The sequence below is a fragment of the Papaver somniferum genome, chromosome 3, assembly GCF_003573695.1.
Source record: "Papaver somniferum cultivar HN1 chromosome 3, ASM357369v1, whole genome shotgun sequence".
NCBI classification, from domain to species: Eukaryota; Viridiplantae; Streptophyta; class Magnoliopsida; order Ranunculales; family Papaveraceae; genus Papaver; species Papaver somniferum.
The window spans coordinates 31,801,953-31,874,041 of NC_039360.1; the positions used below are offsets into that span (position 1 = coordinate 31,801,953).

General features: G+C 38.3%; 1 protein-coding gene and 1 long non-coding RNA gene across 2 annotated transcripts; one reads left to right on the plus strand and one right to left on the minus strand.

Moving 5' to 3' along the window:
* The first annotated feature begins 22,867 nt into the window (after window positions 1-22,867).
* Window positions 22,868-26,569, plus strand: LOC113355747. Its single transcript, XR_003362594.1, has 5 exons — window positions 22,868-23,097; window positions 24,953-25,150; window positions 25,238-25,289; window positions 25,445-25,561; window positions 26,030-26,569. It is a non-coding gene; the product is annotated as an uncharacterized LOC113355747 (long non-coding RNA).
* Window positions 26,570-26,765: 196 nt separating this feature from the next.
* Window positions 26,766-28,600, minus strand: LOC113355746 (protein WALLS ARE THIN 1-like). Its single transcript, XM_026598685.1, has 5 exons — window positions 28,280-28,600; window positions 28,121-28,183; window positions 27,517-28,036; window positions 27,188-27,339; window positions 26,766-27,104 (listed from the first exon to the last, which is right to left on the minus strand). Exons 1-5 carry the CDS (start codon window positions 28,489-28,491, stop codon window positions 26,912-26,914), a joined length of 1,140 nt encoding a protein of 379 aa, XP_026454470.1. The 5' UTR covers window positions 28,492-28,600; the 3' UTR covers window positions 26,766-26,911.
* Window positions 28,601-72,089: the final 43,489 nt, after the last annotated feature.

Here is a 72,089-nt window from a genome sequence, read left to right on the forward strand (position 1 = left end):
TAGCAATTCGGGATTCGGTAAACGTACGGAACGGCAAACGTACGAGTATTATACGGTTTTGTAAAATCCAGATTCGGTCCAAAATTCGGTCAACGGGACGTGATTCGTCATTAATTCGGAACGGCATACGTACGTGTATAATTCGATTTATAAATGTGAGTTCGGCTCTGAAAATTCGGTATCTATATATACCAAATAATTTGTATTTATAAGGTCATAGACCAATTTTTATGCATATGTGTGAGTTATTTAAGGAAAAAATAAACTCAATATGATGATATTAATAATATATACAACATTAGTTATCCAAAAGAACGTCGTATGGTGGTTTAGATGCTTGGTTAGTGAGTTTGAGATCTCTCTCACCTTCACCTTCAAATCTCTTCAGTCGTTTTTGTTTCATAAAAATTACAACACGTCTAATATTCGGTCGTGTATGTTCGGGAGGCAGTAAAGCCTAAAAAGTGGAGTCTTTGAAAAGTAAAAGCTAAAGAATTTATGGCGAATTAAGCGGACGTATCATTCGGGATACGTAAAATTCGTGAACGATTCGCGAATAATCCGAGAATGCCACATAATACGCGACTTGGGTTCGGAGTTGCAAACGTACGCGAATAAGACGGTAAAACTCGTGATACGGAAAAATTCGCGAATGATTCGCGAATCATTCGCGAACTTACTAACTAGGCTTGAAACAATGTTTTCAAACATCACTTTTTCTCACCAAATTAATAATTCAAAAACATTCTTTTTAAAACAAAATTTTCAAAAACAATTTTTCTTATCTCACAAAAATCAAATTTGTCTTCTTCGCCATTGCTCGAGGATCACTGAGTTCATTAATATGCTTCAATTCATCATTCCTTTTTTCTTTTGCTTTCCTGGCAGGCTCTTCAACTTGCTCGGAAACCTTCTCAGCCTCTACTACGGCACAACAACGCTCCTCTGCCTCCCTTTCTTTCAAGAGATAAGCCTCCGCTTTCAATTCAACCTCATTCTTGGGTAAGAGCGGAATGAATTTGTTCCCTAACCTCTTATGGAGCTGTAGATCGGAAGGCCATCATTTTTACCATAAATGAAACTACTATGGATCTGTTTCTAAAAAAAAAAAACCTAAAAACACTTCGGCTGCAGAATTTTTAAAGAGAAAAGATGAATGAGGTTTGAGGGGAAGAGACTATAAATATAAAAAATACCAAAATTACCCTATACTAGGGTTTCACAAATTCAATCAAAAAACCTATTTGATTGGGCTGAACTGCAATCTCCTTATCACCCAATCGCACTTCCAATTGGATAATGATTCCATGTTTTTTTGATGGGATTTTCATAGTCGTTCGGATATTTTGATCTCCTGCATACATTTTCATAATTGTTAAAACATTTTCGATTCCCTGCATCCAGCTTGATGGTTGTTAAAACACTTCCGATACGCTGTATCCAGCTTCATGGTTGTTAAAACACTTATGATACGATGTATCCATATTTGTTCCGGTAAAACTAACATTCTTTGCAGGGCAAGGCTTCGGGAAACTGAATTACGCATGTAGCTACAATATAAATTTAGAGATACCGGAGAAAGAGAATTGTTGCTCATCGAAGGTGAAGTGATATAATTGACTTTTAGATTTAATTGAACTGCAAAATTATTGCTCATCCGAGATAAAGTGACACAATTGACTTTCATATTAAATTGAATTGTGCATCCTAAGGCTTCAGGAGAATTGAGACTAGAACAAGTTAATTATCATAGAAGATTTCACTTAGGAACAAGAAAATTGAGACCTAAGGATTTCCGAGAATGAGAATTGTTGCTCATCGAAGATATGAACTTATCTAGATAGGTTGGATAGAAGTTGGGCCAGAGAAAGAAGATTTTTTTCTTTATTACCTTATTATTATTATCTCATCAATATATGTTAATAAATGTTTTATTAACTTCTCACGCTAATGTCTAATTAATCATCATAATAATTATGATTTCAACAATCTATTTTACTTTCTTTATGCGCCCCTGACTCAACCATTCGTAAAATGTCACTTATCATCTATTTTTAACACAAGTATTCAACATTGTTATTTAATTAATTGATAATTAAAAAGAATTTATAATTTCCTTTCTGTGTTCTTTGTTTTCTATGAACGATTTCTTTTTTTTATGTTATTTTTACATTTACAAAGTCATTCAAGTATAAAAATTTATTAGAAATAATTTTTTTTATAATGATGGAAAAAAATATCTCCTTTAGAAATTAGTGAAATCCAGTATTGATCTTCTTAGTTCTTACGAAATATATGAATAATATCTTTGATCATTATGTCCAAGAGTTGAAACCTTGACTACTTCAAATGACCTGTAATTTATTTGTGAATCTAAAAAAGAAAAATGAAGATTAGAAAAATAAATCTAAAGATAAAATAATTGATTTATCTCCAAATGAACTACACTCTAATTGAGTTAACAAATCAATTTATAATTGTTTACACCCCCATTAGTATAATCTGCTGGCAGATTTGGAATTCAGTTGTTTTTCAAGGAATTAAATCGGATCCTGTGAAGTGTATGGATTTGGTTAGAAATGCTATTAATGAATGGAACTCAAATCTGAAGAAGGACAATTTTCTGCCAAAACAAAAAAACTTAAATGGAACAAATGCTAGTAGAGATACTATAAGAGCACCGACTAATAGTAGAAATACCCACCTAAGCATTCATGTGGATGTTTTGTTTGATGAAGTCAGAAAAGAATATGGAATTGGAATGGTTTTATTGTTAAATGATTATATTTCTGACATCAAAGTTCTTGCAGGACATAACACAAGCCCAGAATGCAGAGAAGCCCTTGCCGTAAAAAGGGAGTTGGAATGGGCACAAGAGCTACAACTTCAAGATGTACATGTGCAAAGTGGCTGTAAAAATGTTACTTATTTTTTGAACAACAAGCCTTCAACCCGTTAATGGAGAGAAAAGTTTATACTGGCTGATGTAAAGGTTCTTTTGAGGATGATGTTAAATAGTAGTGTGGTTCATGTAAATAGGTGTTTGAATAAAGAAGCGAATGATCTCGCGAAATGGGAAAGAACAAAAAGGTTTTTTTAAATAGTAATACCATTCTTAACAACCCCAAATCTAATGTAATTAAATCTCTAATGCAAGGCTGCATATAAATCCTCTTACACTTCGTTTGGTTGGAAGAATTGGATTCATAAGAATTCAAATACAGGGTAATCCAATTCTTGGAATTGAATTCAAATCCAAAAAATAAGCATTTGCTTGGGATAATTCAATTATTATTTCTTTTTTACCATGGAATCCAATTCAATTGCACTACTAAACCCATGCAATGCAAATCTATCATTTTGGAAGTAATTGGTTTCTTAAGAATCAAAATTCTTAACTACGGCCACATTCCCCCAAAACTGGATTACCAAGAATTCAACAGATGTTGTTAGTGTTTAATATAATGTCGTTTCATTGAAAAAAGAAAAAAAAATGAATCCATGCCATGCGTCGTCGGTTGGCCAACGCACAGGGACAAAGGAACCAAAGGAAGGCTGCTTCCAAAAACATTGCCAAACAAAAACAAACACCAACGCAAGGAAAGACGTCATGCAACCACAATAACGGCGGTCCCTCTATGAGGCAACACCTCAACAACAACACATGTACATGTTGCTCGAAGCTGAGTCTTCAGTGCTGCAGCTTAAGTACCTAAGGCAGATTTACAACATTTACGATGTGAGACTAAATATCTAGGCGAAAATGAAAACACACTGAAGTCTTCAGTTCAACTCCACTCACAAACCATTTGTAAAAAAGAATTCCCCCAACAAACTCCCATGGATGATTATGGGAGATTTCAATTTCATTCTCCCATCTGAAAAATTTAGTTGTCATCCCATTGACACCACAAAGGAAAACTACTTCAACCACAAAATTCTTGAGTCGGACATGGTGGATTTAAGGTCCACTGGCTGCACTTTCACTTGGTCTAACAAAAGAACTGGCTTTTCTCTGACTGCGCTAGAGACTTGACAGAGGAATTGCTACTGAGGATTGGCTCCTTATATATCCCAATACCACCATATCACGAGATGATGTTTCAAAGTACATACGTACCTTTAAAATTTGGGATTGAAATAGTTTTCTTAGAGCATCGTCTAAAATCCCTTTCAACATAATTTTTTCACCCTCATCTAACTAATCACCAGAAACAACGACATTAGGGCTTTGAAAAAGGAATAAACAATTCAAAACTAGAAATGATGAGAAGGTTGAAGTAAATTAGAAGAAATGACACTGATACTAACATTTAGAGTTGGTAGTGATCGATAGGATTTTTCAAACATGCTAACGGTTTCTATTAATGATTCAAGATTTTCTTTGAATGCATCCATCTTAACTTTGAATGTATCCATCTTAATAATCTCTTCAAGGTTCTGCTTTGAAGATTGTTGTGGGTGCATAAACAAAAAATCCAAACAGGAAAAACATAATGAAAATGATAGCAAATTTCTTGAACTATATATGGGGATTGAATTTGTTAGTTCTGAAACATCGCAATGCTTCAACAATAACTGAAAATTCTAAACATCGCAATGGTCCAAGAAAGTCGATCAATATTAGTCAAGCGTCACATCTCATGGGATCGTGGACCTGGTGAGTCGTGACTCCTCGGTGTGTAGGGGCCTTGAAGGAGAGGTGACTGTTGAGGTCGTTCATTTCCGTTTGTTCATCTTTCCATCACATCTATGCTGGACTAAAGAATCGGCGTGTGCCGAGATTTTAAAGTTGGCAGACAAGTAAGACTGAACCTGAATCCCAAAGTTTCTCCAATGCTTCTTAATTCTGTATATACAATCGGATCGCAACCCAGTTTCTCACGCATAAGAGGAACGCTTCTTCTGATCTGAAAATCACTAGATGATTTTGGTGGATAATATGCATGCACAAGTACAACACACAATAATCTCAAAAATTAAATTAAACTGGGAAAAGAAAAATCCAGCAAATGGAGCCACCTGCAAGTAGGTTGGTTCTCACTTCTCATCATAGCAGATGATATTTGGAAGTGTATCTAATTTCCATATTTTTCTTCGATTTAATTTATATGTATATTCCCTCCTGCATTAACGGTAAACCCTAATAATATCAATAAAATCGTCGATTCATTTTATTTGTCTTTATTTATAGTAAATAATATCTGGAATCACATATGTAAGATGTTGGAAAGTTCAGCAGAAGAATCCTCCTGGAAGATTCTTAGGAAAAATCCATTTACGTTGTACATCACAGTTTGTACTTGCATTGGATTAGCTTTTTTGGGTTATTATTATTAGACGTACGTGTACGTAGTCTCAGCAGCTGTGACAGCACAGCTGCACCTCTAGTCCAAGTCTTTAGGTGTATAGTTACTGAAACTGTTGTAAATCCGAGTCCTGTGTATTTTGGTTATTGTAACAAGTCTTGATAACTTCCCTGTGAACTCTTTCTATCTGTTAGATTAAGGATTTGAATCCTTCTCTTGTAACCTGTATTGATACATATAAATACTCAATGAAGAACCAATCTGTGTATAAAGTTGTGAGACAATTAAATATCTAAACCTAGAATCTTTGATGGTATCATCTTGATCCATCCTAGGACCTTTTTCAAACCTCTTCCGCATATTTAAAACTCTGATTTTTCACAATGGTGGAATCTGTTGATCAGTCACCTCCTCCCAGCCCAAATCACATCAATACTGAAATCCAATGCATTCCTTCTTCAGGAAACCTTCGAACTTTAGATCCCTATGTTATTCATCCTAGTGATAATCCAACCACAGTACTTTTTTTCTCCACTGTTGCTCCTGGGTTCGAGGCATTACTAAAGCCCTGAACGCAAAGGGGAAACTCGGCTTTGTGGATGGTTCTCTTCCTCCTCCAACAGATGAGCTACAATATCAGTGCTGGAAACGTTGCAATGACCTAGTTGGCAGCTGGCTCCTCAATTCCTGCCAACTTGACATAAGGGCAAGCTGTTTATACGCACTTTCATCTCATGCGATCTGGAAAGATCTCCAGCTAAGATTCTGCATATCTAATGCACCTATCCTGTTTCGGATCAAATCTGCTATCGCTGCTATTAGTCAAGAGTCAATGTTTGTTTCTCTGTATTACACAAAAACAAAAACTCTCTGGGATCAATATGACTCTCTTGTGGGTGCAACCGAAGTATGTATTTGTGGTGCTGGAAAATCTCTCCTCGAGCGCCTTGAACGCGACAGAGCCATGGAGTTTCTCCATGGCTTACATGATCGTTTCTCTAACCTCATAAATCAGATTATGTTGATGGATCCCTTTCCCACTGCTCTGCATATCTTCAACATGGTGCAACAGGAGGAACAACAACAACAAATTACCGCCAGTCCTCTACCTGCTATTGAATCAGCTGCTCTCAACATCAATCGACAACATCCACAGTCTGCTCGTCCATCTCCAAGCCAACACAAACGTCCTCGACCAAATTGCGATTATTGTAATCGTCATGGTCATGTTCGTGACAAGTGCTATCGTTTACATGGTTTTCCATCATCATCTGCAACAACTCCTATTGCTTCCAACACCACGGATGTATATCAGGACTCTCACCCTATGCAACCTGCTGCTATACCTGCGTTCTCAGCTGAGAAATACTCTCGTTTGCTTGCTCTCATCAACTCTCCAGGCGAGGATACATCTGTAGAACCTCGTGTGAATTTTGCCGGTAAGCTTTTTAACACTTCTTTTTCTGAAACATGGTTTGTTGACAGTGGTGCTACTCACCACATATGCAATTCACTATCATACTTTACTTCTTATACTCCTGTGAACACACAAATCACGAAGGGATCCGAGTGCTCACAATCAATCATCATCATCTAAGGAGATTTGTGATGATGATATCCTAGTGTTGATTCATTGGCTCAAAACCTTCGGGTTTATCATGGCCTCATCTAACAACTCCATGCGAGGCGTTTGCGCACGGGATATAAGTACCAGCAAAGAAAACAAAACGTATAAGTAAAGATCCATGGGGCTAAATAAATATAAAGTGCTGAAATGTAAATAAGACCAAGGTTTACGTGGTTCAACACTAAGGCCTACGTCCACGGGGTTTGTTGTTTTACTATATTCTTCACGGTTACACGAATAGTCGAATGACTTTTGGGTTTACATGTTTCTCTCTTCTAAATGATTAACTTACACTTGAAAACTCTCTCTCTCTCTCCTTCCCTTCCTGATTCTCCCGATCCCCTTTCCTCTTGGTGGAGACGGGGTATTTATAAGGTTAGAATGTGGGACCCATCTCTGATGACCGTTGGAACCTTATCTTCTTGTGTCCTTGCGTCTATCACGCAGAGGTCTGCGTTTGCCCCTTGATCCCGCAGAGGCATCCTCGCTCGTTCCACAGGTTGATCGACACGTACACTGCTCAGAGTGTTTAATGTGGGTAGTTGAGGGGTCTGCTCGTGTCAGACAAGTGTCTTCTGCCCCTGTCACGTCCGTGTCAGCTAACTTTCTCTCCACCGTTGATCCTAGCTTCTATTTTGGGGATGCGATAAAGTAACTCCTCGGGATTTATTTGGTGTTCCGTGGCGCATCATGTTTTGATGTTTTGGCCTGCATGCTTTCCACGTATCTTTTTATAGACACGTGTCTGATAGTGAGATATATGTGTACACAATTTTCCCCTTTTCTTCGGGCTTGAATGTCTAATGGGTGCCTTGAAGAAAAACTATCGTCTCATATTCTTCTCACTCCTAATACCTTTTCCTAGATACTTGGGCACGTCTTTTATTCGTGCATTAACTGCTTATGTAACGGGCACGTTTCCCATTCCTCCATTAATTTCCTTCTCTTTCTTTCGGGTATATTAAGGAGAGAAAGAAAATTAATTTCATTCTTCCTAAACATTCTCTCAGTTTTCGTTCTTTGTTTTTCAGCCCTTAAATTCTCTGTCTGTCTTCATTGAACCTGTGACCTTAAATTCTCTGTCAGTCTTTATTGAACCTGTGATCTTAAATTCTCTGCACCTTAGCATTAATCACGCCCGCTTCCACTGTTTGTTTCTTCTGCTGCTGTTTTTGCCGGTAAGTTTTTCTTTTCTTTGTTTCCACTGTTTTACGCTGTGTTGATTTGTAAATTCTCTGCTACTGTTGTTCCTTGTTTGTGATGAAGAACTTCTTTTTGATGCTTGCATACTAGTTTGCCCCTGTTCTTTATCTTAAATCAAGGAAGCCACTGTTTTGCTTGTATTTGAGTTTTTGAGGGTCTGAATTTTATGGAATTTTGAGCATGTATACTAATTTTAGGGTTTCTGCGTTATCGTGTGTGTATTGCTATTGATGTGGTTTTTTGATCTTTGGTAATGTTTTTGAATGTGTGTAACTTGTTCTTGATTTTAATCTTTTCGCAGCCATGTCTGACCGTCCGCGGCTTACTTGTCAGACTCCTGGTTCTGGTCTATCGAGATCTCCTCCGCGTAGAGAATCTCAAGATGATGCTCGTCGGAGTCGAGTTTCTTCTGGAGCGAAGGCCTCGTCTTCTAGGGAAGAGATTCCTCCGACAAATCCTTCTGGTTCCCGAAGAGTCTTCGATCGCGCAGCGTCTCGTCCTCGTGATGATATTAGGAGTACGCAGGCTCCGCCTCGTGCTGTTGCTTTTGACGTTCCTCCTCTACGTTCGTTAGTGCCCGAGTATCATCTGCGGTCCCCTCCAACTTTTAAAGGGAAGAATACGAAGGGTGTAGTTCCGAGGGCTGAATCTTCAAAGAATCCTCCGGTGAAGAGAAAAGCTTCCGAAGCGTTCATTAGTTCATCCGGCCCCGCCGAGGAGGATGAGGCTGCCCCCTTGATACGTAGTGTCTCGGTTAGTAAGAAAAAAGTAACCTTCAAGCATATTGATCTCGAAATATTCAAGGAAAAGCATGAGCTCCAAGCCTTCGTGGTTCGTTTCTATGCCCCTGAGGATGATATTACTTATGAGCTTATCTCAAAGTATGAGTTCGATGAATTTCATTTGTTAACGACGGTTGGAGCGTTCGAAGCTGGTCTTATGCTGCCGTTGTACAAATCAGGTGATTCCTTCTACTATGACGTGCTCGCTAGTCGTGAAGGCTCTTCCACCAATACTCACATCCGTTCCGTATCCCAACTATCGGGAAATTATCTCCGCGCCCTGAAGGAGTGCTATCTGCGGAGTAAGGGGGAGACGTCGATGACTTGCTACGTCCCCGATCCCGCGGAGAAGGAATGGTATACTCCTGAGAATTTCAATAACTCCTTCGGTAATTACGTCAATAGTAGGAACCGCAAGCCGTGGAGTGTCATCCTTCGGAATCTCGCTGCTCCTCGGGGCGAGATTCGTCTGTTAAATGAGGTCAGCGATGCCAAGCTGAAGTATGTTCCTGGCACGGAGGGGTCTAGTCATCGGAAACTCTTCCCAGCGCGCGAGAGGATCAAGCGCGATCATGACTACGAGTGGCACGCCACCGTAATCTAAATAGTTGGTCCGTGGGCTTACGGTTGGATTCCTGGTCCCCGCGGTTGGCGGCCTACCGAGAGTAGTAAGCCACGCGAGTCTCCTCCTGCTCGTTATGGAGATTTCTGTCCCTGGCGTTTGAACTTTGCGGGTATGAATTTTCCTTATGCCCTTGACGTCGTAGAGGGAGACGAGGAGGAAGGTTCTGGTGCTATACTTCCACCGAAGAATACCTCAACTGCTCAGGTACGCGGATTCTAGCGGCGCTTGTTCTTTTTAGAAATTCATTTGACGGGAAAAATAATTCTTTTTGTGGTGTTGTTTTTCAGGTGTTGAAGAAGAAAAAGATCAAGCCGAAGCAGTCTTCTACTATTGTGATGGGCGAGGCTGAGGCCCAAGAAGAAGTTACTAGTCCAGTGAACGAAGAGTTTGCTGAGGATGAGGAGATTACAGATGGGGAGGGACGTACTGGTACTTCCCCTATCAATGTCGAAGAAGAGGTCTTCGTTGGTCATGTTGGTGATGAAGGAAGGAACAAAGCCGTGGTGGCTGATGGCGTTGTTATTGGGGGCATTTATGCCCCTGCTGGTGATGTCGCGGATACCCTTCCCGCCTCTCAAGAATTTTCTTTTGATCGGATGTACTCCACGGGGGAGTTCTTTGACGATGCCCTCGATTTTCCCGAGGACTTCTCTTTACTTTCCCCCAATGATAATTGGGATGTTCTTGGTGGTGATGGTAATGGAGACGCTACTGTTGAAGATGGTGGTGCGGAGGAGCATGCTGCGCATGTAGGCGTGGAGGAGCATGCCGACATTTGTGCTGAGGGGGTCGTGTCAGAGAAGGGGAAATCGGTCATTGATGCGCCTGCTGATAATCTTCCACAGTCGCCGACGTCTGAGGGAGAGGACGCCATCATGGATTGGTTCAAGGAAAAGAATCTTCTATTTGTCCGTCATCCTACCTCTGTTGTTGCTGGGGAAAAGGAATCTACTGCGTATACCCGTCGCATGATGGAGATGTCGTCTAAGGCGCGGGTGTCTGAAGCCTGGGGAAAAAATTTTAGTGTTCCCGAAGCTACCCTTGTGCCGGAGCCTCCTACTTCCGTTGCAGATATGATGGCCATCGCCGACGGGTATCAATATGGCTTTCCGCAGCAGCGTGTCTTGGAGGTAAATTTTCTTACATACTTTTTCGTGACAATCGAATGCTTCGGTGAAATAATGTTTGTCATCTTGATGTGTAGATGATGAGGAGTGAACATTGTAACCACGTGCTGTATCAGTTCTTCAAAGCGAAATCTCTGAAGCTCGAGGCTAAGCTTCGTCATAGAGAAAAGGAATTATTTGCGGCTGAGGTCGAAATAGAAGAACTGAGAAAAAGCCTCAAGGAGAAAGAGAAGCTGGGTGAAGCAGAGGCCGGTCTTCGTTCCGAGCTTGTTGCTGTTCGCGCTGAGTTAGAGAAAACTCGAAGCCAAGTTTCAACTTTCACAGGTTTGGTTCTTTTTCCCTTGCAGTATGTCGTCATTCCTCTATTTCTTAGTTGTTCTGTCTGAGTCTCCCCACCCTATCTCCAGTGGGTGGCGTCCCCGAGCTGATATGGCTTCGAAACGAAAGAGCTCGGCAAAAATCTCGTATTAGAGATCTGGTTGAGAAAATTAAGAATGAAGCCAAGAAATGGGATGCTCGGGCTGAGGTATGGCGCGCGAGGCATGTTCAGATGGTCGACATGCAAAATCTGTACAACCATGATCGTGCTTTATTTAATGGCACACTGCTGTGGACACGTGATAGTCTGCGGGAAGACCGTGAGCGTACTTCCTTGCTGGAGTCTAGGATTCAGCTGCTGGAGGAAGAATTACATAAGGCTCGATCCATTCCTCTTTCAGGGGTTAAGGATAATATGCTCTGTCTTGTCAGAGAACTTGGCCTAAAGAACGAGCATGGTCTCGTGAAGAACTATCCTCGTCGTCCAGTTCCTTCTGCCTTTCCTGACTCCTCGGGACCCTCTTCTGGTGGGAGCGTCCCTTCAAGTCTTCGGAATAATCCTGCCGATGGGGCAGCAATCTAGGCAGAGACCGCAGCATTTTGTGGGGCCGCGGCATCATTATCCTTCCCTTTTTGTAATCATGTAACAAGAATATTTTTTGCTGATATCCTGTAAAAGGAATATTTTTGATGTGTATCCTTGAATTGGCCTTTCACTTTTTGTAATCATCCTTTATGAAATGGATCCTTTTCTTGATATACCTGCAATGTTGGTTTGTTTTTATTTTAAGCATTTGTGAAAAAAACAAAACAAAAGTTTTTAAGTGTTTGAGTGTGATACTGAAGGAAGGTACCTTCGTGCTCGTCTTGAGACGTGTCACCCCGCTGGCGAATCCTGGGCCAGAGGATTCCCAGACGGTGGGGGTCGGGGCAACGTTCTAGGATATGGGATTAAAATATTTACACACCCATTCCGTCGACCCGTTGCCTTAAGATTGGTTGGGTATCTCTTTCTGCTGGGTGCCTTCCCCCTGGTCTTACACTTATGGACACTGATGGGCGAGCCCTGAGAGATTGCAGATTAACTACTTTCCCCAATATTGTCGATAGATTCCGCTGATTTGATAATTTAAAAGCTTGTTTGATTGATAAGTTGAGGCCTGCAATTCCTCTTCCAGAGATAGAAACATGTGGAGCGGTTAGGCTCCCTTCTTCTTCTGGTACACTCCAAGCAGATTCAAGTCTGCGTTGCTCCTATGGGAAGTATGGTTTGAGCCACTTAGCATTCCAAGGATGCCGGAGGACCTCGCCTTTTAGATTACGAAGGTAGTAGGAACCGTTACCCGCAACGTCGTGTATTACAAAAGGTCCTCCCCACGTAGGTGCTAATTTTCCCAATTTCTTTTCTTGCTGATACCGTGGGATTGTTCTAAACACATACTGCCCCTCTACAAAATTCCGCAGCTTTACCTTTTTGTTGTACTCCCTTGCTGGTCTTCGTTGATAATTTTCCATCTTTTGTAATGCGACTTCCCTTCTTCCTTCCAAGTCGTCCAACCTTTCTAACATCATATCTGTTGTGAGGTTTTTCTCCCAAGCTTCGGTCTTCGTGGTTGGCATGAGGATTTCCGTAGGTATGACTGCTTCAGCTCCATAAGTTAGAAGAAACGGGGATTCCCCGGTGGCGGATCTTCGTGTTGTCCTGTATGCCTATAAAAAATTGTGCAGTTGTTCGCACCATCTTCCTTTATGCTCGTCTAATTGTTTTTTGAGTATAAGGGAGAGGGTCTTGTTGGTAGCTTCCGCCTGTCCGTTTCTTTGAGGGTATATGGGGGTGGACTTGTTCTTTCTTATTTTGAAAGTATCGAAGAGCATGTCTATATTTTTCCCCTGTAATTGATTGCCATTATCAGATATGATTTCAGCGGGTATACCAAATCTGCAAATGATGTTCTGGAATATGAAAGTAAACACATCCACGTATCTGATCCTGGCCAAGGCCTTAGCCTCCACCCATTTACTGAAGTAGTCCGTGGCTACTATCAAAAATCGTCTTTTCCCTGATCCTTCGATGAAAGGCCCGACGATGTCTACGCCCCATTTTGCAAATGGCCACGGGCTATCGACGGAGTTTAACATTGTCGCCGGCGCGTGGATCTTTTTTGCGAAGCGCTGACATTCTTCACATCGTCGGGACATCCTCGCGGCATCCTGTATCATTGTCGGCCAGTAATATCCTTGCGTTTTTTCTTTGTCAGCTAGTGATCTCATGCCGCTATGATTCCCCGCGTCACCATAATGGATATCATTTTGAATTCGATTCCCCTCTTTCCGGGACAAGCAACGTAGTAATGGTCCAAGGAAGGATTTCTTATACAGGACCCCATCCCGAAGATCATATCTTCCCACTTTGGAGAGTATCTTCCTAGCTTGTTTCTGATCCGCAGGTAAGCTTCCTTTTTCGAGAAAGGCATGGATTGTCACTATCCAGTCATCTTCGTTGCTGAAGTCTTCGTCTTGATTTGCTCTTGACAGGATATCCTCTTCGTCAAAGTCATTATGGATGTCTTCTCCTACCTGGTCTTCGATATTTTCTTCCACTGTATCTTGATTGGTAGCGAAGGAGAATTGAGATGCAATCGAAGGCTCGTATACCCTTGCTATTTTAATAGCTTCGACATTTTTATCCCTCAGCATGGATGATATATATGCTAGGGCATCCGCGTGCCTGAGGTCCCTTCTGCATAAGTGCCGGAACTTAATGTTCGGGATTTGTGATGCCAATGTTTGGACCAAGGCCATGTAAGCTGAGAGGGTGTCATCGTACACATTATACTCGAGCCCTATTTACCGTATGACAAGCTGCGAATCACTTGTCAGCCTTACATCGGTTACCCCCATCTCTATTATTATACGGAGGGCGTGTACGACAGCTTCGTATTCAACAATGTTGTTGGTATGCTCTTTGAATTCCAATCTAAGTGCCTGTATAATCCTTTCTCCAGTTGGGGTGATAATGACAATGCCTATTCCTGATCCTTCCTTATTTTTGGATCCGTCGACGAAGACTTCCCATTGTCTTTGACTCGCAGGTTCGAGGATATCCATTGGATCCTTGTTTTCTTCCTCGGCTTCTGGTATTCCCTTAATCTCTTCGTCGTTGTCAAGGGGGAGGTCTTCTAAGAAATCCGCCAGAACTTGGGACTTCCGAGAATGTTGAATTTCATGAATGATGTTGAATTGATCCAGATGGGTGTTCCATTTGGCTATTCGGTCCACTTTTCCCGTGCTTTTGAGGACTGCTTCCAATGGTGCTTTGCATGGGACCCTGACGAGGTGAGTTAGGAAGTAGGTTCTCAGTTTTTGGGTAGACCATACCAGTGCGAGGATGAGTTGTTCAATCTTAGTATAATTTCTTTCCGCAGAATTGAGGGTCTTGCTGACGTAATAGATAGGTTGTTCTATCTTTGTATTGGTTTTGACTAATACCGCGCTGACTGCGTCCTCTGTTGCTGCTATGTATAGTGACAAAACCTCATCAGGGTCTGGCTTCTGCAGGATCGGGATTGAGGCTAGGTGTTCTTTGATTTTTTGGAATGCTTCCTCGCATTCAGCGGTCCATTCGAACCTGCTCCCTTTTTTGAGAATATTGAAGAAATGTTTGCATTTGTCTGAAGACCGTGCAATAAATCTGCCCAACGCTGCTATAGATCCATTGAGCTTCTGTACTTCCTTTAAATTCTTTGGGGACGACATCTCTACTATGGCTTGAATCTTTGCTGGGTCTACCTCGATGCCCCTTTTTGTTACCAGATACCCGAGGAACTTCCCCGAGGTGACACCGAAAGTACATTTCTCCGGATTCACTTTCATGTGATGCTGTCTCATTGCTTCGAAGATATTCCTCAGGTCCTGGTGGTGATATTTACGCAGCTTGCTTTTGACGAGCATGTCGTCAACGTAGAATTCTAGGGTTCCTCCAATCCATGGCTTGAAGATAGCATCGACCATCCTTTGGTATGTTTCCCCTGCGTTTCGAAGTCCGAAAGGCATTCTAGTACAACAATAAAGGCCATGTGGGGTGTAGAACGCTGTGTGTGGCTGATCTTCTTCTGCCAGGGCTACTTGGTTGTAACCAGAATATCCGTCCATGAACGACAACTCTTCGTACCCTTCCACTGCTTCAACCAGTTGATCTATGCTCGGCAGGGGATAGCTGTCCTTTGGACATGCCTTGTTGAGATTAGTAAAGTCGATGCATATTCTAACCCCTCCATTTGTCTTAGGAACAATGACCATGTTGGAGATCCAGGTAGGATACTTGACCTCCTTGATAAATCCTGCGTCTAGTAGTTTCCGAAGTTCTGTTTCTACTGCCTCATGATACTCTGGAGCTACTTTTCGTATTTTCTGCCTGAACGGGGGCGTGCCCAGTTTGATGCGTAGTTCATATTGGATTACTTTTGGGTCAATCCCCGGCATATCTCCTAGCTTCCAGGCAAACACATCCGCGTATTCCTTAAGTAATTTGGTTAAGGAATGCTCCCTTCCTTCGTCCATTATGGTCCCGATTTTGATCATCTTCGGGTTTTCTTCCGTTCCTATGTTGATTTCCTTTACGGGCTCCACTGGTGTGAACACAGGCTTCAGGTTTCCGAGGACTGGGACGTTCTTTAATTGCTATTTAGCGTGTTTCTGTTCTTCGCTGGTTGTTGAAGTACTTGTTTCTGTGCTTAGGACATTATCATCTTTCGTCAAGCCCTTCCCTGTAGTTTCCTTGAGGAACAGGTCTATGGCCTTCTCTTTCGCGGTTTCTTGATTTTTTACTCTTCGGATTTTTCGCTGCTCTTCTTGCTCGTTGTTGATATGATCCTGAGTGGCCTGGCACTCTCGCGTAGTGATCCGATCTCCCTTGATTTCCATTACTCCCTCAGGTGTTGGAAATCTGAGATATTGGTGGTACGTTGCTGCAACTCCTTTGAGCTTATGTATCCATTTTCGTCCAATAATAGCGTTGTAGGGGGAAGGGGTGTCCACCACACTGAATCGGGTTTCCAGTTTCATGGGCCCTGCGTTAACCTGCAACACGATGTCTCCCAAGGGCTTCGTGGCTGCTCCATTGAATCCATAGATGGTGTGATAAGAGGTCATTAACTGTTCATCATGGAGCTTCATCCGTTTGAATGCATCGTAAAATAGGACGTTTACGGAGCTTCCCCCGTCTATGAGGATATTTTTGAGGTTACATCCAGCTATTGGTAGTGTTAGGACCAAGGGATCGTTATGGTCTTCCATATCTTCTTCGATATCCTCGGCATCGAAGATGATAGGAGATTCCATCCATTCTTCGTGTTCGTCCACCACTATCCCATCGACCTTATATAATTCGCAGCGGTCTTCGAATTGCTTCCGTAACCTCTTTCCTATCTGCGCTGTAAGTGAGGGTCCTGTGGCTTCAGAACACGAGATTGTGTTGATTGTTCGGTTTCCTTCCGGAAGTTGGACTGGTTTGGTTCGCTTAGATCTGTCCTCGGTAACATCCTTTCGTACGTAATGTTTGAGCTCTCCCGCATCAATTAATTTTTGGATCATTATTTTAAGGTTCTTGCACTTTTCGGTCTGGTGTCCGTTGAAACAGTGATATTCACAGTAATCTTTAGACTTCTCGGATCTCGGGGGATGCTTTCCCTTATACCATGGCCACTCCAAGTTTTCCCTCCCTTTGATCTCTCGTAGGATACGAGCATAGCTAGCGTTGAGTTTCGTGTAAACTTGATCTTCGAATTTTCGGTCACCTGCTCTTCGTTCATCCCTTCGTTCCTTCCTATCTTCGTGAGGTCTCTCCCCTGAGCAACTCCTTTTGGCCCCATTGGTTTGTTCCGCTGAATTGGTGCGGTGAGACCTCTGCGGATATGCCCTCGGGTTTTCCCGTTGAATTTCTTCAAGTCGAGCGTGCTTTTCGATAATTATTCGAAGATCTCCCTATGTCTTAGGCACGCTCCCATGAATTTCAACAAATAGGGGACTCATTCGGTCTAAGCCCCATTTGTAGCAATTGATGCTTACCACTGGGTCCACGCTACCTATGGCTTGGCAGATCTTGTGCCATCTGTTAGTGTACTCCCTCGTGGTTTCCTTATAGCCAATCGCTAGTGAAAAGAGCTTATCCATTCCGGTGTTTACAGTCTTGTTGTACATATACGTTCTTAAGAATTTCTCTGCGAGTTGGTCGTATGAGTGGATAGAGTTTGGTGGAAGATTATCGAACCATGATAACGCCGATCCCTTCAGGCTTGACGGGAAGTATCTGCAGAGTACGGCGTCGTTCTGACCCCATCTAGCTAAGACACGGTTGTAGTACCGAATATGTGCAGCAGGGTCGCTGGATCCATCATAGCATTCGAACGTTGGGACAGGGAATTTCAGTGGAATAGGGGTGTTGGCCAAGCGATGAGTTAAGGGCGTGGAGTTAGCTTCTCTCATGACTTCTTCTAACCTCCCCCCGCCTTGTTTATTTTTTAATTGCCTGATCTCGTCCATCATCTCATCTCGTAGTTCTTCCATTGCGCGGTGGTGCCCTAAATTCTTCTGTTCGTTACCGTCTGACTCTCCATCGTCATAATCCGGGTCAGATACGCTACTTCCCCTTGTCGCGTCTTCATTAGCCGCTATGACGACTCTATAGTCTCGGTTTGGCTCTGGTGCTTTGGAGTTTGCTTCATCAAGTTGTTGGCTGGTCTTCGTGCTTAGAACAATCCGCTCCTTTAAATCTTGATTTTCTCTGGCCAACAGGGCTACAACATCTGCGTAAACCTGCTGGCTCTTCTTCAGTTCCTCAAGCTCAGCCATCAGTCGGTGTGATTGGTTGGACCCCTGACTGGGGGTCCCAGCGCGTGCTACTACAACCATGGTGCCTCCCTCCTCCATGGTCTGCACTAAAGGTGGAAGGGGTTCAGCTTCGGTCGCTGGCATTTCCAAATTGGGGTAGGTGCCCCTCTGCGGTGCTAGAGCCGCCGGTATGGTTTGATTTTGATCATTTGTTGGTGGCATTCCAAAAGTTAGAAGGTGCACGGGTTGGAATGTTCTGGATTCATCCACCCTTTCTCTTGGTTGGTTAAGTTGATTCATGGCGCAAGTATTGCTAGCATCTGCAGCCTTCGGGACTACCGCAGCCGCACCGTACTTTGTCGCTGCTGCTCTGAGAGCCGCCGCTGCAACTGAATTAGCGTTCATAGGTGAAGTGATTTCCGCAGTATCTTGCCTTTGACTGGTCATTTTAGCTTTATCTCCCTTCTGCTTGCTTCGGGTGATGACCGGGGTTGTCCTGGGTGTTTCTTTTGACAAAGCTTTGGATTTTACTGCTTCCTGCGTCTTTTCCATCACGTGTCCTTTTGTTGACAATGAAATCTCGCCGAAACTCGCCTTCTTTACTCACAATACGTCCTTTCTGCATAAGGCATTTCAAACGAAAAACGGGAATATCCGCGTGAAGCGGGTTAGTTGACGAAATACATTCTTCCTGGAGAGGATTAATACACGCAAGTTACAATATACGGGTTAAAGTTTTACTAAAGGAGATCCTTAGTATAAAAACTACGAAAAACCCCCCAGAGAGACGGGTTCGCATGAGATTTAAAGAAAATCGTAAATCCGCGGATTAGAACAATAAATCTTAACGAACATAAAAGGTGGGCTTTTAACACAATACAGTTAACAAATGATCTATACGGTCCGAGCTGATAAATCAGAGCAATCATATGCCAATTTAAAATGAAATCACAGGATAAGATAAATCTTTTACCGGGACGAAGTCCCTGTTTCTAGCGCCAAATTGTGAACACACAAATCACGAAGGGATCCGAGTGCTCACAATCAATCATCATCATCTAAGGAGATTTGTGATGATGATATCCTAGTGTTGATTCATTGGCTCAAAACCTTCGGGTTTATCATGGCCTCATATAACAACTCCATGCGAGGCGTTTGCGCACGGGATATAAGTACCAGCAAAGAAAACAAAACGTATAAGTAAAGATCCATGGGGCTAAATAAATATAAAGTGCTGAAATGTAAATAAGACCAAGGTTTACGTGGTTCAGCACTAAGGCCTACGTCCACGGGGTTTGTTGTTTTACTATATTCTTCACGGTTACACGAATAGTCGAATGACTTTTGGGTTTACATGTTTCTCTCTTCTAAATGATTAACTTACACTTGCAAACTCTCTCTCTCTCTCCTTCCCTTCCTGATTCTCCCGATCCCCTTTCCTCTTGGTGGAGACGGGGTATTTATAAGGTTAGAATGTGGGACCCATCTCTGATGACCGTTGGAACCTTATCTTCTTGTGTCCTTGCGTCTATCGCGCAGAGGTCTGCGTTTGCCCCTTGATCCCGCAGAGGCATCCTCGCTCGTTCCACAGGTTGATCGACACGTACACTGCTCAGAGTGTTTAATGTGGGTAGTTGAGGGGTCTGCTCGTGTCAGACAAGTGTCTTCTGCCCCTGTCACGTCCGTGTCAGCTAACTTTCTCTCCACCGTTGATCCTAGCTTCTCTTTTGGGGATACGATAAAGTAACTCCTCGGGGTTTATTTGGTGTTTCGTGGCGCATCATGTTTTGATGTTTTGGCCTGCATGCTTTCCATGTATCTTTTTATATACACGTGTCTGATAGTAAGATATATGTGTACACAACTCCTGTTAGTACTCTAATACAAATGCAATTGCCTGATATCACTCTTTCTACAGTCAAACACATTGGTGAAGTTGTATTCTCACCAACTTTGAAATTATCCAATGTTCATCACATTCCTAATTTTAAATTTAATCTGCTCTCTGTGAGTCAATTGACTCCTTCTTTAAATTGTGTTGTCATTCACACACACAATTCTTTTGCTTTTCAGGACCTGCTCACGAACAAAGTGATTGGTCAGGGTAATCTCAGTGGAGGTCTTTATCAGCTCAGATTCTACAGTCGAACACATTGGTGAAGTTGTATTCTCATCAACTTTGAAATTATCCAATGTTCATCACATTCCTAATTTTAAATTTAATCTGCTATCTGTGAGTCATTTGACTCGTTCTTTAAATTGTGTTGTCATTCTCACACACAATTCTTTTGCTTTTCAGGACCTGCTCACGAACAAAGTGATTGGTCAGGGTAATCTCAGAGGAGGTCTTTATCAGCACAGAGTTTCTACATCTCCAGCAACATCGCACAAATTTCTTTTCAATAAGACGTCATTCGATATTTTGCACTGTCGTCTCGGACACCCTAGTTTAGAACGATTTAAATTTTTATGTAGTTCGCATGATTACGTTCAGTCTAATTTTTTAATTTCTTGCGATGTATGCCCGATGGAAAAACAAACTCGTTTATCATTTAATAAAAATAGTATTTCTTCTACACGGTGTTTTGAATTTATACATTGTGATATATGGGTTCCCTTTTTCACAACATCTTTCACTGGTGTAAATATTTTCTCACCATTGTTGATGATTTTTCTCGCTGCATTTGGGTATATTTTATGCACACCAAGGGAGAAACTTGTAAATTTATCAAAAAACAATTCACGCCATGTTGCCACTCAATACTCTCAGAAACTCAACACTATCTCTACAAGTAATTATCTACCTTATTTACCGGTTCTACAGCGTATTCAATCGGATAATGGGTCTGAATTCCTTTCTACTGAATTTCAGACTTGGATTACTGATAATGGAATCTATCATCAGTGCAGTTGTGTTCATACTCCACAACAGAATGGCATAGTTGAACGAAAACATCGACATTTACTAACCGTAGCAAGAGCTCTTCGTTTTCAGGATAATTTGTCAATCACCTACTGGGGTGAATGCGTTCTAACGGTATCTTATCTTATCAATAAGATGCCAACTTCTGTTCTCTCCAAACGGTCTCCACATGAAGTTCTATTAGGTACTCCTCCTAATTATCGCCATCTTCGAGTTTTCGGATGTCTATGCTATGCTCGAAATACTAAAATTATAAACAAATTTGATCCTCGTGCTAAACCAGGTGTGTTTTTTGGCTATCCATATAATCATAAAGGTTTTATCGTATTGGATCATGATACAAATCCACATATATTTCTCGTGATGTTGTATTTCACGAAAATGTTTTCCCTTTTAAGGATGCTCAAGTTTCTACTACAGATTTTTTAAAACCTGCGACTCAAGAGGAATAATGTTTTGATGATATTCTTATTTCCTCTTCGCAGTTTCCAACAGCTGCACCTATGCCTTCTCTACCAGCAGCTACACCTATGGCACGTTCTCCAGATGTTAGTTCATCTCAGTCCATGAGTCCTTCATTGCCTGATGTTGTTGATTCACTTAATTCCAGTACTGCCTCTTCTTTGCCCATGTCTCCTGGCACTTCTAGTACTGACTCTTCCCTAATTCCTACAGCCACTACACCCACTGTTAATTTGCGCAGATCAACTCGAGAACATCACCGTCCCAATTACTTGAAGGACTATATATGCTCGGCCAAACAATGTATATCTCAGTCTCCATATCCTCTTACAAATTTTATTTCTTTTGATCAATTTACTCCGCAACATCGCGCTTTTCATTCATCAGTAATGATGAGCCACGCACGTTTACGGAGGCCATCAAAATTCCAGTTTGGCGCGATACAATCATAAATGAGCATACTGCGCTAAAGAACAATTATACTTTTACTATCACCTGGTAAGTCTGCCGTTGGCTGCAAATGGGTATTTAAATTTAAATATCGTCCTGATGGCACAATTGAACGCCATAAAGCACGTCTCGTGGTATACCAATTTAATAAAATTATTGTTTCTTATCTCATGTGGTTTAGCTCTCAGCAAACAATTTCAACGACGTTTTTCTTCTCCTTTTTTCCATATGAATATATTTTTTACTTTTATTGTCATACAGGAGCAGGGGAACATGGATGGGAAGGAATTGAGAAATGTGAATGCTGAACCATGAAATGGAATCCTAATTTAGAGTTGAGTGAGAACTTACGTATATACCTGTTCTTTTACTACTGTGTGGAATAATATGGGTTTATCAGATATTTGGTAACGGCTTACAAGCTACACATTTGAGTTTTTCTATTATAAAATTAGTTGGGCTCAACCTGTCATAATGCGCACAACCATGCATTAGATTCCGGCCATCCTTAGTCTGTCTGTTTCTTTAACTTTTTTGTGTTTCAATGACATCTATTTTGATCATCCTGTGTTTCATTTGTTTTCTTGGATCGTATTTTGAGTTTACTTCAATGTTGCACCAGATTTTTCCTTTTCATTTCTCTTGCACCTTTTTCTTTTTTCTCTTGCACCTTTTTCTTTTTTGATACTCTTAAATACTTGAATCAAGACTAAATCTATTAATCATGACATTATCAAAGAGGGTAGTCTTTTTTTTAGGATCTCTACTCTTGGCCTGTGTTCTTTTTGAAAGGAAAAACGTTTCAGGTGCTGAAAAAGGCGGTCAAGTATCCCAAATCTTCCACCAAATATGCCATGTGCTTGTACCAGTACTCTAGATTGACAGAATGAATGCATACTGTTATCTAAGAATGAAAATATATATATATATATAGGAAGAAAAAAAAAAGGAATTCCAAAACGATAGACCCAGGCGCAGCATCATGTCATGGCAGCCAACCACCAGCACGGCGGCACAGCAACACGGCCTTGAACGACGCAATACCACAGCACCTGTACATGTTGCTCGTGGTCAAAGACCTGGTGCTGCAGGTTAAGTACCTAAGTTAAACTTCCAAAGTTTAGGACTAAATAAAAGCTTTTCTTCCTCATTTCCTCGAGGTCACATGATCAACTTCCAACATGGACAATACTAATAAGAATATAAACTACTAATTCTTTCGCAGTCTCACACTCACTCTCTCCTCCACAGATTATTGAACTGAAATTCTCCCTATTTTTCTACGGAGGAATTTTCTCGGGTTAAAATCCGTCCGATTGTTTCTTGTTTCATTGTGGCTGCTCCAGGAGGATGTGTGAGAGTTAGGTCTACCATTTGGGAGGTGATTTGTGGAGGGGGAATTGCAGTTGAATGGGATGGTCTCTGCCATTGCATTCTGGACAGGTAAATCTCTATCATTAGCAATGTAATTGAATTTCGTGGTGATGAATCTGAAAAATATTTTGTGAAAATTTCTGAAACAAAAAATTATTAGAAGCTGGGTCTGGAACGGTAATTACAGAAACATGTATGCTTAGGTACAAAATTGAATTTCTTAGATAGATTAAGTGACCATTAGGTATTCATACATCTCTTGCTCTAAACCCAGTTAGCACAACCAATTAGCTTTTAGATTCCATCCTTTGTGCTGGTAAGTGGTTAATGTTAATTAGTGTCCTGTGTTGCTTCATTTGGTGAGATAAAATTAGGTTTTAGCTAAATTGTGGGAATTAATAATATTAGCAATTTAGTTTTAGCCTATTGGTATAACTTCTTGAGATCTAGATGATACACAAGGAGTAGGAGGGGCTCCATCGGCCGTATTAAAGCCTATGATGTAGACTGAACTTTCAGCTTGTTGGGTACCCTTAAAACTGTTGATTGTGTTAACATTCATTTGCTTTTTATGTTTCGAATGTTATTATTTTCGTTATGCATAATTTAGTTTAGCACTTGTCCTTTGTTGGATTCTTAAGGATGATTTTAGTCAAATATTATTATGTTTCCAGTTACTCGATTTCTTGATTATTGGTGTATGCGAAGTATGCCACAATTTATATGTCGGTTAGTATACCTAAGTCAGTTAGAACTTTTTGTTACTCTATCGTTTGGACATTTTGTTAAGGCTCCTTAACTTGTTGAATGTTTCCTATTTTGACGAGACTGGATCAAGTCTGCTCTGCTTCAGCATATGACATAATCTAAACTAGTTGCAGACAAAAACTAGATATTATTTGCAGAGAATTTTTGACAGAAGCCTGTATAGACCTTTCTTGTATCCAGGTAGACATTGATTAGAAAGTCTAAACGTAATTAATCACAACCACAATACAGAAGTAGATTTAGCAGTTAGGAATGTCTGGCAGTGTTGCCACACTGTCAATGGTTCCATTGACAACATTAACCTAATGAACTCTACGGGGCTGTAAAGACAAGATCAGCTTAATTCTGTCAGTGGAGCTGGCCTTATTATTTTAGTATAATTGGGACCAGAGACAATGTTAATTCAACGATGCCAGTGAAGTGGCGGAGCAGATTGATAGTTGAAGTGAGTAACTTCATACCTGACTTATTTTGTGAAGAAGAAGATTTCAAGCAAATTGACATGCAAGGGTGTTCTTTAATATTATCTCCAGCTTGGTATTATCTTCTTAAATGTGCAGCCCACCAATTACAACTTGAAATACTTCAGCAGCAGTATTTTATGACTTCAGTTTGCACTTCTTCAGAGCCGTTTTTCATTCTTATCATGATATCCAACTCGACCTAGTTACTTCAAGTTTAAAGTCATGGCCATGGTGCTATACTGCAATGTATCAATTTCTTGTTTCTTATTCTTGCTTTCTGTCCACTGTAAATTCAGTTTATTTCAACATCTCTAGCTTCAGATCAGATAATAGGAATATTAATTTGGCTGGTATGTCAAAATATTCTCTGCTGGGAAATATTGAATCGACTGATCCCAATAAATTACACTGTGTTGGATGGGCTACTTTTAAAGACCTGTGCCTCTTTGGCACAAAGGTAGTCTCACAGATTTCACTACTCATATCCAGGACAACTCCTAGAATCTAGCTTTACACTGTTCGGCTTTAATGGTCACTCTATCTATCGTAAATTTGATTTTTTAATGTGGGTATTGAATAGAAATCAACCTCTGGGTTACATTCTAACTTTTTGCCCAATATTGTGAATTCCAATTCCTAGTGCAAATTGGTTGGTTTAAGGATGTGATAGCAAATTACTTTGTTTTTTTCAGTGGATTGTGAAGTTCAACGGCTGAGGATTCTGAAGTTATGGAAAGCTCTATTAGTAAGGAATCAGTTGGTTTATGCAAAGGGGGATTGAGCTAGTTGCGAATGCTGTTTTTGATATACCAACAAGAGAAGATCTAGATGGTCCTACTCCTATAATTTAGTTTGCCTCCACCAACCATAAGGTTGCCCAGGGAAAGCCGGTATGTTTAGTTGATGAATTAGTTTCTGTTTGCTAGACTTGTCAGCTGACTAACTATGATGTGTGCATTTTTCTTTGTTATTTACAGCTTCCTGTGCGCAGAGCACCTACAGCTTGGGAGACCTTTGCTAAAACAAAAGGTTTGTTATCCAGTCTAAAGCTTCTTAAACTGCAGAACTAAATCGAATCATCGTACCTGTAATAGAATTTAAAGTAATTGAATGCTTTGTTTTTAGAATCCAGATGTTTCTAGAAAATACCTTATATGTAAAATGTGATTTTTTTATTACTGCAGGTATTAAGAACTGCAAGAAAGACAAGGTTGTCTATGATGAACAGACTCATTCATGGAGTTCTGATCGTGTGAATGATGATAAAGATGCTGCCATCATCGAGGCCAAGATGACTGATGGTACGTATACATCTTAAATTATTTAGTAGTTGACTAGTTCTCAAATTCTTTTCGTTTTTGGTATAGTCAAGGCTCAAGATTTTTTGGTGAATGTTTGGTACTCAGTAGAACAAGAATACTTTAGGGGATATTTTTGTGTATTTTGCTTGCAAGATGTTGTTGGAGTAGTGTGAAGTCCGTGCAGACGTTTCTGTGATTCTTAAACCATAAGTGAAAAATATTAGCCTAAAACAATGAAAAGGAAGTTAAGGACCAATTTTATCTCAGAGCATCTTATTGTAGGACAAATTTAGCTTTTATGACTGTAGTCGTACAGTGACTAGTGATATGAACTAAGCGAAGAAGCGTTTCATTCTAGTCTATTTAGCATCTGGTAATTGGTTTTTGCGAACAGTTCAAAAGAGTAGTCAAAGTCGATATATTTTTAAAGTTTGGCTAATGGCATTCTGTGTCTTGGTGTTTTCGCAGAGCCAGGAGAGGTTGTCAAGGGACAAACAGAAAAGAAGTAGCTTGTTGAAAAGAATGAAAAGAAACTTATGCAAAGCGGAATAGGTGCTCTGACAGCAGTTTACTGACTTTTAAAAAGCGAAATCCGAAGCAAGCTGCTAAGAAGAAGAAGGAATGGGTAACAATCTTCTTAACTATTCCAAAACTTAGGCGAAGGTGTCAGTTAAGGGAATATATTTTTGGTTTAACTTAGGGCCAATTTCAGTGTAACCTAGAACTTGCATGAGTATTACAAATTTTTGAACCTAGGTATGCAGATCATCTTCGTCAATGTCTTTTGTCTCTAGTTCATCACCATCTCTGGTATTATGGAAAATCCGACTATAGTATTACATCAGTAGATGAAGAGTCAGCAAGTGACCCTGAAAATAAGGAATTCAAAGGTAATGTCACGAGTTTCTTTAGACCCTTTCTTTTACTTCGTAGTAGCGGTTTGCGGGTTATAACCCAAAGGTGTCACTATCCATCCATAAAAAATCCGCCAAAACAAAAGTAACACAAAAACTCCAAAAAACAAAATTTTGATGTTTCATCATAAAATTTGAGAAAACCAATTTTGTATGATGAAACCAATTTTGAAATTTGAGGTTTTTGTATAAAATTTTTAAAATTTAGGATTTTTGTATCAATTTAGTTTAAGATTGAGTTTTAATGAATCCCAACATTTGAATGGGATTTTTGTACCACAAATTTAGTCACCTTGAATTTTTACGACTAGTTTTGTATATAATAAATCGTAATCTTGCATATTACACACGGAACTCTCTCTTTGTTTTACAATTAGTTATTATTATATATATATATAGTGTATCAAAGTTTAAGGACATTTTTGCCCTTGAAAACTCATACATTTTCAGCAGTTGAATTTAGTAGTGGCTGCGCAAGTGATGATTTGGTTCGGTTTGCTGTCCTGTTGTCTCCATGCTCCCCATTTGTTGATGGAATGGTCTCCGTTCGTTTGATGAACTTCTGTTCTGCACTCTTTCCCCACAGAACCAAGTACAGTCCAGTTATGATCAATACGGCACCAATAATCCTGTACATCCAATTGCATTTAATTAGAATAATATATATTAAAAAAAATTGATTAATTAGACAAGTGAGAAATGCAATCCGTACCCTCCTAAGTAAAACTGTTCACCCAGAGCGATGGAAGCCATAATAGCGACAACTAACGTCTGAACAGGCTGATACACAGCCACGAACACCGGGCCTCCCCTGTCTATGCACCATATCTGAACAGCGAACGCGATCCCGGATGCCACGAACCCCTGCAGATTAATAATTGACCCAAAAAAGTCAAATACACTCTCTTGTCATTATCACGGCTACCAAACAAGCCCCATTCGCAAAAAGAAATAATGCTACATCTACATTGATTTTTCGAGACAATAATAGCAGTATGTACGAAAAAAAAAATTCATTGCTTCGAAAACTAAATAAATTACCGCGTAAAATACACTGAACAGTTCACCCTTGGTATGGACAAGCCAAGCTTGAGCATTCCTCTCGAAAAATGCAGCGATGGCAAGAAATTGAACGACACCGAAAAAACATGTGTAGGAAGTAACGGATAGACGAGCAGGGTATTTCTTGAGGATTGGAGATTGTAAAACTAACCAAGCAGACCAAGAAAGACAATGACCAATAAGGTAAATACAACCCAAGGTCCAGTTCTTCCCGTTGGCATCTCCAAGTGTTAGTAGTACTGGTGTTTGCTGGTGTATTGGTGCTGGCCCAAAAAGGGTTGGACCTTTGTATAAAGTTATGACCATGGCTCCGGCTACACAAGATACCGTTCCTAACACTTTGGCGACACCGTCTTTACGGTTTAGCCGAACTTGTTCTATCCTGAGAGCAACAGCCATGAGAAAGGTTAAGGCTGGTACAGAGTTTTGTATAGCCGACGCAAATGTTGGTGAAGTATGATCCAAACCCAACAAGTAGAATCCTTGGTTAGCAGTAATTCTGCATGGTTATCATAAACAGAATTAGTATGCGTTCATCAATGAAAACTTTGTTGTTTATTGGTTTTAAGATTATTATTATTACCCAATAAGTGCAAGAAAGAAAAACTGAAGAAGTAGGGAGGCAGTTAGAGCAGGTCTATCCTTCCTGCAAAACAAAAGACATATATAACCGTTAATTATTACAGAAGAAGAAGAAGGGAATCCATTATCCAAAGAAAAGAAAGAAAAACAAAATGCTTACTTTTCAAGGAAATAGGCAAAGGGTACTAGTAGAATCAAAGCAATAATGTTCCTATAAACAGGGAACACAATTTTGCTTATGCCCATATTAAGGGCAAACCTAGAAACTACGTGAAATCCAGCATAACCAAATTGCAAGGCCAACATGGCCATATGCAATTTGGTTTTCTCGGGTACGTTACATGATCTCTTTGTTCCGGTATCATCAGCCATTTCAGACTGAAAATAAAGAAGAAGAAGAAGAAAAAGAAAGAGATAGATAGAAAGAAAGAAAGAAAGAACTAGAGGGCTAGCTAGGTAGAGAGAGAAGAAGAGAAGTTTGATGAAATTATGAAGAGAGTTTAGGTGTGCATATATACAAGTTTGTAAAGAGGGAGAGACAGAGAGAGGGGCCTTGAATATTTTGATCAATCATTTTTTTTTTTTTTAAAGTTTGTCTCCCACATTCTCCTTATTGATCAAGAGTACAAGCCAGCTTCAAGAAGCACTATAGGTATTTTGCTGTATTATTTACATATATTAAAAGGTTTTGGATTCATGTTATTAGTGATGAAGATAATTGAGATCGAGATGGTTTGCAGACAAGGAAAGCCGTAGATTGATAGCGCGCACGAGGGATTTGGGGTATACCCATTTGACATCACTCCCCACTTCCTACCAACACTATGCTCCCACCACCCACATCCTCCCCTTATCATATTCTTAAAGGCTGTTGATTTTCAAAGTCATTCTGGATACAGATATGAGGCATAAATGGCTGAAATTTTATTTAAAATTTTGTCGGATCTACACTCAAACAAGCAGATCTTCTGTAGTGTCCAAGTCTCGAGAGGCATGCTCAACAAATCAATAAATATGACAAGTCTTTAAATTTTTTTTTTGAAATTTTCTATCTGAAAATCACCATTGTGATACCCGGCATCCAAAGCCTCCACTCCATAAAGCCAGGTGCCCCAGTTTGTTAATGAAATGAATATGGGCGTGCCCGACTTCTTACTTTTAGAGACACCCTTTGTTTGCTTGATTGAGACCAAAACCACATTTCCTTCAAAGCAATGCCCTACAAGCTACAATACCAAAAAGACCCACTCATATTTTGGGATCATTAAGTTCTGATAATAATTTTTGACAGCCCATATACACGTCTGCTTTTATCATCTGTAGGGACTGAATTGACCAGGCCGGTTTAAACGGTCCCAGACACCACCCTGGTCTAGCTAGTCCTAATCTTCACTGTCTGCTGCTCTCTTTCCCATCCCCCACCCTCGCACTATCTTTTAAGTTTTAACAGGGCGTGCACTTAAATACTTTGTTGTAAGACAGCTAGGGTTCTCTAATGAACTAGAACTAGATCCTCTTATCGAGCTCACTCGGTCAAAATTGAGTAGCTCCGGAATAGTTTGAGTTAACCAAGTTTTGTGAGGAATCGGCTGCTTGACCTAGCTAATCATGATTACTGAAAAGGCATTAGAATTCTGATTATAGAGCACTAAGATTCGGTTGCTTTTACTAACTTTAGAATTAAGATACTAATTAAAACTAAGACTAAAGTGAAATGAAATTAATATCTGAAATTGATGTTAAAGATGTTTTAAACGAAATGTACTTTCTTTTTGTATTGTGCACACAATTAAAAGCTTGAAACAAAAGTTGGCATAAAACAAATCAATTCTGAAAGTATATTACAGGAATACACTGATGCTCGTAGTCAATTCTTATGGAAATGGTCAAATTAAAAATTTTGTTGAGCCAAATGGATGACCAAACAGATTTTTCCACCATGGAAACAGAAGTAGGTGATTGATCATCAAGCGCCGGTCAAACAACACCCTCCAGCGTGTGAAGATGACACTTGTTGAAGGTTAACCGCGACGCGTTGTCTACACACGCTGGCATGTGAAGCCAAAACGCCAATGGATAGTTTTTTTAAATTAGAAAAAGTTCATTTTTTTACCTCTATAAATTACCACCATCTTCAAACATTTCACTCACGCCAAAATTCACTTCTCTTGAATTTTCTCTTCTAAATCTGTTCCAACATTTTAGTTTTATCGTTGGTGAAATGGCTGAAAAGACGATCACACTTTTTTGTGATGCAAAACTTGAAGTTGTTATTTTTAAGATAAAGAGTGGAAGTTTTAAAAAGATTGAAAATTGTAAGAGGGAAGTGCAAGTTTTTGAAGATTCTCCAAGAAAATGTTCCGCTAAAAGGCAGAGAAGAGCTCCAGTTTTGAAAGTTAATAACAAAAAGTTCAAAAACAAAGGCGAAACTGTCAAAGAGCGCATTGAATGGAAGATACGTCAAATGAAGATAAACAGGAGGCCAAAGCTTGTACTTGATTTTTATTGAAGTTGTTTAATACTTTTTATTATTGTCTAAGTTTATATCTTGTAAGATTTGACAGTTAAATCAATGAATGAATATATTTAGATTTTAAAATAGATTTCCACTTCAGATTAAGCAATACGTATTGTTCCATTTTAAACTTGTATATAACATCAGACCACATTTTAATAAACCACAACAATAATATCAAACTACATCAAATACATTTGCATTCTCTCTATAGAGTTCATATCATTCAAAATGCTTGAACTCTCTTCCGTTTTCTTCAGTAAACTTGGCCTGAGCGATGGTTTTCTGTTAAACAGATAAACAACAAGTTAAGATATTATTGATCAGTGAGGACAAAGGTAAGATACTCACCAGTTCTTCGTTGGATAATCCAAATTTTCTACGGTAAACCCTGCACAAAACTTCTGTATAATGTTTGACATCAAGTGATGAATGAAATTATTAGTTCTAGGCTCTTACTATTTCTTATGGTTTCGTTCCGCGACGCTACAAAATGGTCCAATACTCTTTCCCACAAATAGTTATTGTTCATTGGTCCCATCATATGATGTAACCAACTTCGAACAAGAGTAACATTCCATTGTAAAAACCGGTAGAGGCATTCGAGTGCAGTACATATGTGCTTGAGATTGACCATCTTTAAGAACTTTGAAAGAAACTTCGTAAAGAAAAGGTTTACCGTGAGCTTCCTCCCAATTATCAAAAGTTGTTTGGATCACTTCATCTTCAGTTACACCGATAAACTTTTCTCGATCAATTTCCCTTATCAGAGCAAGAAATGGCTGGACTGCAAGCCTAATAGATCGAAAACGAGCATACAATCGACGAGCATCTCGGTTTCCAGGGTTCCTTGTCAGTGAGACAAATATTGTAAAAACGTTCTTCAAAAAAGAAACGTATTGATAGCCTATACCAATGATTACCCTACGAAAAACATATGCTTTGCATATAGTTATATCCTCTTCTTCAGTAAACTTGAGACCACGAATTCTAGAAGACATCTCTGCAGAGTGAAAGAGAGTAAGAATTTTAGAAAGAAATACCAAGAAGAAGAAGAAGTGAATCTGGAGATGGTAAGAATGGAATTTATAGGACGAGAAAGAAAATCGAGCCGTTGGAAATTTAGCAGTTGGTGTTTGTAGTAAAACCGCGCGACTTTACTACTACCACCCGTTTGAATTAGCAACGTCTATTTTTTTTGTTATAAGTAAAACACTAGGTTTGATTCTTAACCAAACCAACAGATTTCTTTCTTAAGTCAATAACATCCACCATGTTTTCTAAAGGCAAAGTGAAGAAAATATTATGTGTTGAAGCAAAATAGGTTTGTCCGTTATGTTTCATGGATAACCACAGTCTTATGCAATTCCCTTGGATGTATTCAAAGTGTCCGCGGGAAGGTTGTTCACGCATGAGAATGGTGATTGAATCACAACCGGAAAAGCTCAGGTATTTGCAATCTCAAGATCCCAACTTCCCAGAGGAACCACATATGCTAGATGATGCTACGAAAATTAAAGAAGAAGAAAAAGAAAAGTTTGCAACACTCTGAAAAAACTTCAAAAATTAAAGATAAATTGAAGAAGAAGTTATTACACTGCAAGCATTTTGGAGATGGAAATCACGAATACAAACATTGTCCACGGAAAATCAGTGGATGCTCAAATCTCGGTTGTAGGACTTTTATGCATTTGTGCACATCTACTGAAGAAAACACATGTGGAAGACATTTCTGGAAATGTCCTTGGTGTTTTTTGGTGGAGTGGACTGATTAAAGTTTAAAGACAAATTGATTCACTATGGTATTATGTTATTTAGTTAGTTATTAATTTTGTTTTATTATGATTATCTAAACCAAACATGTAGATGTCTTCACATTTGCACCATCAATATCATAACTAATTTAATTTTTTCTTGGATTAAACATTGCACCATCAATATCATAAATAAAAACATACTGCATTAGATTAAACAACCACATCATACATGAGAATAAAAAAATACATTAAATTAAAACAACTACTAAATATATATGCATCAATTCTAGTCAGGTGGTAGAATTCCTAGAACGATGTAAGGATCGTATTTGTTGAGCACCCTAAGAATTTTGAAACAAGCTTGGAAGTTGAAAATACGTTCGCCGTGAGATACTGCCCACATTTCTAGTGTTCTGGGTTCCATTTCATGTACAACTTCACCGTCGAGTTTATTTTTGTGATTGTCCAATAGTACAACTACGAATTCTGATACATGGTGACTAATTACACTAAAACGATACGACAATATGTGAGAATCACGCCCATAAATGTTCCCCTTTTCAGCAGTGAACATTCTATAAACTTTCTCCCAGAAGCACAACGTTGATTCTGCTACATTCCTATCGATGACATTTTGTGTGTGAAAAACAAAGGGTCTACAAATTGCTAAATCCTCTTGTTGAGTGAATCTAACACCACGAACTCTGGGAGGCATTTTTGAATATGATTTGAGAGTGACGAGATTTAGATGTGTAGAATGTGTGAATTTGGAGTTGAAATGAGGAGTATTAATAGAACTTAAAATTCTAGCTCTTGGATAACAAGAGTTTTCAGACGTCCAGATTTAGTCGTTGGCGGTTTTGGGTCATACGCTGGAGGATTCACCACAGACGCTGGCATGTGAAGTAAAAACTAATGATTTTGAATCACACGCCAGCGTTTGTGATTCGCATGCCAGCGTGTTTGGATCAATTGTCCGGTTTTCCATCAAGCGTGCATCTGTTCTTCCGTCTCACTCAACAAACCTACAATTTTGTTGGTTTGCTAATCCATTTTTCATGTTTGTTAAGTCCATAGTGGGAGTAATATGAACAAACTACAAGTTTCTTGAGTCCATAGGAACTGCTCTTATGTCTTAAAACAACACAGAGTTCATAGATTTCATATAGTAACTACAAATTTGAATTATGGGTCGGATCCATAAAGTTACGACTCAAATATTGGATAACAAACTAACTACAAATAGAATGGATCCCCTAACTTAAGAAATTAACTTATTTATTTATTTGTTAAAAATGGAGGTTTGAGTATCTATGCAATGGTAGAAACCATTAATTATCGCTTCTTGGCTTCTCATATTCAAACACGTTCTCTACAGAATGTCATCTTTAGCAATACTTCTGTTGCAGACACCAGTTAAACCTACCAATAATCATTACAAACATACGTTTAGGTATGTGGCCTCTCTTCTTCTACCTACAACGTCGACTTTACGGCCCCCTATCCCATGCTCTCTTTGGTTTTATCCTATTTCGACGCAGTGATGAAGCAGATACCCATCCAATACCCCATGTCTGTACGAGAGTCAGCATTGTGGCAGTACAACCGAATACAACATGCACAAGATTTCCTTGTGGACTTGCCTATTAGTGGGCTTAACCAAAACCTTCGACCTAGAAAATTCAGTGTCGTGGTTAGTTATCGACTCGACATTGGTCTTTCCCCGAGAATAGCAAATGTTCCAGCTGCAATAGGAATATGGACGTTTTTGGTGATCATGCATTACACTGTACTAAAGATGTGGGGCTCAAGTTTATAAATGATTTAGTCAGAGATGTTGTCGCAAACATGTGTTTCAAGGCATATGTTTCGATACATAATGAAGTCGCTTTAGGATTCTTAACTGACGACAACGGTGATTTGAAACCTATTGATATTCTTGTTTAAAATTGGGATAATAGTCAGGATGTATGTCTAGACGTTACGGATGTTTCATCTTTCACTGGTGTTCGGTGTTCGCACTTTCATGTCGGGTCGTGCCATCGCCGTTGTACAAATATATGTACAAGTGTGTTGCTCATGGCTACTGATTTGGTGTTTTGGTTTTTTTCGACTCTTGGAAAGCTTGGTGAAGATCTTGAAAATATTGAAAAATTGCCTCAACAACAATGATGCAAATAGTAAGGCATGTAAGCTTTTTGTTTCACCGACTATGGGTTTCCATTCAAAAGGATGTAAGAGATCAACTTGTTGCGAGATTCCCTTCCAGCTTCGTGTAAAAACTTTGTTTCGAGTAATTTAAGCTTAATTGTTAATTCAATGTTGAATTATCACAAAAAAAAAAGGCTTTGAAGACATTACGAATAACTCTTCCTGATTTTGATCTTAGCAACTTCACCAATAAAGACACCGCCCTCTTGAAGCACAAAGTACCCTGGCGAGTGCTCTTTTTGGTAAAGTGGTTAAGCATATGGATAGATTTTACAAGCTATCGGACAGACAGTAAGTGGTTTTTGGTTGTTTGCAAGCAATGCATGCCAAAGATTTTCTTCTCGCTATTAAGATTGAGGGCCTTGGATAGAAGATGTCACCTTTGGAGTACCGTTTCATCCTCAAATATAGGTTAATGATTGCACTATATCCCTCAGATTCTCGATGTCCTGCTTGTATCACAGGAGTTCATTGTAAGGTAGACCCTGATTTTAAATATAGACATGATCATGTGAGGGATACCTACGGAGGTCCAGTATTTCAGCAAAAAAAGAAGCGGCTGTCAATTTTCGGACAAACCCACTTGAGGAGAGATCAACACTCAGGCTAGCAGATGTTCTTATTTTTGGTTGGGCTAATGGGAAACACGCATGTGTTGACCTTACTGGGATATCTCCGTTAGTAGGCATTGGACATGGCACCTTTACGTTTGGGAAAGCAGCACTCATGGCTGCCTCAGGTAAGATATCGAAGCATGAGAAAGCGTGTGTTGACAATGAGCATGCTTTTTCCCTCTTTGCTTTTGATACATTTGGTTATTTGGCTCCTGGGGCGTTTGGACTTATCAAGAGGGTCCAGAAAGTCATGCACATTAATATCATGAACCTCGATTCCAGAGAGTTTGTTTTTAAAAGGATAGGTTTGCATTTCAAAAAAGGCTTGCGACACAGCTGGTTGCTCGCTTGCCTGCTGTGTAATTATTGTTTCAAAAAAAAAAAATTGATTTGATGACAAAATAAAAATAATTAAAAATATGGAAGCTAATGCAGCTGATGAAAAAAAACTATCCTACTAGCAAAAAAACAATACTCTATGTCTCGGCCTTTTATTAACAAAAGAAAAAATAAAGTGGCCTCCTTAACAAGGGTCGTTGTATGCTTTTGGTTTAACCCGTTTTTCATCCTTTTAAATTCGTAATAGCTTTTTCGAAACTCCCCTGATTAGGGTATTACCAAAATTAATTGTGGTTCAGTGAATAAGACAAAATAAAATAATTTGGAAGTGGAATACAAAACCCCTAGCTATATATTTTTAGTAATGGCTAAGATGCTCTTGCTTCACTAGACTTAGTCTAATTTAATTAAGATAAATTATGTTTAATCATTTCTTCTTTTGTTTACTAAAGAGTATTATTGTTAGATCATTGCTCAGTCGAACTTGCATGCGTTGCTATCTCAAGCATGATTGTCAATGTTAGTGATAAAAACTATAAGTCTTGACTTCTAGTCTATTATAGTTAAGTCTCGGACTAGGATAGAAATGTAGTTGAGCTCAAGGACTTCATGGCGATTAATCATACAAGAAGAAGAACTACTCAAGGAACCGGTGGAATTTCTCGACAAAAAGGTATGTGAAGACTTGAACTTATCTGTCACTCAAAAGTCTATTGATATGATTTCAGATGGTTGTAGTAATAGTGGTTAAAACGGGTTCTTTTCGAACTTGTGAAGGTAACTTTTTTTTCTAGATTTAAATAAATAAATAAATGAAGGAAATTAATTTTTTGATAGTAATGTCAAGATTTTTTAGAAGGATTAAGGCTCAGGATTCACTACCACTTCAAGTTGATTGGTTATAAATAATATTTCAGAAATTATTATTAAGGTCTTTTTCTTATTAAATCACTTTTTAATTTAAAAGGTGTCCAAATATTAAGTTGTAATCCTTAAGCATGATTTATCAAAGAATTATTATAAGCATAAAACATCAAACTGATTCACAACTAATTAAGAAAACCATTTTATCCTTTTTTTTTATATTTATCCAAGTGAATTAAATAAAGTAAATAACTAAAGAAATTATAAATAAAAATATTACCAATCAAACGTGAGTGAATAGATCCTCCATTGCCTCAATCACCAAGAATTTAGCCTCTCATCATGTTGAAAAAATACTCAAAATATTTTATTAATGCTCAAAAGTTGGGTACAAATGATGAAATAAAAAGAAATCGTTTTAAGACTGTCCTTTGCGACACACAGGAAGCGTAGGGAAGAACGGCACTTCAGAAGTGCTGTAAGCTCGTCGCGGGAAAGGAGCTGATAATTGTCGCAAATATGCGACACTAATCAACGACTTTCCGGGACTGTACAATGTTCTTCGTGTTCTTCCTTTGACAGCAGCAGAATTTTTTCTCTGTCGACTCTTCTGGTGATTCTCTCGGCTCTAAATCTCTCCCAATCCCATGCTAACCTTTCCCAAACTGTTTTTCCTTGTATTTATAGTGTTTCAGGACCAAAAATCCCCTCATTTATTGCGTATATTCTCCATTTAATCCGAATATTCCTTGCTGCCCATAATAACGATAATTTCCATTTTTAAGCACATGCACGCGTTAGATTTGATCCTGCATGCTCTAGTTAGCCTTCTCCACGTCTCAGCACTCTTCCAACGCTAGTAGAACTCCTCCATGCAAACAAGAACTTCAATTTTGCTCGTGTTACAGTACACGTGCTCTGTTTTGGGTGTGTGAATCATCACGCGTTTTCCAGCCAATTCCGATCGAACCCACTGCCCAAAATGTGTTCCTTAACCTATATCACATCTCTCTATCAAATTTCATCCATTGAATCGACCCGTAACCCCTTCATTTTTGTGATCAAACTTCTGCCAGTTAAGAATTTCATTTCCCGCCAAAAAAACAGTTTTCAAACGAAGAAGAAAGGGTGTCCCCCTATCCTGAACTAGGGTGCGAATAGCAGGTGTCCACTGAGATGCCCCTTAACCGATAGTGAGAGTCCGAATAACAATTGTCCTTCAAGGGTACCAAAATTAATTTTTCGAGCCGAATTTTCCAAAAATGTTTATTTCCTAAAAATACATAAAAACACAATATTAGTACAAAAATAGAGTTCCAACAATACGGACATTGAGGAAAAATTAGACATAAAAATGTGTCTATCATCTATCTACTCTATCTCCTACTCTTTGAGACAAGAAGTTGTATGCTATATATATAGACTTGGATTATACACATTTGGTATTTCGAGCCGAGTATACCTCGCCTATCTATATCTCGGAATATGTGTTGGTAAGATTTCGCTTCGATCAAGTTTATCTTTACCATGTGACGAAAGTCATAATATGTTTCAATCATCTTGAAAATTTCTTTGACAAGAAATGATGTAACATATATATAACGCCCTATAAGAATATTTCAATGATTGAAATGAGAGTTTAGATTACATAACCAATGGTGGACATAAGCATTATTTTGGAAACACATTTATGTATAAGTCCTATTCCTTGAACCAAAGTTTACGAACTTTGTTGATCAAGAGAACCGGAAGAATGGCGTGAGCCAAGTCCGCGAACCCAGTATGTGAACTACCGAAATTCTCAAACTCGAGAATTTCTGCTGGAGTTGACAAACTACTTGCGTGAAGCTCAGTCCGTGAACTCAGTCCGCGAACCGGCGAAGTTCTCAAACCCGAGAATTTCTGCTGGAATTCGTAAACTCTGCCCGGTAACTTAAGTCCGCGAACCTAGTCTGCGAACTTGAGAAGGTTATATATCTGAAAATGATTTCTGAATTTAAACTTAAAAAGACTAAGGAATGCAGTTTGCAAACTATGGGTATAAAAGTTCATGAACCGATTCAAGTGAATCAAATCATCTTTGCTTCAATTATGTCTTGTGTAGTACATAAGATTTCCTTGCAATTGAACAACTCTCTAACTAGTTCATTTGAAGTCATGTGAACTAGTTATGGTGAAGAATAACATGGTTGATATGAAATGCTCATATGGCTAACCATTTGGTTAACTGTTGTTGAACCAACAAGTGCATACGTTTGGGTACGGTTAACAAACCTAAAAGCGTGCATTGTCAAGTGTGTATAGCAAGCTAATTTTTCGATCTAACGGTTGAGAAATATTATCTTGAATCTAAATAAGGTTTTCATATAACGGTGAATACTGAATGCTTTGTTACTAAGCTAACATCGATTGCCTGATTTGAAAGACTTTATAAAGGAGATATCTAGTATTGTGCAAAACTAATCCCCACACCTTACGTGTGATACTAGTTTGCGTGCTAGAGTCGATTCTCCTTTAACCTTTGGTTTTCTTCTTCTAAAACCAGGTTAACGACTTAAAGACTTCATTGGGATTGTGAAGCCAGGCCGATACTACTTTTATCGTAGTTGTGTGATCTGATCTTGCATCTTCTATCGTACGAGTACAATCAGATTGATTGGCTTGAGATTGATATCTACGATAGGCAAGATATAAAAAGTAATCACAAATATCTTCGTCTCATTGTTTGTGATTCCGAAACATTTTTTTTTCGCTACCATATGATTAAGATTGTTGTGAGGTGATTGATAACTCTAGGTTGTTCTTCGGAAATATAAGACCAGATACTCAATTGGTTCCTGTTCACCTTGATTATTATCAAAATACGGAACAAAACCTTTAGGGTTTATCTTTGGGAGACAGGTTGATCCTTTGATAGACTTGTTTGTGGGAGACAGATTTGTTTATTGTCAAAGACTGCGATTTCTGGTCGTAGCAACTCTTAGTTGTGGGTGAGATCAGCTAAGGGAATCAAGTGCGCAGTATCCTAATCGGATCAAAGGCGTAGGGAGTACAAATGTACCTTGGATCAGTGGGAGACTGATTGGGGTTCAACTACAGTCCAGTCCGAAGTTAGCTTGGAGTAGGCTAGCTTTATAATTGAAATAATACAGGTTGTGCTTTAGATCATCAATTAGAGTAATACAAACTTTGGTAGTTGATTGTCATTGATTGATCCTTGGATATTGGTCTTTGGTACCGTCCAAGTTATTCCTCATATTTGATTAGAACTCGCAGTTCTTGCTTGAGTAAATCAAATCAAGAAGAGAGATATAAACTCGTTGATATACTTTTAATTGATTGAGTCTTGTTGATTCTCTTAAAAGTATATTTGAGTTTGTCCATACAGATTGCTAAGCGAAATATTGGGTGGTGTTGTTAGACCCCCGCTTTTTCAATTACATTAACTAGTTGAAATCCTAACAATCTAAGCTCCAACAACGTACTACTACATTAATTGAAAAGGTTGCCGTGCCAGCCTACCAGCGAGCCTTATGGGTAACCTAGCCAAGGGAGCCTGATAAGAAATGGTTTGTTTCTTATTCACGGCCAGCAGAAACAAGCTCAAAGGTTCATGATTACAAGAATTAATCAACCAAACAATAACACTTTTCTTAATATTTTTCTGATTAATTATCAATGAATGGAAAAGGCCTATTTATAGGCTACATTACTTGGGAAATAAGAAAACAAACCCTAAAAATATTACTTTTAATATAAATCCTAATTCTAATAAAATACCTATTTTTCATAATAAAAATTCTAAATAAATTAAATAATTAAATACTAAACTATAAAACTTGTTGTTGTCGCACTTCGCATAGCTAGCCAAGGTGGTTTCCGTAACTTGGATAGGCTTGACCCATATAATGGACCAACAAAGCCACGTATGCTCAAGTGTCGTATCAGGTCAACAACGTTGACATGACCGATAAGACGTGGTCTTATCATTCCACCCTCCTTAAATGGGATTTTGGCCTCAAAGTCCACTATATATACCGATATTGGCTCCACATATGACCTTATTATTCCACTCTCCTTAAATAGGACCTTGCCCCAAGGTCCGATTTTGACGCACCTAAAACTGGTTTCGCTTCTGTCTTCGACTCGGTGCTTGTCACTTTGGTAATATCAGTAGAACAAATATATTTAATAACCTCGACAAACATGTGTGATGACAAAGAGTTGCAGTCATGAACTGCTTCAATTTGCTCATATTTAGCTACTTTAGTCGCTTGATATTCCTCGTAAGTCATCTCCCCAAACTTAGAAAATATACCACACAAGAAATTATGCCAAGATCCCATATAAAGAGTTTCCCACTTGTATCATCTTAATGCATCCCCTTCGAGATGTGCAACGGCTATTGCGGTAATCCCATGTGGTGCGATATCATTAGACTCAAAATATGATTTCACTTAAAATAACCATTCTACTGCCAAATGTTAGGGTACCGACCCTAAACTCGTCATAAGTCCATGGGTAGAGCTCAACTCGAAAACCGATTGACTAGATGAGGGAATCCATTGACTTATAAACCATCAATTAAGCCCCATCTAACTAATGTGGGACTAGGATCCCAACATCCCACCACGCTTCCAGACCCAACGTCCTCGTTGTCCCACTCTATCGACACTGTCCCGAAGGTATCCCTTTCTCTTATGGCGGATTCACTCCCCTATCAGTATTCAATGCGGGTGAAAACTGCGCCCATATATATATAGGTGCCCCAACACTTTAATATAGCCCATAGGTCACCCCTTCCGTGGAGCGGGCATGGGTCGTGGTAGTTGGCTCTAATACCAAAGATAAGAAACAGTTTGTTTCTTATTCACGGCCAGCAGAAACAAGCTCAAAGGTTCATGATTACAAGAATCAATCAACCAAACAATAACACCTTTCTTAATATTTTTCTGATTAATTATCAGTGAATGGAAAAGGCCTATTTATAAGCTACATTACTTGGGAAATAAGAAAAAAAACCCTAGAAAGATTACTTTTAATATAAATCGTAATTTTAATAAAATACCTATTTTTCATAATAAAAATTCTAAAGAAATTAAATAACTAAATACTAAACTATAAAACATGTTGTTGTCGGGCTTCGCATGGCTAGCCAAGGTGGTTTCCATAAGTTGGATAGGCTTGACCCATATAATGGACCAACAAGGCCACATATGCTCAAGTGCCGTAACGGGTCAACAACGTTGACATGACCGATAAGACGTGATTTTATCAGAGCCGAAGCGGATGGGGGCTGAGATTGTGTCACAAGAGGGGCAAGCTAACTGTACCTTCCATGTTAATTCCTGCAATATTGCGCCATTGGAGGCTCAAACCTGAGACCTCCTGGAGCGCATGAAACTTCGGAAAACGGGGATGACCAACTTATCTAGATGCCCGTTTTTATTTTTATTTTTATTTTCTTATGTTATTTTTTTATTTTATTTTATTCAAAATATCAGTGATTTTCAACCGTGACAATTTTGGGAAATTCATAAAAGTCGTCATGGTTTAAATAACACACCATGACAACTTTTCAAATATCATGAATGTCGTTATTGTTAAAACAACAAATCATAATATATTTCGAGCATTAAATATTTTTCGAAAAATTTATTAAAAAGACCAGGACGACTGTAACATTAATTTAAAAGCTTTTCACGTTCCGAAATTTGTATGATTCGTCACAATGTCAATTGAAGACAATGATGACCGAAAAAATTTCTTAATTTTTCAGAAGGTGTCGCCATGGTACCAAATATCGGTCATGCTGACCGTTTAAGCGATGTTAAATAGTAAAAATTAGACATTGACGTCTCATAAGGTAAAGGGAAAATTATGTTCAGACCCCACCCATGGGTAACCCATAATATGAGGCCCTTAATTAAAACAATTTTAAATCTAGGCCCCGAATTATTAAAAGACCTTGATACCCTTATGCATATTGTCAAGCCCATAATTCAATAAATTTTAAATCTAGGCCCAAATTTATTAAATCTAGGCCCGAAATTATTGAAGTACATTGCGAATGTGTAAATAGAAGTTACACATCCTTATGACATGTGTAATGCAAAGTTACGCTTGTATATATATGCAGAAAATAGACATCAAAAAGAAAACACAAAAAAATACATGTATTACTTTAATATTCATTTACAACAATTTTTTAACATGTGTAACTAGAATTTACACACATCTGTCTAGTGTAATTGAGAGTTACATATGTGTCTATCTAGTGTAATTGAGAGTTACACATGCATCGACTTGTGTATCCAGCGTCAACTCCAGTTCCAGCGAGACCATTACCACGTTTAAGAAATTAGCTTTTATGAAGGTTATCTGAAACCTGAAATATAACAACAAGCAATCAGTATTTATAAGATTAAAATAAACAGTACATACAACAATGTATATTCAGTTTCACAAGCATCTGACTAGAGTAACTACTAGTTACACATGCATCTGAATTGTGTAACTGAGAGTTACATATACATATAACATGTGTAACTAGGAGATACACATGCATCTGGCTTGTGTAATTAGGGGTTACACCTGCATATGGGATATGCCATTTATCATGAACTTGCAAGCCTAAGTTACCTAAAGCAAAGTATGTGTAAGTAAAGGTTACACATCTAATTATCATGTGCAACTAGAAATTACACATGTATTTATCTCGTGTAACTGGAAGTTACATATCTAATTAGCATGTGTAACTAAAAATTACACATCTATTTAGCTTGTGTAACTAAAAATTACACATCCATACCAAAGCACCACCACTAAGACAAGCAGAATGTAAAGTAGATCCAATTTACAGTGTCTAACACAGCTCTAACATCCATACCAAATCTCTCAGCTTCTTACCAAAACACCACCACTAACTCCAAATAAAAACTATTCTCCAAATCTGATCCAATACCACCACCACCACCACTTCCTCCTCATCCTCCTCCAAAACCCTCACCTCCACCATCAACACCACCACAAGTGTTGATTTTCTTGTAAAAGAAACATGAAAATATCATCCAAACTAATCATTGTATACAAAAACTAATCTAGATGCAAAAGCAATACTGTCAGCCTCCAAAAGTCATAAAACAAACATGTATAATCAGCTAACTAAACAAGCATGTGTAACTCCCAACATCTACAGATTTTTTAACAATCAGATTTCGTCTTATCATCTACAGATATAAATCAATAACTGAATCCATTGTAATCATGAGAGTTCATCGTTTTTAGATGATTGAATTCAACTAGTATTACGAACAAATTGAACCCAAAACAACAACATCAACAGTAATAACAGCTATCTAAACGTACCTAGATTCAAAATTCATTGATTCTAGAAAAATTATATTGTTATGCTCTGACCTGAATAGAACAACCAAAACAAGAATCCAAACCTAATCAAACTAAATAAGAAAATAGAACTACTAAATGAGTCAATCATATTGAATCAAAACGAAAATGTTACCTGAAGTAGCTTCAAAAGAACAAATTGGAATAAATTGATTGATTCAAATTGGAGTCGCCACAATATCACCAACTGTAACCCGAATCATCCAAATTGGAGTTCTTATACAAGATGACAAGTACTACCTAGGTTTAATCATGAATAAGTTGTTTCCAAGCATTAACAACCTTCAGCTGTTGTATTCAATCAGTATGTATAAGTAAAAGTTACACATCTAATTAGCATGAGTACCTAGAAGTTACACATATATTTAGATTGTGTAACTAGAAGTTACACATCCACTTAGCTTGTGTAAGTGAGAGTTACACATCCATAATAAAGTACAAATGGGAGCTAATACCAGCAGATTAATGAGGATAATCGGACATACCTGTCTGAATTAAACATATCAACAACACCTTGGAGATCAAAAACCCATGTTTCATGGTACCCATATTTCTTAAGGTTACTGCCAACCCACTGGGAAAGTGATTTGAAGAACCCAAGCTCCATCATGGAATCTACAAGCCACCTGAGTTTTAGAAACACAATATGACATGTCAGATAGTTGATCTACTAACGTCAATTCTCTTACGAAGGTATGATTTTCCATGAGAGAAGAAAACACTTCCAAATGTGTTGTTCACTGTCAGTTCATGAACTCCAAAAGTCGTCCACCTTTACACTGGATCCATATATATGGTAGCGTAGTTGAATGTATATATCAATTTCCAAATTCCGCAGATGAAAACTGTACTATACATAAGTACAACAAAATGAAGGAGAATAACTCTTACTTACTTGGTGGGATTTCTGAGGGTAAACTTTGCAAGGTATGTAAAACCTTCTCAACTTCTCCATCACTCTCTTCAGGATTGACATCTCCAGGTACAGAGTCCAGTACCCAAAGCTGTTCTGCATCAAGGAAGTGTAGAAAACTTCATTACATGGAAGGATGAACATACTGGGTTTATTAGCAATTGAAAGAAGTAAAGATCTCAAAAAAGGTTTTGTGTGTCCTTCTTCACATTTTGTAACAATTTTGTTTAGTAAAAACTGATAATACGTAAATAAACATACTAAATGCCAGATCCAAATACTTCATCTACATTTCGTATCCCTAAATTACAAAAATTGAACAACATCAATAAGACCAAACAACAGAAGCAATTCATAAAACATTTAGAACTCAAAAACAGAATTATCATATCTTGGTGATACCGAATCTCCAGATGAAAATTATTACTATTAACAACTTCTTCATTAGTTGTTTCCAAAGCAAAAGAAGAATCATATTTTGAATCACCTGTGAATGACGATTAGTTGTTATCTTCTTTATATCATATTCCCCAATTTGCAGTATCCCAAAAAAGTACTTGATAACTTATTTTAGCATGTGTAACTGCGAGTTACACACGTATCTGTCTAGTGTAACCGGAAATTACACATGCATCTGTCTAGGGTAACTGTGAGTTACATATGCATATAAAAAACACAAAAATATGCACATTATTCTATAATTTAACTTACCGCACGAGTCAAGCAAAATAAGCTTACAATTTCTCCAAGCTAAGCACTTATCAAGTACGACTCCATAGCCTTGAATAAATCTACAAGCAATCATCGGAATAATGAAATTTTGGCATAATACTCGTGTGACTCACCAGCTCCATCTACTCAAAGCAAACAATATAATTAGGCAAACAATATAATAAGCGTCTAGTAAAAAAAACTCGTCCAAACAAATAATCAACTAGAATTAGCAGCAACTGCTATAGGAGTTCCAATTTGAAAAGAAAGAGTGAGAACTAAACTGGGGACACACTTCGACAACTAATAATAAACAATCAGTATGGTACTAGGTGACCCATTGTCTTTCTTACCATAAGGCCTGCAGATACTAACTTTGTCCAGACCAGAAACTTCTACCTGGTCAGATACTAGGGAACGAGATACTTTTTCAGTATCCAGATCGAAACAACGGTGTTGTTCACAAAACACACAAGCATAAATAAAAATAAGAATGAAACATATGCCATGATGATGCATATAAATGATTGCATATCAGCAAAACAAACTGCTAGCATTACATCTTAAAGAACACTATTTACCTCATGTTTTCCTTGTACGCCGATGTCATTAACCCTCCCAACAAACTGAAAAAGAAAATATTTTTTGTTGAGTTGGTGAGGTAACAAATAAAAATCACTAGCATTGTGATATGATAAGCTATTTGCAGGCACATAATAGGTTCAGCATTTTTACCTCATCAAGATAGGATTTCTGTGAGATGTCAGAAAAGAATGTTGCAAGAGAAACCATTTATGTACCGATCTTCTCGAACTTTCTCCAAACCTGTGAAACATTCAACATGATCATTCCACTCCAAACAAACTGACCTTCAAGGTATTCAGATACTTTTATGGAATGATGAAAAAACACCATCATCACAAATGCAGAATAAGAACAGGATATATAAATTGATTGCATGTTACTAGAGTCTCTAGTAAACTGATTGCCTGTGATGTCTGATTATATATTTTTCTGTGGTTGTAGTAATGAAGGTTCGAACTCTAAGACTTGTGAAGGTGAAGGATTTTTAGATTTATAAAATTTATATACAAAAATATTGATAAATTGGTAGAGAGTTACTGGGACTAAAGATTCGGCCATTTTTCATTTTCAAGTGGTTCAGAATTTAATTCTAGGCGATTATAGTTCAAAACAAAACAAATATTAACTCTAGTTTATTGCCAAGATAGATTTTATAAAATATTACTTGTATTTCTTAAGCATGGAATATCAAAAATCCCTAAGACTAAGCATACTCCATCAAATGAAATCACAAGTAATTAATTTAAAATCTTATTTCAATTAAAATTGGTGCAAAAAGTAAATAAAGAATTAATTTAAATTACCACATGGATGAAACACGGCCTCCTCCGTCGTCCCAGTGTTGGGTTTAGCTCATAATGGTGAAAAACCTCTCAAAATATTTCATTGATGCTCAAAAGTGTTTTACAATGAAGAGAAAGATAAGTAAATGTTCTAAAACAGGATTCTGCGACCAACAAAAGGCGTCCAACTTAAACGACAGATCTGAAGTGCTGTTGTCGCTGAAAAGCTACAACCCACACCTATGACCCACGACTGTGAGTCTCTTTCACTGTTTATAAACGACTGCTGCTGCTAGTCCGTTCTTCGCGTTCTTGGTGTTCTTCATCATCAGCAGCAGCAGAAACAGAGTTTGATCAACTCTTGATTTCTGCGTCTGTGGCTCTCCTCTCTTCTCCCAACTCTCGACAGCCTCTCTAGTACTCCCGGGGAACATATTTATATACCTACAGCTCGTTGAATCTCCCTCAATTACTCCATATAGTTCTCTTTAACTCGGCAGTAAAGAAAAATATTCTTGGGAATATTTTCTTTCCATTCTTGCTCTGGTACGCATAGATTTCCATCCTGGTCACTCTAGAAGTGTTTAAACACGACCCACAACGTTTCTAGAGCCCTCATGCATGAGAAGAACACGCTCAAATCTTCTCCAATCCCGTGTCCAACCCGTGTTTCCCTGTTTTGCTTCCGTGAATTGTCCAGCTAATTTAGGCCAAATTTGATCGAACCAAAAGCCCAAAACGTGTTTTATAGGACATAACACAACTTCCTACCAAAAATCAGCCGTTGAATCGCCCTAGAACACGTTCAAAAATTCCAGCAAACATCTGCCAATTGATATATATTTTTCCCGCCAATTTTTGGTTTTTGAATTTGGGAAGAAGATGTCCTCCCCCTAACCAGAACTGGGGTGCGAATAGCAGCTTCCTTGGGGTGACCTGGGGGTGCCCCTTAGTAATTAGGTTACCCCTTATCCAAAAGCGAGAGTCCGAATAACACTTGTCCTCCGGGTGACAAAATCAACTTTCCGAGCCGAATTTTCCAAAAATGTTTATTTCCAAAAAATACCTACAAATACATAAAATAACAAAATTAGTACAAAATCGAGTGCCAACAATATATAGTATTGAGATCAAATTAGACACAAAAATGTGTCTATCAAATACCCCCAAACTTATTATTTGCTAGTCCTCGAGCAAATTTATTCTTGAAAAGTGACCGAGTTAATCTCGGGTGGGTTTATCAGAGGTGTACCCACAAAAACCAATACTCCATACCCTAGCTATCTACGAAAAATCTTGGAAAGCACTAAAGAACCTCCTTGGTTGGCATACTTATTAATTACAGGAGGAAGTACCCTAACGCGAAATTCCAATTGCTGTATACGAGTTTGCACTCAAGCATACTAAAATTCATATAAGTGACAGAGCTCTACTAAGATAGTTTCACGATGGACATCATACTCGGAGTCAGACTAATCACATGAAAAGATTAAGAAGATGGAAAAAGAAAAATGTAGATGGTTGAAAAGTGAACGGTGTTTCCCATATCTGTCTGAAGGCCTCTGCCAAGGTGAACCTAACCTAAATGACTGAGATACCGGTCTGACTAATATTAACACACTGGCATATACAAGGGAACCAGTGGTCAATAACTTAAATATAGATTAACAAACTGGCAAATACAAGGGAACCAGTAGTTGACTACACATAACAATAACCATTTTTTTTTTTTTTAAAACTTAACGGCATGAATAGATCTTTTGGATCCAAGCGCATGCTTCTTGTCAGCAGATTACACGATAGTTCCCACGGGTCCTGCATTCCACGCTTGCTTAGGCGACGGAAACAGGGAGAACACACGCATATTGCTAACCAAGTGTTAATACTTATTCCGATTGGTCTAACTGGTCCGGTCTAATTTTTTTTTTTTTTTTTTTAAAAGGTAACTCAGTCACTCTATTTCACCCTAGCAAAGGTAACAACTTGAATCGTGTGCCCCACCAAATCACTTGAAATAAAAGAAAACTAAAAATAGAAAGTGAAAAGGACTCGACGAGATATGGCGAAACTATCATGTTATTTCTAACACCTGAGCTCTGTGCTTTTATGAATAGACTCTATAGATGTTTCCATCTAGTCAGATTGGTCCCTCAACTCCTAAAACAAAAATGTTTCCATCCACTTAGATTGGTTAGTGCTATCCTTAATACGCATAAATTTCTAGGCTCTGGAGTTTATTTATTACGCAACTAAAAATTTTCTCCCCATACCCCCAAACTTAAATCTAACATTGTCCTCAATGTTCTAAAGATAAAATTAAAAACATGAACAAGGAGAAACGGTTACTATTTGAAGTAAAAGAGTTAAGGAAGGATATTACCGTGTTGCGTGAGATTGGGTTACCTCCCAATAAGTGCTAAGTTTAAAGTCTTCAGCCAGACTAAGAAAGGTTTAATCTCCTCGAATCATATAGCAATAGCCGAAATAATTGTGGGTTTTCGAAACCAAATAGAGCTATCACAAGTAAAAGGAATCTGCAACAAGCCAAGAAAATGAACATGTACTGCATACCCTTATCTAGTTTCCTGATTAAGATACCGATGTCCCATTGTGGTTCAGGTTCAGGTTCTATGAAAGGATCTTGATAGAAAATTTTCATTGGATGCACTTCCTCATAGCTAAGATCCAACAGTTCAGGTTTAAAAGTCTGGAAAAACTCAATTAAAAATAATAACAACCTGAATAAACGGGGATCCTTAAAGTCAATCAGATTTGACTTACACAGCTGACCACAAAGAGAGTGGTGGTCTTCCTTAAACAGATGTGTCGACCCTAATCTCCTAAAGTAATTAGGTTTAGTCTCAAAACTTAATAATTGACACATCTGAAATTTATATGCTCCCACAATTGGTAGAAAAGTTTTGGGTGGGAAAACAAAGTCAATCTTGGTATTATTGCCTGGCTAACCTCATCAACCAGAGGATGGTTTTCTAACAACTGAGCTTCTTTCTGGACATCATTAGGTTCGAGAAAACGTGTATGAAGATAATCTTGTAAGATGGTTGAGGCACAAATTTCAAGTCCTACAAGAGGGTACTTTCTAAGAGTTAAAGCACACGGAGAATGATAATCACCCCCAAACTTAGAGTTTTCTGTGTCTCTAGAAAGACTAGTCACAACTTCCCTAATTTCTAGGTCATCAGATTCTTGAAAATGGGCAATTGATTTTTCTAAGTTGTAATCTTGTGGGTGATTCTCAGGATAAACCGGTTCCTCTAAACCACCATCATATAAAGGATTATAAGAGAAAGTTTCTAGTAAAGGCTCATTAACTAAGGTGTTAATCATAGTTACTTCCTCCGATCCACTAATAAGTTCATCAAATAATGGATTGTCCAATACTATGTAGGCTAAAGGATCATGAACTACATCGTCTAAAACGGTGGTATCCCTAATCAAATCCTCGTCCTTTTGAAAAGGTGAATAATCATAAAAATTATTTGGATTTGAACTAGAAATAATATAATCACTATAAAGCTCAATTGGATTAATAGATTCCTGATCATTATGCCTACATATTTCAGATTCTTCATTACTACTATTCTCATCATCATCATCATCATTATAATAGCATGAAAATGACCGATCCTCATATAAACATGTAATGTTACCAATTCTAACCTCTTCATCTTGATTATGCAAATAACTATCCTCATTTACAAGGGTATTATTGGAAACACTGTATTGGACACTATTTCGAGTAATTCTTTCGTTCGTCTCAGCTATCAGCTTGAGGGATTCCTATAGAGGAAGTGTTCTTTCATCATAAACATAGTTATTCATCTCAGCTAACTTACGTGTCGACTCTTCTAATTTCCTGAGAGACTCTTCTAGAGAAGGAATAGGAACTGAAGGATCATAAAAAGGACTGCTTTTCAATAGTATGATTGTATCCTCTAGAGATGAAGAACTAGTACTATAATCTTCTTGCTCGTAATACTGATGCATGTGTGGATAGTAATTGGGCTCACCAGGGTATGACCCATATTTTTCCAAAGGATGGCGTTCCCAACCACTATTCCCAACATGGCCATAAAAAGGATGTTGTCCATAATCAAATTCAGGTCGATACTCATTGTATTGGCTTCTATCATACCAGTTTGACATTCTTAATTGCAAGGGAAATCTACACAATCACAAACAAGGCCGACTCGACTTCACCAAAACAAACCTAAAGATTCCTAGCAAACAAAAAGCATGATGGCTCCACTTAGATTTTTTCTAGACCAGCTTCTATCTTTCGAAAGGGAATTCGTTGCAATTTGAGCAAACCCCTCTGGAATCAATCCGAGTCAAAGTAAGTTGAATTGAGGCGAGGGAAGCTCAGTGGAGCTTTGATACCCAAGGCCTCACCGCTATCACAAGGCGGCGCAGTCACGCATTCAACTCACAGAAACCATCATGAACTTTGGAGTGTGCTTAAAGAGCAACCAATATTTTTCGAACGAGTTTCCTACTAAGCTCGTTACCCTATCGGTCTCATTCTATTACAAATTTTAAGCTTGGGTTCGCGTTAGGTTTCGTTTTCCTAAGGCGGGCAAGAAGGGAGCGGTGATGAAATCCGAACCCTTATCTTGTTTAGGCCAGGCCTTGCCCTTTACTAGGAAAATAAAGACAGTCTGGTTCGTCCGCAAACAATTATCACCTTAAGGCAGACAGTAACCCGCTTGCAGGAGATTCGCGGGTGTTTCGATTGGACTTACCTCCCGTACCAGACGGGCGATGAACCGTTGTCGTCGACTCGGGCCAAGACTCCTATGCCGTGTACGAACCCGAGGGGCCGAGACGATATAGTAATCGCCGTCCTTCCCTGCACACAGTTTATATAATAATTTTTTTTTATAATAATACCCTTCCGTAGGGTTAAAAAAAGAATAAAGTCCCAAAGTCCAAAATAAATAAATAAAAAATTACAGTTTTCCTCACACACTCTAAAAAAAATTAAAAATTAAAAATTAAATCCTAAAATTGTCCTTTTTTTTCTTCTCTTTTCGCTTTTCGCTTTAAGCTTTTTCCTCTCCAAGTCCTTAGTGCTCCACTTCGAACCTGTAAATCAAAGACAAAAAGACAAAGTAAAAAGGAACAAATAATAAAAAAAATAAAAATAAACCTAAAAATTCTACCTAAGCACGAATCCGCGTCGACGGCGCCATTTTGATTATATATTTTTCTGTGGTTGTAGTAATGAAGGTTCGAACTCTAAGACTTGTGAAGGTGAAGGATTTTTAGATTTATAAAATTTATATACAAAAATATTGATAAATTGGTAGAGAGTTACTGTGACTAAAGATTCGGCCATTTTTCATTTTCAAGTGGTTCAGAATTTAATTCTAGGCGATTATAGTTCAAAACAAAACAAATATTAACTCTAGTTTATTGCCAAGATAGATTTTATAAAATATTACTTGTATTTATTAAGCATGGAATATCAAAAATCCCTAAGACTAAGCATACTCCATCAAATGAAATCACAAGTAATTAATTTAAAATCTTATTTCAATTAAAATTGGTGCAAAAAGTAAATAAAGAATTAATTTAAATTACCACATGGATGAAACACGGCCTCCTCCGTCGTCCCAGTGTTGGGTTTATCTCATCATGATGAAAAACCTCTCAAAATATTTCATTGATGCTCAAAAGTGTTTTGCAATGAAGAGAAAGATAAGTAAATGTTCTAAAACGGGATTCTGCGACCAACAGAACGACAAAGCTGAAGTGCTGTTGTCGCTGTAAATCTACGACCCACACCTACGACCCACGCCTGTGAGTCTCTTTCACTGTTGATAAACGACTGCTGCGGCTAGTCCGTTATTCGCGTTCTTGGTGTTCTTCATCATCAGCAGCAGCAGAAACAGAGTTTGATCAACTCTTGATTTCTGCGTCTGTGGCTCTCCTCTCTTCTCCCGACTCTCGACAGCCTCTCTAGTACTCCCGGGGAACATATTTATACACCTACAGCTCGTTGAATCTCCCTCAATTACTCCATATAATTCTCTTTAACTCGGCAGTAAAGAAAAATATTCTTGGGAATATTTTCTTTCCATTCTTGCTCTGGTACGCATAGATCTCCATCCTGGTCACTCTAGAAGTGTTTAAACACGACCCACAACGTTGCTATAGCCCTCATGCATGAGAAGAACACGCTCAAATCTTCTCCAATCCCGTGTCTAACCCGTGTTTCCCTGTTTTGCTTCCGTGAATTTTCCAGCTAATTGTGGCCAAATTTGATCGAACCAAAAGCCCAAAACGTGTTTGATAGGACATAACACAACTTCCTACCAAAAATCAGCCGTTGAATCGCCCTAGAACACGTTCAAAAATTCCAGCAAACATCTGCCAGTTGATATATGTTTTTCCCACCAATTTTTGGTTTTTGAATTTGGGAAGAAGATGTCCTCCCCCCTAACCAGAACTGGGGTGTGAATAGCAGCTTCCTTGGGGTGACCTGAGGGTGCCCCTTAGTAATTAGGTTACCCCTTATCCAAAAGCGAGAGTCCGAATAACACTTGTCCTCCGGGTGACAAAATCAACTTTCCGAGCCGAATTTTCCAAAAATGTTTATTTCCAAAAAATACTTACAAATACATAAAATAACAAAATTAGTACAAAATCGAGTGCCAACAATATATAGTATTGAGATCAAATTAGACACAAAAATGTGTCTATCAATGTCCAAGGTCATTTAAGAACCTACAGTCTGAAAATTTCCAGTTTGACTATTTTCTAAAAAGTGTGGACATGGAAGATAACTGATATAACAGAATTCATATAAAGTGATGCACAACACCATCTGTAACCGCTCCAGACTCCTAAATGCTTAATTTAACTTGACAGACCTACTAACAAATAGGTAACGCACCATAAATTTCTTCATAGCAATTACAGGAACAACAAGATTCAATAATTCCATTAAATCTATAACAATCATTTTGGAAATGATGGAAGTTCCAGATTAGAGCTAAACATGAAAGTAACTGAAACTCGAAAAATTTAGAGGGGTAATAAAGATTAAGATGCATCGATTACTAATCTGAATTTAGATTTACAACCAGGAAAACAGATTGACAGGTCAATCAAATCTCAATCAAGAACTCTACAAATTAATTGTGATTTTTTTTATCTCAAATCTCAAATCGAATATAAAGATGAGATGATTACAAATCCAGACTCCAATTACAAATCGAATTAAAAACTTGATCAGAAATAAACGTTCTTATAGGTTTTTGAAACCATAAATTGATTTTTCAAAACAAAATTAAAACTGAATCAAAAGACAAATATAGTTTAGAAGGAAAACTTACTGATTTGTTTAGATTTGTTGATGAAATTGATTTGAAACTTTTGAGATTCGATATTAATCTTCCAATTTTCTTCTCTGATTTGATTTTTTTTCGCTTTGTCTTTGATTCATATTTCTTCTTCATTTCGGCAGAGCTGCAGGGAGAAACGAAACTGAATGAAAATTAAAAGAACCGTAAAGAAGATGAAAGAAGAAATTGATGGGATGAAACAATAACTAGTTATAGAAGATTTCTGTGTCGATGAGAGACAGAGAAGATCTGACGAGGCTTTAATTTCAGATTCAGAACTCTAGAACTAAAAAGTTTTTAGATCCAGAAGGAGAAACCTAAATGTTCAAAAAAGAAAGTGAAATTACCTGATTCAAGACAAATAAAAAACGATTGTCTCTGCTCAAAACCAAATCGGAAACCCTAGAAAATGTTTTCGTAAGAACTGGAGAGAGAAAATGAAATTAGAAATGAAAACACCTAATGAGTTTTCTATGATATATATAGTAAAGGATAGTTTTGTCATTATCAAAATTCATAATAATTAATTATGGGCCAGATCTGAAGAAAACTTGATATTTTGGGCCTAGCAATATCATTTTCCTAAAGTATGGAGTTGACAATGAATGATCCATTTAGTGGGGCTTATATATGTTGAACCCATATAGAAGGGGGGTTATAGTATTTTTCACTTAATAAATCCGACAAATTCATGGTGAAATATTGAAACATCATCATAGTATATTGTTACTTATTACGATGCATCCAAAGTCCAAACATGTTATATTTTTTGAGTTATATAAGTAATTCCTGCAACTTGTTGCTTAGTTGCCAAACAGACAAAACACCTTATAAAATTTCTAGCTATTCAGTTAAATCATTTTTCTCAATAATAGGGGATTTTTATTTCTTAAATTATCGAGTGGATAAAATATAGATTTACATAATTAGGAAGTAGATATTAGATAGGCACAAAATTTTATATGATAGAATCAAGGGGGATTTTTATTTCTTGAATGCAATATTTACCTTTAGTTAAAGAAGTATCCGATCATAAGAAGAAAAAGAAAAAAATCACAGGACATGTGATCGGTGCCCATTACTGTGCCATTTGCTTGTTTCAAATGGTTTTTTTATAAAGTTCAAGAGTTTTGCATTTCTCTTTCACAGGACATGTGATCGGTTCCCATTATTGTGCCATTTACTTGTTTCAAATGGTTTTTTACCAAGTATAAAAAATTTCTATTTCTCATGCGATAATTCTTACATAGGTGAGATATCAGCTTCAAACGCATTAGGACTGTACTTTGAAGCTAATTTCTGACATGGAGTGACATTTGACATTAATGCAGATTGGTTGTTATATGTATATAAATTACAGTTCCTCTCAAGCTAAAACTTATAATATCTACTCTAACTTCCCACATCATTGTACACTCTAGCTAGTCTCTCCACTTAGCTAGAAACCCCAATAATCTATAATACAAAACATAAGAGGTTTTTGAACTTTAGACGGACGGATAACATTTTGAGAGACAAATGTTACATCCGACCATGCCACTCTCATCCCAGACAAAGACATCCAACGGATGTAAGAGTTGTAACTTCTTTTTATTATGACTTTGCATTTATTGGATTCACTCATTACTGAGATCATAACTCAACAACTTAAAATAAAAAATTAGATGTTATTAACAAAGATTACATAATAATAAAACTCCACAAAAATAAGAAGTTTATCTATTTAAATTTACTCAATCTCATCTGATTAAGTTTAATATAAAACCAAGTTCTGTTGAAATCTGCAAAAAAAAATATTAAAGGAGCTTTTATCCATGTCACGTATTTTTGGCAAATGGAAAAAAAAACTTAACACCAAAAGAGTTTAAAATAAAGAGAAATTAATTTTTAACTTTCTAGACATTTGCACTAAAGATAGAATAACATCATATTTCTACTCTTCGGATAATAACTAAATTAATTTCAGTTACAAGATTTCTTTTTAAGCTTTTGAAAAATGAAGCATCTTCATTAATGATTACTTCATCCATCTAGAGATGACTATTGATATTCAATAATCTTTTAGTACTCTCATTTTTCCTTAGTTAGTGACCAAATAAAATAACTTTTTTAGTTTTCCAATGTGTTTCATTTTTTATTAGGAGTGTCTTACTGAGCATAATAATATTAGTCTTATTGACAAACTCTTGAATTTAATGAAATATTAAGATTTTTTCATTTTTTTTTTGAGCCTTCCACCGATTTTTTTTTGCAAGGCTTCTTCGAATTTATTAAAATCCCATCATAAATATAATATTGATCGAATCTTAAGCAGTGCCGTTACGACACGGGTTATTTCTAGTTATCATATGAAGGAGGATCATTTTTTTTTGACTTGGTAACACTACATTCAGTTTTAAATTTTTAAAGAATTTAAGGTGCCATGTGGCAAAACAATGTGTTTAAAATAAAGGACACAATAACTTTAAAATACAGGGACACATAATTCACATTCGTATTTTTTTTACAAATTATAGACATGTCTTTCACAAGAATCAACAATATTTTTCAAACAATGGGTTTAAAATGGAGAGACACAACTTATGCAGCAAAGTGCTAGGTAACGGGTTTAAAATAAATGAACAACTGATGTAGCAAAATATATAATGGGTTTATAATGAAGAGACTCAACTTATATTACAATTTTCCATGTTTTTCAAGAAAAATCACATTTATTTATTATGTGTTTATCACATTAATCACATTTTTATAATTAAGTTAGTATTATTGCATATAGTAAACATATTGTGGTAATATTTTTTAGATAAGAGTATTGTGGTAATATAAAGTGATCCAAAATGTCTTATTATTTTATAAAGTTTTACGTCGATATGTTCGCTCTTATTTAATATATTTTTTGACTTCGTCTATTTGTTCTATTATATTTTAATCAAGATCTAATAAAATAAATAGTTGCTTATTAAGAAGATGGCCTAAAAAAATATCTAGTTTCTCTTGTTATTATGTATATAGCATTATATAGGGGAAACATCCCGAAGATTAACTTCGGGACATCAATTTCACAATACCTGCCTTGATTTGGATCGAACTAAAACCCGGGATTTCAACGGTGCTGCATGGATAACAACAATAAACCATAGTCACGACCTATGTTCATATGTTGCAAGTAGCAGGATTGGAGCATCGACAGGTGGATCCAAGATTAAACCACCTCTTGGCAGTTCCATGGGTTCAATGTTATATGCAGATTGTTTTCTTCTACGGCATTTACTAGTAATTAGTCTCGTGCCATATCGGTAAATGTAGTTGTTTCTTTGTATATGTGGCTTCACTTATAAGGCCAACTTGATGTATCGGGTTGGGCGTGTTTTAGGGTTTATCTCAAATATGGGTTACAGCAGGTGATGAAGATCATCTCAATATATTGAAGCCGGATGGGAAGTAAGTTATCCATCAAGGTTATGTTTCCATAATTCAAATGGAGTATAGTATGCTTTTTTGGCACATCATTAATTTTTGTATTTTCTTTTTTATTAGGTGTATCAACCTAAATACACTAATTACCAGATCATATTTTTCATCCATTGGACTGTAAGTGTTATTATTCTGCGAAAGTCAGCTTACTGTTTTCTTTTTCATTTTAATACTCTACTTCCGAGAGTATGAGTATGCCAATTAAAAGTAATTTCCTCTTCCACATTGAGGAGAATACAAATTTATTATACTGAAATTGAAATTAATTTATTAAAAATAATATCTACCAGGGAGCAAATAAATCACTAAGTTATTTATTGCAGGACGATAACTACAAATATAAGGGTTGCACCAATCTCGAATGTGAAGGCTTTTTGCACACATCTTCAAAAATCTGCCTTGGTTAAAATTTCATATAAGTACCTACTTTCAACGGCGACCAAAAATATACCACTTTTAGCATAAAGTAGGAAAGGAAGTAATCAATGTTGCCTTGGTTAATAATATTGTTGCTGACATTCAGGGTGTGTCTTACCCGAGAATGATCAGAGTTTAGTTTTGTTGTTTGCAGACACCGTATCAAAAAAAAAAAAAATCATTTTGCCTGATTTATTCTAGAAGTTGACATTTAGTAATTTTGCAGGACCAAAATAGTGAAAATTGGTGGATACTGTTAGAGCATTGCTCGGTCGAACTCGCATGCGTTGTTATCTCAAGCTTTTTTGTCAATGTTAGTGATCAAAACTATAAGTCTTGATTTCTAGCCTATTTTTAGATGTCTCGTACTAGGACATAGATTGTGTATTTGAACTTTAGACTTCACGGCGTTCATCATTTGAAGACGAAGAACTACTGAAGGGAGCTTGTGGAACTTCATCGACAAAAGATATGTGGAGACTGAAACTCATCTATCACTTGGAAAGTCTATTTCTACTCTATCTCCTATATTGAGACATAAATCGTGTTACGATATATTTCTTTATTATACACATTTGAGATTTCTAGCTGAGTTTAACTCGCTTATATATTTCTCGGAATATGTGTTGGCAAGCTTTCGCTTCGGCCAAATTCATCTTACATTCGTGACGAAAGTCCGAATAAGATCATATGAAAATTTCCGAGTAACATCCCACATGGTTTGTGTGGTACAATCATTTGGTGAAGTCTTGGAATGTTTCATTATGATAATTTCAATAACTTGAAAATTGCTTTGATGAAAAATAGTTTGTGAATAACAACTATATAACATCCTCTAAGAAAGTTTGAATGATTGAAATAAAGAGTTTAGAATCATGTAACCATTTTTTGATATAAACATAGTGTGTTAATCACATTAGTGTGCAAGCCCAAAACCGGGATCTTGAAGTATGCATATCCATACACGTACTGGCGGTTGCTGATGTATGGGCAAGCATGCGTACCCGTACGCATACTGGCGGAAAGTTCACCTCCGTGAAAATCTGCTGGATTTTGGAAGTGTAAGTAGTGTGCATACCCCGTATGCGTACTGGCGTAACCAAACTCAAGTCCGGATACTCAAGTATGCGTACCCGTTTGCGTACTTGAGTGGGTTACTTCCTAAAATCGGTTGTGTACATGAACTTAAACATTTATATAATAACGAATGGAATCTTTGCGAACCGTGGATACAATGTTCATGAATTGATTCGAGGGAATCAAACCGATTGTGTTTCGATTGTGTTCTTGTATACTTCTATGAGAATATAGCAATTGAACGACTCTTTAACTAGTTTCGTTTGAGTCATTTGAACTAGTTATGGTTAAGATGAATATGGTTGATATGAGAGTTATCATATGGCTAACTTCGGTTAACTATTGCTGATCCAACATGGTGTAAACGTTTGGGTACGGTTCATAAACCTAAATGAGGGTACATTTAGTTTGTGTGTAACAAGCTAAGTTCGATCTAACGGTTGAAAGATATTAGCTTGTTTGAATCAGGTTTTTCATCTAACGGTGAATAATGAATGCTTTGTTACCAAGTGTTGATGGTGGTTTTTAGATTAGAGTTAAAATCGTAAAACCTTGCATCAGATGTGACGTTACTCTGCAAGGAAACGGTGCTGCGAGTACTAACCTCTCCACCGACGCATTTATTGAACCTCTCAATATACTTTAAATTCTGGCGCCTTGCCAATACTAGACTCGCTGAGTACTTTCATGTGCTATGTTCCTCAGCAGAACCCTTAAATCGGTATGGCATGACGGATTTATGTTCACTCGCGGCTGAGTAGCATGAAACCTCCAAGTACCAAAATTAAGGCCATTGCACGAAAGGCTCAGATAGAAAGAATACTGCATTCTGTAGGTAAAGATTTTGTGAAAACATACGAAAATACATATAATCATTGTGATAAATTGCAAAGAACTCATAAACCCAACTAAATTGAAAATTAGGGTTTTGCGCCTCGCGCCATATACTAGACCCCGTTGGTCGAAACCATGCCTAGCCAAGCTAGGCAACCAAATTCGCCGCAGCGCGCTAAAAGTGCGATCGCGCCCTAACATGCCGGCCCTCTTCCCATTGACCAATAAGGTCACTTCAAAACCGCCACCACGCGTTGGAAGCGTATCCACGCCCCTAGCATGCTGGCCCCACTTTCCGATGACCAATCAGGTTGCTCCAAACCTGCCACGGTCTCAAAAGAAGTCGCTATACTAAGCTAGCTTCCCAAAACATGTTATCTTCCAAAAACGTGCTAGTTTCTCAAACGTGTTAGCTTCCCAAACGCTCTAGCTTCCCAAACGTGCTAGCTTCCAAAAATGCACCACACGCATACTACACGCGTTAATTAGGGTTTCAACACACCAAACCCTAATTTGAGCAAGTTGCAACCAAACTCGTCCATGATACTTTGGCCACGCCGCAACTAGCATACTGCTATGCCGTGGCCACTGGAATACCACCAACACGTTTCCAATATCGCTATGCAAACAAGATGCGGCCACGATCAATGGCCATCTTTTCTCCTGAGATGCAAATCTCAGCCGTCCGAACTCGCTTTGGCCACAACGCCAAATCCCTTGGCTTGTTCCGCCAAACCCTAAATTGGCTACAACACCAAATTCCATGGTTTATGCCAAAAAACCTAACTAAGTCGCGCCTAAAAATGCGCGAGCATGTTGTCCATGCAGCCATGCCACAACTACTAGCACGTCGCTATGCCGCGGCTACTGGCATGCCACCATGCCACAGCTACTAGAACGTCGCTATGCCGCGGCTACTGGCATGCCACCATGCCACACCTGCTAGCACGTAGCTATGTCACGGCTACTGGCATGCCACCATGCCACAGCTACTAGTACGTCGCTATGCCACGGCTACTGGCATTCCACCATGCCACAGCTGCTAGCACGTCGCTATGCCACGGCTACCGGCATGCCACCATGCCACAGCTGCTAGCACGTCGCTATGCCACGGATACCGGCATTCCACCATGCCACAGCTGCTAGCACGTCGTTATGCCACGGCTACTGGCATTCCACCATGCCACAGCTGCTATCACGTCGCTATTCCAAGGCTACTAGCATGCCACCATGCCACAACTGCTAGCACGTCGCTATGCCAAAGCCACGGCTGCTAGCACGTCGCTATGCCACGGCTGCTAGCACGTCGCTATGCCACCATGCCACCGCTGCTAGCACGTCGCTATGCCACGACTACTGTCATTCCACCATGCCACAACTGCTAGCACGTCGCTATGCCACGGCTACTGGCATGCCACCATGCCACAGCTGCTAGCACGTCGCTATGCCACGGCTACTGGCACGCCACCATGCCACAACTGCTAGCACGTGGCGATGCCATGGCCACTGGCATGCCACATGTAGCAACCTGCTACACGTTTTCCACGAAAACATTCAAGACATCAAAACATGTCACAAACTGGGAGATACTCATCAGGGTATTGGTCTGGCGGTTTACAGCGTGCGGCGTGCATTACGCCCGTTACAAGAAAGTGTCATAAGAGTGAGGCGGTTAGTAAATACAAGAAGTAATGGTAAAACGTTTTCTTCATTATGGAAACATCAATTCCAGGCGTTATCCGTTACCACTTTTTTCCATTATTCAACAGTTTCCACTTCTTACGAGGCCAGGTTACGTTTCATTACGAATTGTATAAATAGGTTTCACCTATTTCCACCAAAGGACAAGTTTTTTGGTCAAGAGAACAATAGACATCCAAAAATCACCTGGTATCTTTCCATTCAGCTTGCTAGTTCAACTTTCGGATACAAGTCGTAAAATACCCACACTTCCTTCGCTTCCCTCTCTAAGACCAACCCTTCTCCTTCACTTTGTGACCGAAGCAAACCTGGAACGGTCATTTCTTGGTTTAGGTCAGGGTTGTATAGATTGATCTATCGAATAAAAATTACTCCCGTGCAGTATATTGTTTTGGGTTTAGATTCATTTCTCACCCGCACTTACACGAAATTACCGAAATCAGCGGAAACGGTTTTCACCCACAAACACCAAGGAAACTTGGATTGCAAACCCTGATTTGAAAACTATATAAAGGAGAACTCTAGCAACTGGGAAACCTAATCCTCACACCTCATGTATGTTACTAGTTGCATAAACTAGAGTCGATTCTCCTTTAACCTTAGGTTTCTATCGAGACTCTGTAGGTTAACGACTTGAAAGACTTCATTGGGATTGTGAAGCCAGACCCAACTATTTCTCTTGTAGTTGCGTGTTATGATCTTGCCTGATTCTATCGTTTGAGTACTATCTTTTCTAAGATTTGCTCGAGATTAATTTCTCCGATAGGCAAGATAAAACGTGATTACAAACATCTTCGTCTCATCGTTTGTGATTCCACGATATCTAGTTTCTCCATCATACGATTTAGGTTATTGTGATTGATAATACTAGGCTGTTCTTCGGGAATATAAGTTGACGAGGTGTTGAACTCGCAAAAATAAATTCCTTATTCTCTTACACTAACTAGTAGTACAATGACAAGCAGGTTCGTTCCTAAGGGAGAGTTGAGATAAAGTTGTCAATTCAATTTCTGAATGAATGCAAACAATGAGGAAGAAAATGATCAAAGACTCTTTCTCGGTCAGAAAACATGAATCTTATCAATATATCTATGTTTCTGCAATCACCAATTACTAACAACCCTAGAATATTTAGTACGCTCAAATATTCCGCAATCTCTTAATTCACCGGACACGGAAACGCTCGACTACTGGATTCTACTTGCCAAGTTTCCTAGAAGTACGCTCTCTAGGTCTGACTTAAACAAGTGCATTAAGTTCTGTGAGATAGGCTATTCCTAGTGACACATACATAAGCTCGACTCATCTACTAGTGTCAATCTCTACACATGAATATTTAACAAAATCCCATCATCAATATCCACATATCGCTACTTGTATCAAGATTCTCCAGACAATTACGGGTCAAAGAGGTCTCAACTAGCATTAGAATCATCCATAAACCAATTTAATTTGCAACTTAAACGATTCACAAATAACTCATAACCAATATTAGCACCGTAGAGAATGAACAATAACAAATAAGTTGCAAGAAAGCAGGCTCTTTAAATATCAATATAAATTCATGTTCTGACGTTGAAATCGTCCCTAATCGATATGCTGAGCTACTGGAGTTCATAATGAATAACAAGCAAAACAGCAAAACACCAAACTGCAAACAAAACTAAAAGGCAATTCAAACCAATGACACAAAGTGTCCAGCTCGTGAAGTGATGTAGTGGTGATGATGGCCTGGATGCGAGAACTGTGGATGTCACTTGCTGTTGATATGGCTGCCAGGTAGTCTGTTGTGGCGTGAAGGTATTGGCGATGGATCGTGGAGGTGCTGGTGCAGGTGGACTGGTGGATAGATGGACTGCAGCTGTTGTTATTGATGCTGTAGATAATATGCAGGTGGCTATGAAGGTTGGTGGATGTATGCAGGTGGAGTGGATGCGAACTGATGGAGATGCAGGTGGTGGATGTATGCTGATGGAGATGCAGATGGTGAATGCAGAGGTTGTTCAGCGAGCAAAGCTCGCTGAAAACCAGGGTTGTGAGCAGCTGGTAGGGGGTATGAGATCCTCGTATCTTTAGGTTTAACCCATTTTTATATCTTCTCCAAGGCCTGCAATTTAGAATCAGATGAGAACCCAACTTTCCTTGTTTATCAGCACTTCTGAAGTAAGTCTCAATCTACTCCGTTCATTCATAAATCCAACCACGGGAACTTCCAAGTCTTCCCTGTTTTGTCGATCAGAAAACTCTTTCCATATCTTAACCAATTGATACCTAAATCTTCTTTTCCTGTCGGTATTAGCCACCTAGCCAATGCCGGTTACTCTTCATACACATCCATATAGCAGCACAAGACCAAGGCAGAGTTGTTGGTGTCTCCACTGCTTTCTCGCTGCCATAACAGACCACCTTAACTTCCAAATCCATGTTCTAACCCCTGGAACAAAGCCAGCAAACCCTTGGCTAATACTGCACATACTGGTGGCATTCTTGCTGCCTGAACTTGGTCCCTAGACAAACCCCAGCCCAATTCCGTTTCTCAATTTCTTATCAAGTTCAAGCCACTGCCTAACAACTCTCGTACACAGCCCATGAACTATCGCTTGCGGCTACACACAACTAAAGGAGAACTGGTCGTGACTGAAACTGCATTTACAAGGACTGATCACTCAGGGATTTTCACAAACACCTTGTATGCGTGTCGCGAACTGGCCATGGCTAGGTACTAGCTGTAAATTGGAGATTGCACAGCTCCTTCCCTGCACATGATTCACATCTGAAAAAAACCCATGGCTCCTAATCATTCAAACTTCTAAAACATTCATCACAGATTGTATAATTTCAGCTCACTCTCTTTCCCCCTGCATTTCCAGTATTAAGCTTAACTTCTTGTCTCCATTTTCGAATCTGAGACCAACCCATCTCTCCTAAACATACCAGGACTCTCAGACTCTTCTTAACCTTCAAACATCAATGGCTGTAACCTCACCTTCTTCCCTGTATCTCCTTCATTCATCAGCCAAAGATAATGGCAGTAAACTAGCTTCTTTGCTCTTCAATTTCTGTCAAGAACCCAGCCATATCTCGGACAATAACCCATTTGATCTTCTTGGTAGTTAACTTCTCGAAAAGCTTTAGCATGGGCGACGGCATTGATAGACGCATTTATGTGTCTAATATAACCCAATTGTATATATTGTTAGTATCCATTTTTGTATTTATTATGATATTTTATTTATTTGTAGGTGTTTTTGGAAAAATAAGGTTTTGCGGCGAAAGTGACTGAAAATGTGGCATTTGGACCTCTGTAAACAGTGAACCGGAAGTACCCCGAAAGTATGCCGGAAGCGCCCCAGAAATGTACCGGAAACGTCCAGAAATGTCCCGGAGGAACCCAGAAAAATTACTATTCCCCCCCCAAAAAAAGGATGTTTCCACCCCAGTTGCTAAAGGGACACCCAACAGTGGTTAGGGGGACACCCTTTCTTCACGATTCAAAAAAAACAAAAAATGGCGGGAAAATCTTATGTCATGCACACTTCACTGGCAGTTTAGGGTTCGATCTCGTGTGGGCTTTGAGCGAGATTCAATCGCTGGAAATGATTGGGATGGACCTAATATAGCCTAACAGGCTTGGTACAATGAATTGGATCGAAAACTTGGGCTGAACAATCCGTTAGAGAAGATCAAAGATAAACAGAGACCGAAGCATCCTGGAAAGAATATATGTGGAAGATACTCGAGTAAAGAGGGAAGATATTATACCTAGAAGGATATATATCGAATCCTAGAAGATAGAAATACCAAATATCTTCTATTAACGCATAATCAGAGTTCACAGGGAAACAAATCTTGGTTATTCCCGTGATAATAAAGAAAAGATATGTGGGATTAAACCAAGAATATTTTGGTTGTTGTCGAGTATAAATAGGCTGTTGAGGTGATAGAAAAGGGGATCAAGAGTTTTGGGGTCGATCAGAGACCAGAGGGAGGTTGCAGAGGCGAAGAACAGGAGTTGCAGGAAAGCTTCCTGCTGGTTGCTGCTGCTCGAGGAGGAAGAAGAAGACGAAGAACGGACCCTCCAGGGCCGTCGTTCTTCAACAGTACCCGCAGCAGTTCAGTTGTGTCGCTGTTTACAGCGCACAGGTTCTATCGTTCTTTTACAACAGTTTATTTCTATCGTTTCTTTCTGGACGCCTTCTGTGAGTCTTAGAATCACTGTTTTATAACTTTTGACTCTTTTAATCATATTTTGAGCATCAAATATATATTTTTAGAACATGATTATTATGAATAGCTAAACCCCATTACTGGGATGATGGAGGAAACCATTCTTTATGCATGATTAATTCTATTTAATTCTTTTATGAATATTTGCACTATTATGAGTTGATTTATGATTTTTCTTGATTATTTGTGATTTTATCTGATGATGTATGCTTAGTCTAGGAACTCTTGATGCATCATGCTTATGATTTACATCTACTACTTTATAAAATCTATTTTTTGGCAAAGAAAAGAGTCGATATTTGTTATCATTATAAGCTATAATTGTCTAGAATTAATAGTTGATTCGCATGAGTATAAGAATTGGTGGAATCCTGAGTCCTAGTATCTCTTGATCCTGTGACAAATTTTGTATATATTTTTGTTTTAAAAATCTTTTCAAGTCCGAGCAATGAACATCTTATTTACCGCACGAAAAATACTCCAACATAATGGCGCCGCCGACGCGGACTTGTATATAGATTTGTTTTTAGGTTTAATTTTTTTTTTTATTATTATTATTTGTTTTTTTTTACGTTTCTTTTTGTGTCTTTGATTTACAGGTTCGAAGTGGAATACTAAGGACTTGGGAACAAAAAGCTTAAAGCTAAAAGCTAAATGCTAAAAGAGAAGAAAAAAAAGATATAATTTTTTTTAGGATTTAATTTATATTATTATTATTATTTTTGTATATAGATTTTATTTATTTTTTTTAGAATTTGTAAATAGGCTTTATTTTTCATAATTTTTGGACTTTTTATTTGGACTTTATTCTGGACTTTTGGACATTTTTTTTTTATTTTTTTTAACCCTACGGAAGGGTTATATAAAAAAATTAAATATAAACTGTTCGCAGGGAAGGACGACGATTACAATATCGTCTCGGCCCCTCGGGTTCGTACATGACATAGGAGTCGTGGCCCGAGTCGACTTCAACGGTTCATCCCCCGTCTGGCACGGGAGGTAAGTCCATCGAAACACTCGCGAATCTCCTGTAAGCGAGTTACTGTATTCCTTAAGGTGATTCATTGATTGAGGAAGAATTTGGACTGTTTTTAATATCCTAGTAAAGGGCAAGGCCTGGCCAAATCAAGATAAGGACTCGAATTTCATCACCGTTTCCTTCTTGCCCATCTTAGGAAAACAAAACTGAACGTGAACCTAAGCTTTAAAATTTGGAATAGAACGAGACCGATAGGGTAACGAGCTTAATAGGAAACTCGTTCGAAAAATATTGGTTTCTCTTTAAGCACACTTCAAAGTTCATGATGGTTTCTATGAGTTGAATGCGTGACTGCGCCGCCTTGTGATAGCGGTGAGGCCTTGGGTATCAAAGCTCCACTGAGCTTCCCTCGCCTCAATTCAACTTACTTTGACTCGGATTGATTCCAGAGGGGTGTGCTCAAATTGTAACGAATTCCTTTTCGAAGGAATAGAAGCTGGTCTAGAAACAATCTAAGTGGAGCCATCATGCTTGTTGTTTGCTAGATTTTATAGGTTTGATTTGGTCGAGTCAGCCTTGTTTGTGATTGTGTAGAATTCCCTTGCAATTAAGAATGTCGAACTGGTATGATAGAAGCCAATACATTGAGTATCGATCTGAATTTGAATATGGACATCATCATTTTTATGACCATGGTGGGAATAGTAGTTGGGAACGCCAACCTTTTCAAGGTTATGGTTCATACCATGGTGAGCCCAATTACTATCCACACGCGAATTGGTCTTACGAGCAAGAAAATCAGGAACACTATAGTACTGGTTACTCGTTTTTGGAAACTAGTCCTGATTATGATATTTCTCAACCTGTTCCATCTCTAGAAGAGACCCAACAACAGATTGAAAGGACGTATAAACGTTTAGTTGCAATGAATAGTTCAAAAGAAGAGTGTACACGATATTCTGAGATGATAAACGAGAGTTGTGAACGTATAAGTGTTATGCTCAGTGAAATTCAGGCACGTCTAGAGGCAGAAAATGAACAGTTAGCTAATGCTGCTCGAAATAATCTAAATTTCCGTTTCTAATTCTACCCTTAATATCAATAGTGAATATTTGCCTAATTTAGAGGACGAGGCTAGAATAAAAGACACTACTTATTTAGATAAGGTGCAATCATCTTTGTACTATTATGATGATGAGGATAGTAGTAATGAAGAATCTGAAATATGTAGGCATAGTGATCAGGAATCTATTAATCCAATTGAGCTTTATAATGATTATATCATTTCTAGTTCAAATCCAAATAATTTTTATGATTATTCACCTATTCAAAAGGACGGGGATTTGATTAGGGATACCACCGTTTTAGACGATGTAGTTTTTCCTTTTGATTACGAAGCCGATAGTGGTTTAGAGGAACGGGTTTATTCCGAAAATGCTGGTTTAGAGTCTAGCGACTTAGAAACAATAGTATTAGATGAAGAAGATATACCCGTAGAGATGAGTAAAGATGCACTACCTGATAATAAATTAGAAGAATCAATTGACCATTTTCAAGAATCTAATGATCCAGAAATTAGGGAGATTGTAACTAGTCTATCTAGAGACACTGAGAACTCTAAGTTTGGGGATGATTATCACCTTCCTAGTGCCTTACCTTTAACTCTCAGAAAGTCCATTCACTTAGGACTTGATATCTCTGCCTCGACAATTTTACAAGATTACCTTCATACTCGTTTTCCCGAACCTAATGATGTCCAGGAAGAAGTTCAGTCGTTAGAAACCCATCCTCTGGTTGATGTGGTTTGCCCAGGCTATGATCCCCAGATTGACTTTGTTTTCCCACCAAATAGTTTTCTTCCAACTGTGGGAACGTTTATATTCCAAATGTGTCGAATATTAAGTTGTGAGACTAAACCTAAATGCTTTAGGATATTAGAATCGACACATTTTCTTAAGAATGACCACTACTCTCACTGTGGTCAATTATGTAAGTCAAACCTGATTGACTTAGAGGATCCTCAATTATTTAGGTTATTATTATGTGCTTCTAAGTTCTTATTTGAGTATTTACAGACTCTAGGACCTAATAATTCGGATCTCAATTTTGAGGAGTTGCATCCTAAAGAAATATATTTAGACCCTTTTATAGAACCTGAACCTGAACCACAATTAGATATAGATATCTTAATCAGGAAACTAGGTAAGGGGTTGCTAGTCTTGTTCATTTTCTTGGGTTATTGCAGTTTCCTTTGGTCATCTCTATTTGGTTTTGAAGACCCACAGTTATTTCGACTGTTACTATATGATTCGAGGTGACTAATCTTTCCTAAGTCTGGCTGAAGACATTAAACTTAGCACTTCTTGGGAGGTAACCCAATCTCATGCAACACGGTGATATCTTTCCTTATCTCTTTTGCTTCAAATGATAACAGTTTCTCCTTGTTCATGCTTTTAATTTCATCTTTAGAACATTGAGGACAATGTTAGATTTAAGTTTGGGGGTATGGGAGAAACTTTTTAGTTGCAGTATGAATAAATAAACTCCAGAGCCTAGAAATTTATGCGTATTTAGGATGGCACTAACCAATCTAAGTGGATGGAAGAACCAATCTGAATAGATGGAAACATCTAAAGAGTCTATTCATAAAAGCACAGAGCTCAGGTGTTAGAAATAACATGATAGTTTCACCATATCTCGTTGAGTCCTTTTCACTTCTATTTTTATTTTATTTTATTTTGTTTTTAAACCATGTTTCTCTAAGTGATAGGTGGGGCCCACGATTCAAGTTGTTACCGATGCTAGGATGAATTAGAGTGATTGAGTTACAAAAAAAAGTTGAAAAAAAAAAAGTTGAAAAAAAAAGTTGAGAAAAAAAATAAAAATAATAAAAATTGAGACCAGACCATTTGACCAAAAGGAATAAATTCAATAAAGTCGACCACTGGTACCCTTGTATATGCCAGTTGTGTTGACCTAGAGTTAGGTTATCGACCACTGGTTCCCTTGTATATGCCAGTGTGTTGATATTAGTCAGACTAGTACCTCAATCCATTAGGATAGGTTCATTTTGGCGGAGGCCTTCAGACAGATATGGGAAACGCCATTCACTTAGTAAACATCAAAACCATCTATGTTTTTCTATATCCATCTCTTAATCTTTCCATGTGATTAGTTTGACTCCGAATATGATGTCCATAGTACAACTATCTGAGTAGAGCTCTGTCACTTATATATGAATTTTAGTATGCTTGAGTGCAAACTCGTGTACATCAATTGGAATTTCACATCAGGGTACTTCCTCTTGTAGTCAATAAGTATGCCAACCAAGGAGATTCTTTAGTGCCTTCCAAGGTTCGTTGTAGATAGCTAGGGTCTGGAGTATTAAGATTTTGTGGGTATATCTCTTGTAAGCCCTCCCGAGACTATAACTCGGCCACTAGGGCCACCTAGGGGTTTAAAGGCTTGTTGCATACGCTAAATGCAATCGACGATGCCTGCGACAGTGAGTTGGGATTTTATTTTCTATTTGATTTGCTCGGGACTAGCAAATAATAAGTTTGGGGGTATTTGATAGACGCATTTATGTGTCTAATATAACCCAATTGTATATATTGTTAGTACCCATTTTTGTACTTATTATGGTATTTTATTTATTTGTAGGTGTTTTTGGAAAAATAAGGTTTTGCGGCGAAAGTGACTGAAAATGTGGCATTTGGACCTCTGTAAACAGTGAACCGGAAGTACCCCGAAAGTATGCCGGAAGCGCCCCAGAAATGTACCGGAAACATCCAGAAATGTCCCGGAGGAACCCAGAAAAATTACTATTCCCCCTCCCAAAAAAGGATGTTTCCACCCCAGTTGCTAAAGGGACACCCAACAGTGGTTAGGGGGACACCCTTTCTTCACGATTCAAAAAAAAACAAAAAATGACGGGAAAATCTTATGCCATGCACACTTCACTGGCAGTTTAGGGTTCGATCTCGTGTGGGCTTTGAGCGAGATTCAATCGCTGGAAATGATTGGGATGGACCTAATATAGCCTAACAGGCTTGGTACAATGAATTGGATCGAAAACTTGGGCTGAACAATCCGTTAGAGAAGATCAAAGCTAAACAGAGACCGAAGCATCCTGGAAAGAATATATGTGGAAGATACTCGAGTAAAGAGGGAAGATATTGTACCTAGAAGGATATATATCGAATCCTAGAAGATAGAAATACCAAATATCTTCTATTAACGCATAATCAGAGTTCACAGGGAAACAAATCTTGGTTATTCCCGTGATAATAAAGAAAAGATATGTGGGATTAAACCAAGAATATTTTGGTTGCTGTCGAGTATAAATAGGCTGTTGAGGTGATAGAAAAGGGGATCAAGAGTTTTGGGGTCGATCAGAGACCAGAGGGAGGTTGCAGAGGCGAAGAACAGGAGTTGCAGGAAAGCTTCCTGCTGCTGCTCGAGGAGGAAGAAGAAGACGAAGAACGGACCCTCCAGGGTCGTCGTTCTTCAACAGTACCCGCAACAGTTCAGTTGTGTCGCTGTTTACAGCGCACAGGTTCTATCGTTCTTTTACAACAGTTTATTTCTATCGTTTCTTTCTGGACGCCTTCTGTGAGTCTTAGAATCACTGTTTTATAACTTTTGACTCTTTTAATCATATTTTGAGCATCAAATATTATTTTTAGAACATGATTATTATGAATAGCTAAACCCCATTACTGGGATGATGGAGGAAACCATTCTTTATGCATGATTAATTCTATTTAATTCTTTTATGAATATTTGCACTATTATGAGTTGATTTATGATTTTTCTTGATTATTTGTGATTTTACCTGATGATGTATGCTTAGTCTAGGAACTCTTGATGCATCATGCTTATGATTTACATCTAATACTTTATAAAGTCTATTTTTTGGAAAAGAAAAGAGTCGATATTTGTTATCATTATAAGATATAATTGTCTAGAATTAGTAGTTGATTCGCATGAGTATAAGAATTTGTGGAATCCTGAGTGCTAGTATCTCTTGATCCTGTGACAAATTTTGTATATATTTTTGTTTTAAAAATCTTTTCAAGTCCGAGCAACGAACATCTTATTTACCGCACGAAAAATACTCCAACAGGCAGACTTGAACAGAGCTGGTCACAACAAGAAGAAATAACGGTGGGAAAACTTCATTCTCCTCTG

Coding starts and splice junctions, on each gene's coding strand:
- LOC113355746 (XM_026598685.1), bottom strand. CDS start 28,491: ATGGCTGATGATACCGGAACAAAGAGATCATGTAACGTACCCGAGAAA. Junction 27,340..27,516: donor TGTTCAGTGTATTTTACGCG/GTAATTTATTTA, acceptor ATTAATCTGCAG/GGGTTCGTGGCATCCGGGAT. Junction 27,105..27,187: donor GAACAGTTTTACTTAGGAGG/GTACGGATTGCA, acceptor TTGGATGTACAG/GATTATTGGTGCCGTATTGA.